This window comes from Lutra lutra, chromosome 7 (genome assembly GCF_902655055.1).
Source record: "Lutra lutra chromosome 7, mLutLut1.2, whole genome shotgun sequence".
Classification (NCBI taxonomy): domain Eukaryota; kingdom Metazoa; phylum Chordata; class Mammalia; order Carnivora; family Mustelidae; genus Lutra; species Lutra lutra.
In genome coordinates, this window is record NC_062284.1 from 31065425 (window position 1) to 31121630 (window position 56206).

At 51.8% G+C, this 56206-nt stretch overlaps 2 protein-coding genes across 26 annotated transcripts; one reads left to right on the forward strand and one right to left on the reverse strand.

Moving 5' to 3' along the window:
- Positions 1-584: 584 nt before the first annotated feature.
- On the reverse strand, positions 585-41641 carry PML (PML nuclear body scaffold). Of its 22 annotated transcripts, none has more exons than XM_047735501.1 (9): positions 41402-41641; positions 38955-39421; positions 20753-21333; positions 19148-19218; positions 13846-13980; positions 13194-13452; positions 12043-12101; positions 4067-4217; positions 585-2990 (listed from the first exon to the last, which is right to left on the reverse strand). In XM_047735501.1, exons 1-9 carry the CDS (start codon positions 41528-41530, stop codon positions 2203-2205), a joined length of 2640 nt encoding a protein of 879 aa, XP_047591457.1. In that variant the 5' UTR covers positions 41531-41641; the 3' UTR covers positions 585-2202. The 22 variants fall into 22 exon arrangements, with proteins under 22 accessions (XP_047591457.1, XP_047591458.1, XP_047591473.1 ...); XM_047735502.1 differs by having other exon boundaries at positions 12043-12095; positions 41402-41640; XM_047735506.1 differs by having other exon boundaries at positions 2841-2985; positions 41402-41638.
- Positions 41642-43559: 1918 nt separating this feature from the next.
- Positions 43560-53579, forward strand: STOML1 (stomatin like 1). Of its 4 annotated transcripts, XM_047735528.1 has the most exons (8): positions 45487-45579; positions 45678-45784; positions 45916-46021; positions 46681-46830; positions 47140-47343; positions 51348-51543; positions 51946-52158; positions 52664-53579. In XM_047735528.1, exons 4-8 carry the CDS (start codon positions 46750-46752, stop codon positions 52855-52857), a joined length of 888 nt encoding a protein of 295 aa, XP_047591484.1. In that variant the 5' UTR covers positions 45487-45579; positions 45678-45784; positions 45916-46021; positions 46681-46749; the 3' UTR covers positions 52858-53579. The 4 variants fall into 4 exon arrangements, with proteins under 4 accessions (XP_047591481.1, XP_047591482.1, XP_047591484.1 ...); XM_047735525.1 differs by lacking the exons at positions 45487-45579; positions 45916-46021 and adding an exon at positions 43560-43789; XM_047735526.1 differs by lacking the exons at positions 45487-45579; positions 45916-46021 and adding an exon at positions 43560-43789 and having other exon boundaries at positions 51949-52158.
- Positions 53580-56206: the final 2627 nt, after the last annotated feature.

Consider the following 56206-nt stretch of genomic DNA (forward strand, 5'->3'; position numbering starts at 1 on the left):
GGCCCACCCTGGGTCTCCCCCTTTGGAACAGGGGAATTCACATCTTTGAGGCTCTCAGCACTGAATCACTAGGGGCTCTCAGCTCTGCTGAGTCCTGAAAGGATGCGACAAAGGACAGCTCTCCTATGTCCAGGAGTGTACCCTCTTCCCCAGGCAAGAGGCTGCTCGGTGGCTCCTGGGGTGGGCTGAGCAGCACTGGATTGGAGCATCAGACTTCGAACATTCACATCTTTATTAGAGGCTGTGTAAATGGAGAGAGGGCAGAACAGCCCTTTGTTATAAAACTTGTGGTCAAGAACTCTGCAGGTAGCAAGCACAGTAAGGGCTGAAAGCCAGTGGGTGCTGCCCAGGTCAGGGCAAGGTTGAAGGCTGAGGATCTGAGCAGTGGCCCAGGTGCTGCCTTGCAGGTGCCGAGATGGTCACCACAGCCAGGCTGTGGCCCCACCAGCCTGCTCCCACAGGAGCTTCAGGGCCAGCACTTGCTTGGAACGCGAATCCTAGTTTATTTATTTATTTATTTTTAAAGGTTTTATTTATTTATTTGACAGAGATCACAAGTAGGCAGAGAGGCAGGCAGAGAGAGAGGGAGAGGGAAGCAGGCTCCCTGCTGAGCAGAGAGCCCGATGTGGGACTCGATCCAGGACCCTGAGATCATGACCTGAGCCGAAGGCAGCAGCTTAACTCACTGAGCCACCCAGGTGCCCCCGAATCCTAGTTTAAATGCATCAGAGCTCACTGGTCGACCGGCATTCCCACTGTGGTAGCCAGTTCCCATGCAATCCCTCGGGGTATCTCCAGGGCACCTGCTGGATGGGGGCTGAGCTGTGGGCACGCAGACCTCATCCCTGTGAAAGCTCAGGCAATGGATGTTGGAGGCCTGGGCTGTGTCCCAGTGGCAGGAGCCATGGAAGAGGGGAGAGGGGAGCAGTGCGGGGGCAGTGGTTCTGCTGGTCAGAGGGCAGGCCCTGACCTGCCTCTGTTCTGCTCATGACCTCTGATGTGACCACAGGCTGGGGGCCTTGGCTTAGGACTGAGAGCTAGGGTTTAAGTTGAGAACTGTCCTGCCCACTGTGTTGGTGGCTGCGGTCCTTGTCTAAAATCCCAGAATGGCAGAGCTGGATGGGAGCCCATTTAGCAGGTGGGGGGATGCCGGAGCGCAGAATGGGGTCTTTTCCTAGGTCACCCTCCATTTGCCCAGTCAGGACCAGGACTGGTTCTGCCATTCCAGCCTGCTGCGTGTTCGGGGAGCAGTCTATCAGAGCACTGGTTCTAAGTATTAGCAGGCTTCAGAATCATCTGGAAGACATGCTAAGACAGCCCGCAGGGCCCACCTCAGAGAAGCTGATTCTGGAGGTCTGGGCTAGAGGCTCTCAGGGGATGCCAACGCTGTGTGCCCCTGTGTAGCCCGCAGTGCTCGGTTGGAGGACAGTCATCGGTGGGGCTGAGGTGGGCAGTGCGGAGAAAGTGAAAGCCATGCTGAGCGGGGCTGGTGGCTGGAGGATGGAAGAGTGAAACCTGACCGTGAGGAGGTAGGTCTGCATGGCTAGAAGGAACGCGGCAAGCTTGGAAGAGGGACAGGCATGGGGCAGAAGCTTCTGTCTCTGCAGACACGAGGGGTGAAAATGCATTTGTGTCCCCAAAGAAGTGACCAGAGAGCTGGCCTTCAGATGGGTAAAGGGTGGGAGAACCCAAACTCATGACAGCAGCTTGGTTTGAAAGGCACTTGGGTACCCGTGGGGTGTTTTGGGCAATATCTATGGGGCCTGTCAGCGGGCCCCCTAGGACAGTGACCAGGGGTCAGGGAGGGGCTGAAGGGACACTCACGGAAGTAGCAGGTTGGGTGGCTGGGGGCTACTCATCCCAGAGACTGGGCCTTCTTTACTCCCTCGTTTTGGCTCCTGGAGAAGAGGGGCCAGGTCTTGAGGGAACCAACCCACGGTGCTCTCAAGGCCTGAAAGGGGATCTGGTGCTCCCCAGGGGATTAGGACTTGGGACTTGCTTGGATTTGGAACCTTCTCTGTGGGGTTTTTAGAGAAGGGTAATTTGGTCCCAGAGAACTGATTCCGGAGCAAAGGACAGCTGGGTGCTGGGGAAGAGGACCCACCAATGCACTGATGGGCAGTGGGGCAGGGGGAAGGGGGCTGGCTCAGGGACCCCATGCCCCCCTAACCCCAGAGATCCCGAGCCAGCCTGGGCCTGCTCTCAGCTCTGCTGGCACACCCCCCCTGCCAAGCTGCGGCCAGCGACAGGGGCGGTGAGGCCTTCTGCCCGGGCGGGGCCGGGCTCCTTGGACAGGCTTCTGAAGTAGGTGCCCAGGGCCTGCAGGGGGCTGGTGCCCTGGGTGGGGGGCGACGAGGCAGCAGACGGGCTCAGGTAGCAGCTGTACCGGCGCAGACCCCGCTGGGGGTCACGGCGGTGCGCAGCCAGCAGCTCCGTGAAGCTCACGTTGTGCAGGGCCAGGAGGCGGGCCTGGGCGCGGGACAGGACGGCCCCCTGCACCAGTGGCTGCAGGGACGCGAAGCACTGCAGGCTGCTGAAGCAGTAGACGTGCTGGGCCAGCTGGGGGCTCGGGAAGATGTCGAGGAGCCGGAACAGGTCCCGCAGGGCCAGCACGGCGGCCAGGGCGCTGCGCTCGCTCATGCTTCTCGCCAGGTAGGTCTCGGCCAGGCTCTTGAGCTTGAAGCTGCTGGCCCCGGGTACCAGCTCCCGGAGGAGGGGCCGTGCGGCCAGGAAACCTGAGATGACCTCCTCAAACTCCCATAGCCTGTTCATGTCCTCCAGGACCCGGAAGAGGTTGGGGAGGCCGGGTCCCCACAGCCTGTAGCAGGCCAGGATGGGGCGGTGCAGGGAGCCCAGGAAACCAAGGAAGTGCTGCAGCCCCACCTCCAGAGAGACGGCCTTGGAGTTGGTGCCGAAGAAGGCCTCGGGCCGGATGAGCACGCGGAACTCACTCTCCTGGTTCACTGCTGCCAGCTGGCTAATCTTCTGGGCTGGGCAGGAGAGAAGGGCAGGGTGAGGCCCCAGAGGCATGGGGGACACAGGGCGGGAGCAGGGGGACCTCTGGGGCTGCTGTCCCGCCGCACAGAGACCCCACCGTGGGACCTGCCGGTGGGAACCAGACATCAGCCTCTGAACGGCTCTGCCCTGGCTCTCATGGGGACAAGGGTCAGAAGGGGAGGGCTGGCTGCTCTCCAAACACCCCCCAGCACCTGCTGGGAGTCCAGCGGTCCCCTGCCCCTACCACCTGCCCCAGACATTGCCAAACAGTTTAGATCCAGGTCCCTCCTGCCTGCCTTTGGTTACCCTCACCCACCAACATCAGGGCCTCTCTTTGTCTCCACTGTATCCTCCGCTCCCCGCCCCAGCTTCCAATCCCATCGGTCACTGAGCCGATACTCCTGGCCGGTCAGAGCCCCAGGACACACGGCCCACTGGCTCAATCTACTCCATTGAGAACTGCCCCGTGAGGTCTGCCAATGACTTCCCTGTCCTAGGACAATATGCTACTTCTGCCTGGCTAGGCTGGCCCCACGCTGGGGCTGTGCCACAGAGCGGGCTGGCCCCATGGGGTCAGCGAAGGGCACTGCAGGGAAGCACCGTGGGGAGCTGATGGGCTTCCAGGAGAAGGGGTCATCTTTCCCCGTGATCTTGGCTGTCAGCCTCCCAGTGCGGCCCACCTGTGGACCGGGCTCTGTACTCAGAATTCTGCAGCCATGGCCCAAGGCCTTGCTTGGATTGCTGGCCTCATCAAGGTACTTCCCACATCGTGTTGTTTCTGTTTAGAGGGGCGTTGCCAGGGTTCTCTAAGAGAAGCGCCGGTCAGCGAGTTCATGGAGGCACCTGGCTCAGGCTTTCAGGTGCTGGTCGAGACAGAGGTCTTTATTCCATCAGCCAAGTGGGACAGCCAGAGTCCCGGGGAAATGCAGCGCCCTGCCTGCTCTCGGCCCTCGGTCACTGGCCAGAGCTCTGGGCTCTCCCGGGCCCAGGACATAGCTCTGCCTGCACTTATCTGGGGGAATTGGAGACTAAGCTAGAAAAGGGTGCGAGGGGCCAATGGAGAACCCACTTTCACTGTCAATCTTGAGGTCAAAGAAAACCAGGGGCCTGTCTTCTGCTTGGGGGTCGGCGAGGCTCTCGTTCAGGACCCTGAGAGAGCTGGGGCCCTCCAGCTGGAGGTCACTGGACCTGCTGCTGCTGTCATCCAGCTCTCGGGAAGACTGCAACACAGAAAAACCAACAGGTTAGGGGGCCGGAGGGCGAGGGCGCATGTTGGCAGCATGAGCACATGCCTGTGAGCAAGTGTGTGTGTGTGCGTGTGTGTGCGTGCGCAGTGTGAGTGTGGGGAGATGAGCCAGCTGGTATGGCTGGGGACATCTGCGTGCACATGGGAACAGCAGGATATTGGGAAGGGGAAGGCATGTGTCTGAGTGTGTGTGCAGGGAGACGTGTGCACATGAACGGATGCGTGTGTGTGTGCGTGCATGTGAGGGCCACGGGTGAACCATGCAGTAGTGAGTAGGAGTGAGAGGTTGAGATCACACAGGCAAGTGTGTGTGTGTGCATGTGTATGTGAAAGCACGAGTATAGGAAGAAATGCAAATGTCAAATGTGTGTATCACGTGTGAATTTGTGAACCAGCGCTGACAAGCGTGTGGGAACGTGAGCATATGTGAGTGAGTGTGCCCATGGGTGCATGGTGCTGGGCATCGAAGCTCAGGGAAGGGACCGCTGCTGTGGTGGTTGGGGCTGGAGGGGTCTGCTGCTCCCTTCTCTCTGAACACTCAGAAGAAACACCATGAACTTGGGACAGGAGGAAGGAGGCTCATCTCAAACCTCAGAAGTTTCTCTGGAAGGAGCCAGGAGCCTGGCTCTCATCCCCATGGCCAGCCTGGGCCCTAGTGTCCTGCACAAAGTGGGAGAGGAGGGCTGCTCAGCCTCAGGAATGACACGCAGAGCTGGGAAGCGAGAGCCATGGAGAGAGAAGTCTCAGGGCCTGAAGGCCCTTTGTCATTTAGTATCCAGGAGTCAGCTGCTCCGGGAAGCCTCAGGCCCAGGGCTCCTCTAGCCTGAGCACCCAAAGCCCTGTTCTCTCCAGCACCCAGGCCAACAAGGTTCGAAAGGCCTCGGGTGGGAGAAGGGCTCCAAGTCTGTGGGGCTCCCAAGGGGCTGCAGCTGGAGGGTGGGAGAGCCTCTTCCTAAAGTGGACAGCTCATCGCCTGCCGGCTGCCTCACCCAGAAGGTGTCTTTGCTTGCTCAGAACTTCCTGGGAATGCCACCTGGGGATGTTAGCCAGAGCCCAGGAGGAAAGGACACGGCCGATGCCAGGTGTCACAGGGCTGGGGTACTACTGGGACAGAGTCTAGAGGAGACCTCAGGTCCTTCCTACTTCTGGACCACCTCCGGCAGGGTGATGATGTTGGCCTCCTCTGGGGCTACCTGAAGCCTCCAAGAACAAACTCTGGCTTCGGGCTAATGCCCCTGGCTCGGGAGAGAATAAGCACGGGTTTAGGCCCTCTTCCTCTCCAGGTGAAACGTTTTAACAAAACTTCAGCCAAGAGCAAAGTCATTACTAAACACGGGTACGATGTGTGGGATTTTCCTAGGAGTGTCTGATTCTTACTCTTTTTACTTTTCATAGCCCTACCCCCAGGCTCACCAACTTCCTCCCGGTCACTGATTGAAAGAGACATTTACTATGCATCCGTCTAGAGCCGGGCTTGCTTACAGAAGCCTGGCAGTGAGGGGATTCTACACATAAGGTCCTGATTAAAGTCTTCGTCAAACGCCTGGCACACCCATATCCCTGATTCCACCATGCAGCAAAGGCTTCTTCTGCAAGCCTTGCATCGCCTCTGAGTCTTCTGACTCCTGGTCCCAGCTCCCTTTCTTCCCTATAAGGAGCCCTCTATAGGTGTCCTCCTCCAAGTTGCTGGCTGGTGAGCATTCCTCCCCCGAGGGAAAAATCCAGGTTTTTTAATCTTCAGCCTTCCAGACCTTGCTCTTGCCCTTGGGCTGGTGGAAAGAGCTGGACTCCTCTTGCTGTGTCCTCCCCAGAGCTGAAGAGCTGTCTCTTTTCCTGAGTCGTCTCTGCCACCCACCAACATGGCACACCGAGCTTTCTCTTCTTCCTTCCTCTTTTTGCTCCCAACATAATTGCAAAAGCCTGCGCAGTGGCCCTGAGTGCCTCCACCTGTCTCCTTCTTTCTGGAATGACTTCTTAGGTCTTAGAGCCATAGTCACCTTTTCGGATAATCCTCTTCCAAGATTTGAGCTCCCCTGGAGAGCAGCAGAGCTGTCTTTGGGCTAAATCCAACTTCATACCAGAGTTATTTATGATGGCCATCAGAATCTCATTCTTAAGGCCTCCCATTGTCCTGGGGTCATTTTTCTCTTACAGTGGTGCAACATCTTTCGTCTGGCTCCCTTAAAGAAGGGACGCTCCCCTTCTGCTGAGCCAGTCAACAGCGGGAAGGCTGGAACTTCCAGCCCAGCCTCTTCTTCAAGTTCTTCCTCACCCTTGGGGACTCTTGCCAAGTGCAGCTGGGACACAGGAATGATCTCGCCAGAATGCCTTCTACTGAACTCCAGCCGGCCCATCCACTCAAGCCCTCTCCCAGCCTTAAATCCCAGCAACATGGCCAGGAGGTACCGGCGCGCTTGCAAAAGGTGTTTCTAGAAACCCAGGTTTAACAGAAGGACAATCAGCACGAGAGGCTCTGGTGTAGACGTCCTCCTGCCCCCTTCCTGCTCACTAGGGAGCACCACTGCTGGGCTTCCGTCCACAGTCCGGGTAACTGAGTTGTGCGGGTGGGGAGCATAGAGGGATAGTAGCAGAGAGCCAGACACAAGCCAGGAAGAGGCTTTTTGTTGGAAAAGGCTTGAGATCTGCTGGGAAGGGAAAAGGAATGGTGGAATGGGAAACGGAGCGGGGAAGATGAGAGCTCACATGCACAGCCTGGAAAGCGAGAAGGAAGAAGCTCCAAGGAACTAGGGAGTGGGCAAGAGGGGAGCTGAAGAAAAGAGGAAGAGGGCTTGAGGATGCGCTGCTGGGCTGGGAATCAAAGCCCCTTTGATACTGCTTGCAGTGCAAGGTCACGCTAGGTTTTATTTCTTCATTATACTCGGTTAATGGACTGTGTTTCTTTGACTGCAGAATGGCGCTCAGATGGAGACACGGGGAGCCCACGAGGTTTTCAGGATACACCTGGAACTAGGACACACATGCAGTCCGGCTCATGATCTACAGTTCACTGGTCTCCAACACCTATCAACTCAGCGTGACAACTGCGTTCCAAATCCACACAGCGGGCCTCCCGGCCGCACCAAGCATACCCGCAGGAAATGCCAGCTTGACATTTTCATCACTTTCCACCAGTATAGGAGGTTTCTCTGGGGAAGACCCTGCGTCCCCCTCTCCCCTGCCAAATTGTATCCCAGGATGTACGGGTCACCTCGGTTCAAGGCTAACACATACGTGAATCACAGATGTGCGATCGAATCCCCAATTCTGGGGTTCTCCCCTTTCTGGCCGTGCATTAGCGATCTCGACAACTCCAGGTGCCCGGGTTGCACCCTAGACCAGTTCAGTTACAGTCCATGGGGGTGGGACCCAGGAATCTGTCATTGGTAACAGCTGCCACCACCCCCCAGCCCCCCATTCCCGGCCCAAAGACTCCAGTGTGCATCCAGGGCTCAGAACTACTGTCCTCCTGATTCACTCCATGCCGGGTCAGCAGCCACTCCGACAGGAGCCAGACTCTTAGCTTCCGGCCACCTGAGGTTGTCTAGACTGTACCCGCCATTCATTCTTATCAAGAGTCTCCAAGCTCCTGAGGAACTTTCTCAGCACCCAAGCTTCAGCGACAGGTGGGATCAGTTTGGCAAGATATGTGTATTGCTCTCTCATGCAGACACAAAGCCCCAGCTCTTGCAAAGTGTGGAAGCCCCAAAATATCTCCCACATAGCTGTGAGCTAGGTCATCCTGTCCGCTAGCCTGTGGCCCCTGCTGCCCTCCCACTCCATCCCCATGGATCGGCTGTCTCCCAGAGGCCTCCCTTCTACTGCTGGGCACGACTGTCACGTCAGTCACGGACCACCCCCTCCTGCTTCCACTTGGTCCTGTTCCTGCTGGACACTGGGGCCAGTCACCTGTCAGAAGAGTGGGTGGGAGCATTCTATTTTTTCCTGCCTCGGACCCTAACCTGGGGATCATGGCAGAGGCACTGTGAACCCCCCTTGTGTTCAGTTGTCTGCCATCAGGCCTGGCCTGGCCTCTCCACCGCCTCTTCTAGCTCCCAGATGGCTCTTCTCGCACAAGCAGTATCTCCCTGAGCTTTGCCCGCCCAGCTGGGCCTGCATCGAAGTCCCTAGGCGTGTCCTGCTAGATTCCAGCCAACTGACACAGCGGCAGCCTGTGGTGGGCGCCCTTAGGCATCTCGTATGCTTGGAAATGTGTTGTCCTTGTAGACCAACTTTCCCACGTGGCAGGTGGGATGAAGGCCATAGAGCAGGAGTTCGGGGGTATTCAGGAGCCTGGAGCACCTGGCGAAGGATGCCCTGTTCCCCACCCAACTTGCTGCGGGTACATTAGGAGCACCAGGGACTGGGAGGGGGCACAGGAGGTAGGTGAGCCGTGCACGAAGGGGACCTCATTGGTTTTCTTTTTAAATATATGTTTTACAAAGTCTGGGACTCGTGATGGTCAATTTAGAAAACATGCTGTCTAGGGACACCTCGGTAGCTCAGTTGGTTAAGTGTCGAAGTTAAGACACTTCGGCTCAAGTCATGATCTCAGGGTCCTGGGATCGAGTCCCACATCAGGTTCCTTGCTCAGCGGGGAGTCTGCTTCTCTCTCTCCCTCTATCTGCTGCTCCCCCTGCTTCTGCTTTCTCTCTAACAAAATCTTAAAAAAAGAACAAAAAAACATGCCGTCCGAAGAATACCAACACAGAAGCAGTGGTCATCGGGCTCTCCCCCGACTCCACAGCTGGTCTCCAAAAGTGAGTGGCTGCTTCTAATTATTTTAACTCTTCACGACCTAAAATGAGCCTCCCCCTCCTTTCTTGAATAACTGCAGACATCAGCTAGCGCCTCCCTGCGGACAGCTGAGGCTGGACTGATGCCCGCCCAAGACTGCTGGTTTCGATGCCTGTACCCAACTCTCGCGAAGTCTGGCGAGCACTGGCATTGCCATCCTTTCTCAGTTTCCTTCCCAGGCTTCTACCTCTGCCCCGGGTCTGTTCTTTTTTTTTTGGGGGGGGGGAGGGTTTCCGGGATAGAAAGAAGTGCCCAGGGTTCAGAGGAACGTAGACTATGGAAAGGTTAAGACTGAAAAACTGACGGGCACTGAGGAACGATCGAGAGGGGCCTCCGCTCATGTAGCCGGGCTGGCAGTGTAGTGGGCTGAGAGGAGCACACGGACGAGTGTGACGGCTCTATGGGGCAACCAAGCGCAGACATTGCAGGGCCACGGGCTATCTGTCATAGTCTAGCAGCGAGGGTGCCCGGCATCAGCAGCCGCGGGCATGGCTGAGACCACAGGAAAGGACACACTAGGAAGAGAAGAGGGGCTGTCACTGGAAGAACAACATGGAAAAGAACAGAGGCCTGAGAGGAAGGAGGACAAGGAGCAGCCGCCAGAGCTATGGGAACCGGGGTGGGGAGGGCAGGGGTTCCCGAAGTACCTGAGAGCTCGAGAGACAGGATGCTGTGGTCGGGAGTCCCTGTGGGCCAGTTCTGGGTACAGTGAGGTGCAGGGGGTGGCCATGGGGCTGAGGGCTGCAGTGGGTGGGGTGAAGACCCCAGAGAGGCCGGGGTGCTGGCTGTTGAAGTCATCCAGAAAGAAGGCTGGCCCTGGCTCAAGAGAGGACTCCTGGGAGGTAAGGGCTGGAGGCTTCCCTATGTGGGGGGAAGCAGGAGGAGGCGTGAAATGATCTGGGGAAAGGGGCGCTCCCCCCTCAAGACCTGGAACCTCAAAGCACAGGGGACCTTTCCAGATGGTGGGACCAACACAGCCCAGGGGGCACAGAAGGTGTTGTCCCACCATGCTGAAGCTCACAGGGGGTAGGAGAAGGGGGGGACGTGGTCACCCCACCAAAGAACCAGTTGCAGTGCCAGGAAGACATAAAGCCATCGGCAAGAGAAGAGCTAAGTCGCCCGGGGAATGTGATGGTCATGGAAGAAGGGTTTGCAAGGGCAATCTTTCAACACATATTTATTGAGCAGCTGTATCTGCGGGTCCTGGGATCGATGCAGTCCCTGCCCTCATGGGTTCAGGTCCTGGCAGAGGCCCCGTGGAAAGCCTTGGGATGGTGGGATGGACAGTGGGAGGTGCAAAGGGCGACAGATGCTTCCTAGTTTTGGGAAAAGAGGTGCGGGAATGGGAGGAGCGGTGACCCAAATCTCAGTTGTGCCCCTTCCGGGGAAGAGGGCTGACGTCTCCCTGCTGAGTCCACACAGCCTTTCCTTCCTGGGTCTGCTCCCTGACTACAATACACAGGACGCCTGCGGTGCACAGGGCCTTGGGTGCGTGGGCCGGGCCGGGCTGCGGGGTGGAGCAGGGGCCGCTGAGTGGCTGCATGGTGCCGGGAGTGACTGCATGGCGGCCGGCAGCTATAGAGGACGGAGTGCTCGGGGCTCTCAGAGGCCTGTCTGAGGGAGGCCGGGCTGGTGGGGGAGCCTCTCCAGAGGGCAAAGGAGTGGGAATGCAATGGCAGAGACCTCCAGTGGAACCCGGGCTACAGGGTCCTCCAGGGGGCTGGGTCAGCATCCCTGGGGGAGATTCCTGCCCTAAGAGTCTGGGGGACTCTGCCTCCCTCCATTCTCCCCGCTGACAGAGGTGTCAAGCTGGGCAGCCACGGAGGAGAGAGGAAGGGCAAAAAAGTTGTTGAGCCACTGGGCGACAGGGGAGCCCCGGAGGGAGCAGCCGACAGAGCGCACTGCTCCTCGAGCCCGGCGACGGCTGCGCTGGCCCATGGCCCTCTGGAGATGGCAGGGACCTTCCTGGGCACTGGCAGGATGGCTGGGAGGCCCCGTGGTGGCAGGGGTGGTGGCCTGGACCTCAGGGGGAGGATAAGTCCACCTGGGTTTACAGTACACTTTGAGGGGCAAGCGGAAGATACGATGAAGACGGGTGGTTCTTTGTGCTCTACGTGGCAGGAAGCTGGTCCCACGGCGGTGGCAGATGGCAGCGTCCTCCTGGTGACCAGCAAGCTGATGGGGAAACTCGGCCTCAGAGACTGCAGCTTGCTCGGCGGGACGGTGGGAAGACCAAGCTGGGGGGCGGCGTGCGCCCGGTGGCAGACAGGAGGCCCGGTAGAGGCGGTAAGCTCCTTGTGCCCTTGGCAAGCGGTGGGCTGGCGAGGAATGCGGTACAGCGGTCTCCGTGGGCTCCGTGCACTTTCCAATACAGAACCTCAGACTGAGGGCTGGAAGGGACCTCAGGGGCCACCCAGTCCAACCTTTCACTCTGTTCACATCCCCTCTGCCCCAGCCTCCATTAACCAACCTCCAGGAACGGAACAGTCGCAACCCACAAAGGTACATGTTCCAACAGGGGACGGCTTTAACGTTCTTGCTTATGGAGTGCAAACTCGCCTATTTGGGTCCCACACGGTGCTCCCCATGCCCTCATGGCCCTGCACTGACCCTCACTGGCTACGGGTTAACTGGGGTATGGGCTCTTGGCCACCCTCCTCATTGAGGACTTAGAGGTTAGAGAACACAGAAGGAAGCTCCAGACAAAGGCATAAGCTAGTCCAGAAGCAAGACAGGGCTCTGGAAGGAAGCACACTAAGCAGCATCTCAGAGGACGGATGGTCAGTGAGGGCTCCTGCCCCCGTAGGGAGGGAAGGAGGGCTGGGGTGGTCCAGGACCGCAGCTGGCATCTGGAGTCTGTCCTCAGGACAGCTCAGGACTCACTGCCTCGCTGGAGGACTCCTCAAGCGCAGGGCAAGTCTGAGAGTCACCTGCTGTGACTGTGTCCCCTGGGACATAGAATGGGGGGAGGCAGGAGTCCAGGGCCGAACTTCTGGACCACTCACCGAGTTTTCAGCATCTGAGTCTTCCGAGCTGCTGATCACCACGACTCGTTCCTCTGAAACCGGGTAGAGGGGATAGTGTTAAGCCCCTGCCAGGAGGCCCAGTGGGTGGGGCCCGGGTGTGCTCCATGGGACTCCCTATGGGCCAGTGGGTGAGGTGGGCCATGTGTTCCCTACAAGGGGGTGGATGGGAACATCTACCAAGCATGCTGGTACAGATATATTCAATCAAAAGGGCTTTCCGTCACTGCCCACTGTGCCCTGTGAGTACTTAACTCAGCTGTCGGCCCTGAATTCGGAATCTGCTCCCTGTACAGGCTGCTTGGCAAACAGCCCCTGGTTTAGAACCTCCTGCCATCCTAAAGAAACACATTGGTTTGTTCCGAGCCTCAGCCTCCTGAGCTGAGGTGTTCGAATTAAAAGATACTTTATTTGGTTAATCAAAATCTTTTGATTACCAATAGCATTGTGAGCAAGGAATGTCGGTCAAGGCTCAGTGTGCAAGCAGAATCAGGGCTCAGTCTAGGACCTAGAATGAAAACAAAGGGGGCCTCTGGGTGAAGCAGATCTCAGAAGAACGGTCTTGACCATTCCAGAATTCCATTAGTTAACCTGAGCTCATGCCTGAGGACTCCCTATCTGGCAGTGTCCGTAAGAGACATCCCGGACAAATAAGGTCCTTCATGCAGGTGACCTCTGCAGACAAATTTGGGACGTGGCAGGTGTGGACTTTCCCCCCAGGTCTCTCTGGGCCCATGCTAGGGTCCAATACACACTTCCTGGGGAGACCCGCCTTGTGTGGGGGCGTAGTGCTGGGCACTGCAAGGGTGTGTTGGGGGAGGGAGCTACAGAGCCCTTCATGCTCCTCACACTGGAATCCCAGCAAGTCACCTGGTGAACTGCACCATTCTCACCCCCCAGGCAAACCGCGCGCTTTCCCTGCCCCACCTGGTGGCAGCTGAGAGCCCGACACACAGGGGATGCAGGGGGTGGGCTGGCGAGGAGTGCGGTACAGCGGTCTCCATGGGCTCCGTGCACCCCGGGCACCGGCACTGGGCTCCCTGGGAGGGGTGAGGATGTAGAAGAAGGTTCCCATCCCGCCCCCGGAGGAGAGCTCGAAGGCCGCAGCCCCTTCTGCCCAGCTATCTCCCTACCTGCCTCACCAGCGTCGCCGGCTGCGTGGTTGTTGTTGGGCAGAAAGCCCTCGCTTCCTGCAGTGGGGCCTTTGGGGCTGGAGGGCCCATCCAGGTGGGGCGGCGAGACTGCCTTGGAGGTGCTGGGCCTGGGCTGCTCTGGGGAGCTCTGGGCCAACCGTATCTCCCTCTCCTCCTCAGACTCCATCTTGATGGCCTTTCTGGGGCACTCAGTCTGGCAGGACTTCCTCTTCTGGGGTGGGACTGTGCTGCAGACCTCCTATGCAGTGGGGAGTCACAGGGCCAGGTTAGTAGCTTTGAGGGGTATGGGGGGTAGGTGGAGACGCGGACCGGGGAGGCAGGGGCCTGTGGCCCTTCCCCTTTGCTCTCCTGCCATGCAGATCGCGTCTCTCTCCACACAGGACGCCCCCTGGGCCACCAGGCACATTGGCTGGCTGCTGACCATGGACTCTGCCTGCCCTGGAGTGGCTCGTGCTTATAGGAGAGCTTCCTGGCAGCGTGGCCCGGACGAGGGAGAGAACAGAGTAACAGAGTAGGTGTTGATTAAGGCTTGGATTCTCAACATTGCCCCCCTCCACCCCTGCCACCACCCTGCCTGCCTGGTGGGATCTGGGCCTCCAGGGATGGAGGGGGGCAGTGGAGAGACCCTTACCTCTCTGCAGGAGTCTTTGATGGAGTAGGCGTGAACCGGCACTGGGTGCACCCCAGGCACCGGCTGGACCAAAGTCATAGTCTGGGTCTCAGCCAGCTCCGAGTCCTTTGCCAGAGCCCTCTGCACCTCCTCTGGCTGTAAGGTCCAGAAACAAGAGAGACGTTAATGAGCAGGTGGTGAGCCCTGGGCCAAGAACCTACGCCTGGGGTGACCCAATCCCCAGGGCCCCCTGGGGACCAGGAGTCCTCCTCACACCCTCCATGACTTCCCCTCTTCCTGACCTTGAGGTGCTGGCATTCAGGGTCACTTCAATTCCTGGCTTCCTAAGTCCCCTCCCGAGACTGTACGGACCAACAATGCCTTAAGGCTTACTCAACAACAGCTCCCCACACAGTGCTCGCTCCTGATGGAAACCACTCCTCTATAGGTGCAAAGTTAGAATAGTGAGGAGACCCTTCCAGGGCACTTCCCTGTGACCTGCACTCTGCCCCTGAGCCTTAACACCACCTGGGTCAGAACAGCAACTATACACCTTGGACCCATCACTGAAAACTCAGGGCTCGGTCCCCCTCTACAGAATGGGAATACCAGTAACCTCTGTCACCAGTAACATCTGTCTCATGGGAACATGCAGATGAACTCTGCTGTGCTTGGAGGAGCAGCTGACACTTAGTGTCACCAATGACATTGATGGTAAAGACTGCTTTTAGAGCTATGCTGTGCCGAGAGCTGTGTGAAGCGCCTCCTACACCCAAGCCGAAAGGAAGGAGGAAAGGGGCAGGTCCTTAAACACAGAATTTCCATATGACCCAACAATGTGACTCCTAGGCAGAGGCCCGAAGGGCGGGGAACAGATGTTCCGATGGAAACCTGGCACACCAGAATTCACAGCAGTCAAAAGGTGTCTATCAACTGCTGAGTGGATATACAAACGTGGGACAGCCACTCAGTGGAGCATTATTCGGCCGTAAAAAGGAACAAAGCTCTGTATTTGCAACCTGGATGAACCTTGTACGCCACGTGAAATGAAAAGAAGCCAGCCCCAACAGAGGACACGTTGTAGGGGTCCATTCATATGACTATCTGCAAGGGCTGACCGCATAGGGACAGAGAGCAGGTGGGATGCCGGGGTGGAGGTGGGGGAGATGGGGAGCAGCCACAGCATGGGGACGAGGTCCCCTTTCCGGATAATGGGGATATTTGGGAACTAGGCGGGTGGGGAGGTTGTATAAGATTGTAAGCATACTAACTGTCCCTAAACTGCACCCCCTAAGATGGCTCAAATGGGGCATTTTCCTCTATAAATTTAACAGAAAAAAAAAAATTATAGTTAAAAAAAAAGAAACAGGGACCATCCTTGATTATTGCCAATCTACAGAGAAGCATCAGAGGCACGAGAGGTGAAGTGACTTGTTTCCCAAAGTCCTGGACCAGGGCTGGAATCTCATGTTTCTGAAAACAGCTGGAGGGGGGGTGCTTCCCCAAGCCCAGACGCACCGGAGAAAGCAGGTGCCAGGCTATGGGATGAGGAGGCCAGGGGTATCTTTCCTCACAGGGACAAGCTCTGTCCCTCCGGCGTGGTAGAAGAGGGGTCAGGCCCACCCACACAGGGGAGCCTGTGCTAGGGGCAGGCAGGGGAAGCCCAGCACAATGGGGCCCTGCTGTACTGGGACGAGAACCCCTTAGGAGGGGCTCCTCTCGGTATCGAACACTTTGATGTGGGATGTGGGCTTCCACATCATTTGCTATAACGGACTGACTTCCTTTTCCCCTCCTTCCCTCCTGGGTTTCTTTTCCTCGACATCTGTGCAGAAAGGAAGGAGGGTTGTCTCTCTGGCTCTGAGCAGAGTGGAGCTGGGAGGGAGGGGGGAGAACAGTGGAGCTCCTGGGCCTCTAGGAAAGTATACAGTCTCTGCTGAGTGCTCCACGCCAGTGGTTTTCAAACTACAGTCTGTGACCCATTAGCAGATCATGAAAGCAATTCAAGCATGACTCATGTAACAGGTGTAATTTATCCTGCAAAACTTCCATTTCAGCTATAGTTATGCATGTGCATATAGACTAGATTCAAAATATATTTCTTTACAATGGGTAGTGGTCAAAAATTGAAACCACCTCACACCCAATTTGGACGGCGATCATTGAAAACTGGGGTTGAGATGTAGAGAAAATGGAGACCACTGTCAGTGGGACCATAGCATGGCGTAGCCAACTGTGGGAAATGGCATAGTGACTCCTCAAAACATTAAAAATAGAATTACCATATGATCCAGCAATTCCACTGTTAGATAAATTTTATGTTATGTGTATTTTATCACCATGAAGAAATTTTTTTTTTAAGTTGAAAAGGTCCTTTTGTGTCTGGATTTACAAGTCCCTAGTAGGTCAAAGACTACCTCAACGTGGGCTATGGACTCCCCACAGGTGGGCCTGGGTTCCTCTCTCTGCCTTTGTCCCACCCATGAAACCCCCAGTCCCAGGTTCATGAAGGAGGGGACACACAGGAGGGCTCACTAAAGACAAAAAATCATGATGACTGACTTCCAGTTGTTTTACAGCTTTAAAATGTTTTATTTTTTTTTTCATGAAAGTATTTTAACGTCATTATACAAAGAGCCAGTCCTAGTCAAGCCTACTGCTGTTCTTCTCATTGCCTCTGTGTGGGTGCATGACCCCAGTGAAAGTAAACAAACCATTTCAAGAGGGATCAAGGGCTGACGCCGGAAGCCCAGCTCCTACCTCCTAAGGCAGGGGCTTTGGCCCAAGAGTGGCCTTTCTCCGGGCACAGCTGATGGACATTTCTCCTGAGACCGCCTAACCATGCCTGCCTCCCAGCCTTGCTGGAGCTGCTCCACTGGTCCCTTGGGCTCACAGTGTGAAACCTGTTCCTCTCCCCCAGCTCCACTGGCCTGCATGTCCCCTCCTCCAGCCAGCTACCAAAGCGAAAGCAAGATGCTTTGCAAAAAAAGGAGCATTCTTCTCATGCTCCAAGTTCAAACTGCGCAGTAGTGGATAGGATGATGAGAGGTAACGTAAAGACAAAGACCTGGCAAAAAGCTGTTCATTAATCAGCGACTGGCACCTGGAAAGACAGCCGAGCTCTGTGGACCCGGGGTGCTTCGCACAATTATTCAGAGGATTTTCTGGGGGACATTATTCATCCTAGCATTGTAATACCAAACAACCTAAACATACATTGGCAGGAAACTGGGTAAGTGAAGATGCTACATCCATACAACGGGCCACGGTGCACGTGCAAAAAAGCAGCAGGAATCTCCCTACCTACCCATAGTGTAAGAATTCCAGAAGATTCCAGAATACTTCCTTGGGTGAAAAAGCCTGGGCACAACACTCTGAATATAGGGTATTATGCTACCTTTGTCCCAAAAAAGAATGGAAAAACCGATGACCTGTGATCATATTTGCTTGTAATGACATAAAGAAATTCTGGAAGGATATGTAAGAAATAAAGATAGGTATGTGGGCATAAGAAGTGGGAAAATAGGGATGAGGTGGGAGTGAGACATCATGTATCTCTTTCTTTCTTTTTCTAAATCCAGATCATGTATGTGCAGGTTCGGGGCAGCAAGGTGCCACATGTAGTGTAGTATGTGGAAATACAGGTTATGCACAATTACAGTCTTTTTCGCATTGCCTAAATTGTTGCAATGTTGACTAATGGGAGAGCTCAAATGAGGAATGGGGTAAGGAGAGATGGTAGGTGAGTATCCTTCCCACCTCAAAACAGTGGTTCTCAACTGAGCTACAAATTATTGTAGCCTGGGGATCAAAAAAATATTTTAGGTCCAATTTATATACAGTGAAATGCAGAAACTGGAAGCGTACACATCAATGACATTTTAAAAACTGGAGTACAGTTGACTTCCTTATCACTTTCTGTTTTTCCTTCTGACCATGTGATTGTATGACTTATCCAAAAAACAAAAGACAATGTCCTTCTTTATTTGTCAAGCTGTGTATCTGGGGATGCAGTACCCAAAGCAGTTAGGAGTGGGCTTCTAGTCCTACCCCTACCTTGCCATGTCATGTGGCTCTGAGTTAAGTCACCCTCTCTTGGGGCCTTAACTTCAGCCTGTGCAGAAGAGCTCCGTCCTAGCTCCAAAACTCTCAGAGCCTAAATCCTGCCTCTTCCAGGAAGCCTGTCCAGATTGCCTCTGTTTCCTGCAATCCTCTCCCCTAAAGGCCATGTATGGTCAAGCCAGGAAGGCTCACCACCTGACTGCTACCATCAGAAGATCTGCTTTCCATGGAGGGCTGATCAGTCCAGGGCCCACATCCTTGACAGGCAGGCACATACAAACCTGGATGACCACGCTGCTTGGTCTAATGAGGAATTCTGGAAGCTTAGCCCGAAGAAGACAAACACCCAAGAGGGCAAGCCAGAGGAGTGCCACTGCAGTTTCACCCTGGCAAGCAATCTAAGAGCAGTCCACAGATGGGAGTGGTTGCCTCAAGAACTAGTGAGCTCGGGGCGCCTGGGTGGCTCAGTGGGTTAAAGCCTCTGCCTTTGGCTCAGGTCGTGGTCCTGGGGTCCTGGGATCGAGCCCCACATCAGGCTCTTTGCTCGGCAGGGAGCCTGTTCCTTCCTCTCTCTCTGCCTGCCTCTCTGCCTACTTGTGATCTCTGTCTGTCAAATAAATAAATAAAATCTTAAAAAAAAAAAAAAAAGAGAAAGAACTAGTGAGCTTCCTGTTCGTGGAGGTGTGTGTGTGTGGACAGCCACAGGTCAAGGGTGCTGCAGAGGGAATGCCATCATTAGAGGGGGGGCATGGACACCACCCAATCCTGAGAAATTATGGTCTTGCATCTATGCTGGTCCTCAAATCACACCAGTGAAACCCCAGGTGCTGGGACTGAGGTCTGACTCCAGGCCCTGTTCTCCTCTCCAAGAACCACGTGTGGGGGAACAGGAGGGAAGGGCCCTTTGGTGATTCCAGGAAAAGGCTCACATGTCTGGGATGGGGTACAGAGTAAGGGAGAGGTCATTTACCACATCTGTCAGAGCCACCCACCAGTGACCACATTCTTGACCTCCTGTCCACCCCTTCCCGAACCCCTCAAGTGCATTTAGGAGTCCAGAACCAGTCAGTTTGCCGTCCCTTCCTATATTCCCTCCCACCAAAAGCTCCAGTCCAGCCACTCACTATTCCTCTTGGGCACTCTCCCTCTTCTACTGCCTGCAGACATAGGGACAACAAGACTCAGTTTCCCTCCTGCCAGAGGGGAACCTGACTGCCCTGCTGGACCCTACCGCCTCCCCTCACATCTCAACCCATCTCACCAGGTCAATGTCAAGAGAGTCCCTGGAAGGGTTGGCAGCCTCTGGGCTGGCTCGCCGGGGTAGAGTTGCATCTGGAGAACACAGAAAAGGTTACAGGCAGGTCAGGGACATCCCTGGTGAGAGGCTTCTTGGATGGGACAATGACCAAGGAAACATCCCTTCTTGTTTTCCTAGAAACTCATGCTTCAGGGCCTCTCATGGCACTGGGGGAGCTCCACGGAGGGGCTGTCATTTGGAAGGACAGCTCCCTGACTGCAGGGAGCATGAACCCAGCCGGGGGGGGGGCAGTAGAATACAAACCCCAGGGGCACCCTCTGTCTATCTCCTGGCCACCACCAAGGCAAAGTGTGAACAATCCTAAGGTTATCATTGCTCACTGACTTCCCTGCATACAGTGAGAGCTTCACGATACTCTTGTGATCTACAGCCTGATTTCTATTACATCTAATCTAAATTTTTCATGCTTTAGAAAAGAGCTCCTTGCCCCTCCACTGCCTAGTTACAATACGGAAGACAAGCTGTTTAAATCTGTTGGTGTCACTTCCTGTGTCCAGAGTAACATTCACTGCCTAGGCGGAGAACGCACAAGTCCATGTGCACTCTAGGATTATACTTTTACAAGACCACTTCCCTCAGCTCTGAGGGTGGCAGTGAGTGAGGGATCCCTGATCACTGGCCCTTGCCTGGAAGCCTTCAGATTCCATTGCTACTCACCCCTTTCCCGGAAAGGGCATCCTCACACCAGTTTGTCTATCTAGAGCTCAGGATTCATTGGGAGGTTTTGTCAAAGAGCTTTTAAAGCTTCTTCACCCTGGAGGCCCTTTTGGGCACCCCTCTTCCTAGTGTCTCTTGAAAGAACCCCCTGACGTTACCAGCTCACACAGAGCTGCTACAACTCCAGCATTTGGCCCACAGAGCCAAGCACTACCTTGTTCTCCAGCTGTGTGATGTGCTCCCATCTGTGCCCTGGTTGGGCTGGACAGCTCTAGAGGTCAGCAACTGGTCTGCTGTCTACTTCCCAAGTGCCCAATACCAGGCAGGGCCCACAAAGGTGGGCAGCTGGTCCAGATGACTGGCCATGCTGGAGGCAAAGTATCTTCTCCACTGAGCCAAAGCATGGTTTTAGGTAAACATCCAACCACTCCAGGAGGTTTCCCTTCTGCTTTCCCCCTTCTGCTCTAACCTCACGTTCCAGTTGACTTCTCTGTTGCTAGACAGAGGGCTTAAGCGAACTTCCTAGAGTGGTTACTCTTTGGGGCTAAAATGCTAGTGGGTCTGGTTCTCTGCTTTGTATTTTCTTAACTTCTCCGAGGGTCACAAGATCACAGCTAATCCAAAGGGTCTTGCAAATTAGTAAAATACACCCCCTCTGGGAGGCTGCAGACTCCATGTCAGGGCCTACTCTCTCCCTTATCCTGCACTCTAAAATCTACAATGTGAGCAAACCCTAGACTTAATAAAACAACCCCCCCCCCCAAAAAAACCAGTTTCCTTTCCTGTCACATGTAAATGACCTTTTCCTGCCCCTCTCCCCCAGGGAGGAAGAGCAAAGCAGAAGCTCTTAAGTGGTTAAGGGGCTGGTCACGCGGTGGCTCGGGTGCTTACCTGTCCCCTGAGTGATGCAGGAGACGAGTTCCTGCAGGCGCACTTTGAATTCGTCGAAGCTGTCGGTGCGCACAGAGGTCTGCAGGTTCTGGGGCTCCTCCTGGCGCAGGCGGCCGAGCGCTTCCCGCAGGAAGCCATGAAGGTCCAGCACCTCCTGGTCAGAGGCATAACGTTTCATCCTCTGCACCAGCGAACCTCCCAAACGGATGCGCTGCAGCACAGCTTCCAGGTGGCCCAGCTGGCCCGCGATCTCCTCGTAGCTGCGCTGGTACTGCGCGCTCACGCCCTCCAGCAGCGCTTGCTCCTGGGCCAGCACGTGCGACACTAGTTGGCGCACGCGTGTGTGGATCAGCTCTTCGGTGTCTGCGCGCGCGCGGTCCAGCTGGCTGACAGCCGAGCGCATGCGCGCCTGCGCCTCCCCGAAAGCACGGTCCTGCTCCTGCAGCGCCTGCGCCATGGCGTCCAGCTCCTCCTGCCGCTTCTGGATCTCGGTGCTGATGTCGCACTTGAGCTCGCTGTGGATGTTATCCAGGAGCGCGCACGAGCAGCACAGTGGCTTGGAGCAGCCCCGGCAGTAGATGCTGCGGATACACAAGGCCGGCTTAGTTTTGGGCTCTCCTGTTCTCCCTCCACTCTCCCCCCCCCCCCCCCCCCCCCCCCCGCTTAAACTTCCGTAATTAAACACCTCTTCAAAAATTACAAAACTTTGAATCATGGTAGGTTTCTAGGTTCGTGGTCTTCCCGATTCAGTGTGTGTTTGTGTGTGTGTGTTGTTTTTAAGATTTATTTATTGATTTGAGAGAGAGAGTGAGCACAAGCAGGGAGGGAGAGGGAGAAGCAAGGCTCCTCGCTGGGCGGGGAGCCCCATGGGGGTTCCATCCCAGGACTCTGGGATTATGACCTGAGCTGAAAGCAGACTTAACCGACTGAACCACCTAGGTGCCCCTCAGTTTGTGGTTATGGTGCTAGCCTCCAAATTACCAATAAAACATTAGAACATAAAAAAGTTACTAAAGCAACAACAGCTAGCCTTCGTCTGTGAAACAAGGCACAAACACACAAAAAGTTAATCATCTTTTCACACCACTTCTGAATTTCTTTTCCTTTCTTCTGAGGCAACCAGATGAGCATCTGGGTGCATCCTTCCACAACTCTTCACAAACCACTTTACGTAAATAGCCAGACAATGCAGCTGCTTGCAGGATTTTTTTTTTTAAAGATTTTATTTATTTATTTGACAGAGAGAGATCACAAGTAGACGGAGGCAGGCAGAGAGAGAGAGAGAGGAGGAAGCAGGCTTCTCGCTGAGCAGAGAGCCCGATGTGGGACTCGATCCCAGGACCCTGAGATCATGACCTGAGCCGAAGGCAGCGGCTTAACCCACTGAGCCACCCAGGCGCCCCTGCTTGCAGGATTTTAAGGACTCGATACATTTCATCCCATGTAAGGCTAGGTAGAGTTTCCATGGGGAGAATTATCCTTATCCTCATTTCACAAATGAAGAAACCTAGACATTCAGAGGTTAAAAAATTGGCTCAAGGATCTACAAGAATTTTGGTGGGTTGATGCTTGTTCCTCAAAACAAAAACAAGATCATGCTGTGAATGAGATCAGGAGTAATGACTTTGCAATTTCCTTCTCTAATTTAACTTTTTTCAGGCATTCCTGGAGGTGTAATAAATATAGATCTTACTGTATTCTTACATATATTCTCTTTTTTAATAGATTTTATTTATTTACTTGACAGGGAGAGAGATCACAAGTGGGCAGAGAGGCTAGCAGAGGTGGGGCGGGGGAGCAAGCCCCTTCCTGTGGAAAAAGCCCGATGTGGGGCTCAATCCCAGGACCCTGGGATCACCACCTGAGCTGAAGGCAGGTGCTTAACCAAATGAGCTGCCCAGGCGCCCCTATGTATTCTCTTTAGTAGCTCCTTTAAATTCCGTATGTATCACAACTGATCAGTCATTCTCCTGTTAATGGACATTCCAGGGATTTCCCATTTGTTTTTTATTTTATTTTTTATTTTTGAAGATTTTACTTATTTTTTTTAATTTTTATTGAGTTTTTTTTTTAAGATTTTATTTATTTATTTGGTAGACAGAGATCACAAGTAAGCAGAGAGGCAGGCAGAGAGAGGGGAAGGGAAGCAGGCTCCCTACTGAGCAGAGAGCCCGATGTGGGGCTTGATCCCAGGACCCTGGGATCATGACCTGAGCCGAAGGCAGAGGCTTTAACCCACTGAGCCACCCAGGCGCCCCGATTTTACTTATTTTTGAGAAAGAGTGAGCACGAGCGGGGTGAGGGGCAGAGGGAGAAGCAGACTCTCCACTGAGCAGGGAGGCCAATGCAGGCTCAATTCTCCAACTCTGGACTCGTGACCTGAGGCCAAGGCAGACACTTACCTGACTGAGCCACCCAGGCACCCCCAATGATCTCCTATTTGCACATTTTTTGTTTCTTTTTGCCAATACAGACAATGCTTTATGTGGCCTAACTCATGGATGCTTGTTTCTATGAAATAGGTTACAAATAATAGGAATGCTAAATCAAAGAGTGTGCATATTTTTATTTATTTAATAGAGTTTAGCTAACAGACACTTCCATAGCATTTACTATGTGTCAGACACTATTATAAGCATTTGAGAAATATCAACCCTTTTAATCTTCCTAATGCTCCTACAGAGTAGGAATTATTATATACTCATTTTAAGGATGAGGACACTGAACAAGAGGTACAATAACTTGTCCAAGGTCGCACAATTCATCAGTGATAGAGTCCTGAGGCAAAGTGTGGTAGGCAGAATAATGTACTAATTCCCAGAACCTGAGTATGTTACCTTATATAATGATAAGGACTTAGTCCATGTGATTAAGTTAAGGATCCAGGATAGGAAGATTATCCTGGATTATCTGGGTGGACCCAATGTAATCACAAGGGTACTTATAAGGAAAAAGGGGGAGGCAGGCAGGTGTGAGGAAGAAGATGTGATCACAGAAGCAGAGGTCTCTTTTGATGCTACCTGCTGGCTTTGAATATGCAAGGGGGCCATGAGCCAAGGAAAGCAGGCAGCACCTAGAAGCTGGAAAAGGCAAGAAAACAGACTGGCCCCAAGAGCCTCCAGAAGGAATGTGGCCCTCGATTTTATCTCCATGAGACCCATTCAGACTTCTGACCTCCAGAGGTATGTAGTAACAAACCTGTCATGTGTGAAGCTCCTATATGTGTGCTAATTTGTTACAGCAGCAATAGGAAACTAATATAAGACCCCAGGCAGTCTGGCTCAAGTCCCTGGTCTGACACACCGCAACGCCCCCTCTTCAAACGTTCCCAGGAAAATATTGTTGATCACTTCCTCAGAAATTTGCTGTGATTTATTCTCATTAGCAGTGATAGTCAGCCCACTTGAATCCAGAAGAAAGGATTTTAGCTGGAGCCACTCTGGCCTTTGTTACTGAGATCAGCTTGTCCTGTTGGCCATCCAGACTCCAAAAACTGCCACCAGTAACCAGTCCTCAGCTTTGCCGGCTCCCAGCCTCCCCAGATCAGAAGAAGGCAGGGCCTCGAGCCTGAACCTCTTGATCAAACACAAGACACTTATTCCAGGCCAGCAGAGGTTTCTTGGAGAGCCCTGAGTGTAAGGGAAGCATGCGGGCTGCAGCTAGGTCGGGGGCATTCAGATCTGCCAGCCTGGGGAAATCTAATGTAAGTGACAGATACCCATTACCATGAGGCAGGGCCAGGGACTGGGGTTAAGTGGCAGCTGAAGCAGAGAAAAGAGCCAGGCAAACATGGATCTGACCTGGGCTCTGTCCCCTGGGCAAGTCACTTAACCTCTCTGCACCTCGGTTTTCTTATCTGTAAAACAGGGATAATCCCCAGCTCATACGGGAGTGCCACAGACGATCAAATGAGAGAGGTGCTACATAAATGTTCTCAACAAAGGCTGTGATGACTGTAATTGACTGAACTATTAATACTCACCAAGATACTATTAACAAGAAATGCTGAGCGATTATGAAAAGAAATAATTGCAAAGGGCAGCTTGGCAACAGCCATCAAAATCACGAACATATTTATCCTCTGAACCAGCAATCCCTCTCCTACGTGTCTATTCTGTAGCTCTATCTCTAATTTACAAAGTAGCATCTGTACAATGCAACACAGTATGTAAGAGCAAAGAACAGAAACAAGGGTAGGCAATGACTTTCATAAATTAGGATTGTATTCCATACAGTGGAATGCTGTGCTGCTGTAAGAAATCCAGGAAGCTCTTTATATGAAAAAATCTCCATGGCAAAATGCAGATAATAATAGGAGCAATAGAAAGATTAAATGAGTATATGTGTATATATATATATATATATACACATACATATATATATGAGTATATATATATATATACATATATATATATATATGATTAGACTAGTGACTAGCATATAATGAGTGGTCAATATTTATTGTTATTATTATAATGCATATTTTAAATAAAATTGGGGTGCCTGGGTGGCTCAGTCTATTAAGTCTGCCTTTGGGTCAGGTCACGATCTCAGGGTCCCAGGATTGAGCCCTGAATTGGGGAGAGGGGAGTCTGCAGCTCCCTCTCTCTCTGCCCCTCCCCCTGTTCATGTTCTCTCTCTCTCTAAGAAATAAATAAGTAAGTAATCTTTTAAAAATAAATAAATAAAATAAATAGGATGCCACCTATTGGGTAAGAATGAAGAAAAGTAAAAATACATTTACATTTGGTTGTATCTGAATAAAAACATCTTAGAAGGACACACAAGTTAATAAAAGTGATATGGATGGGATGGGGGAGAGGTGGAGTGAGACACTTCACTGCAAGCCTTTTAAATTGGTATCATGTTTGGGGCACCTGGCTGACTCGGTCCATTGAGTGTGCGACTCTTGGTCTCAGGGTTGTGAGTTTTGAGCTCTACGTCGGGGGTAGAGATTACACTAAAATATGTTTTGTTTTTTTTTTAAAGATTTTATTTATTTGTCAGAGAGAGAGGAGAGCGAGCGAGCACAGGCAGACAGAATGGCAGGCAGAGGCAGAGGGAGAAGCAGGCTCCCCGCCAAGCAAGGAGCCCGATGTGGGACTCGATCCCAGGACGCTGGGATCATGACCTGAGCCGAAGGCAGCTGCTTAACCAACTGAGCCACCCAGGCGTCCCTGTTTTTTTTGTTTTAATGAAATCCTGTAATTGCTTTCATTTTAGAACCTTGTGAATGTGTCACCTATTTTTTAAATGAAACAACAGAATACTAATCAACATGGGCAACTATATAGCATGTAGAAATATAGGAAGAACTAAGTAAAATCTGCAGTCACTTTTCTGGCTTTGGACACATGGGAGGGGCTGAGTCTGAAGGTAGACCCTTCCTTAGAAAGAGTGTTCCAAGCCTGGGAGGGGTACACCTAGGGTAGCCTGGCTGGTGGGAGAGCAAGACCTTCCGGGTTGACCACAGTCTCCGCTGGGCCCTATTCCTGAGCCCATCTGTCCTGAATGGGGTGTCCCTAGGGAAAGTGGCCACCGTTCCCCAACTGGCTGGAAGCATCCCTATGGGATGGCTGCCCTACAGCAGGGCCCCTGGGTCTGAAAGCCCCCAGCCTTCTGAGAAGACTGAGGTGTGGACCATAAAGAGGAGTGAGCCATCAAGGGGCTCTCACCTGGGAGTTCCTTGGCCTAGGGTTCCTTCGCTCTCCCTCAAGGAACACTCACGGAGCACCAACTGTGTGCCTGGATGTGGAAGGCAGGGGAGGTTGGCACGTGCCCACCAGGAGCTCCATGACAAAAGCCCAAACTTACCACAGACATAGAGAAGACTAGCTCTAAAGCAAAATGACAGTTATTTGCTCTCAAAAGAATGAACTAAAAATAGCATAGAATTAACATGAAGTTGCTCCAGAAGGTGGCCAGAATACACCAGAATGAAGAGTAGAAAATTGCTTAATCCTATCCCAGCAGTACGAACAAAGAGAAATATGGAAGAAATTTCTCTTTCACAAACAGCAATTTTTAAGTGCTTAAAAAAAATGTAGACATAATCTAACAAAGAATATACATATGGGAAAGAGGACAAAACTCCACTGAGAGAGAAAAGTCTAAAAAACAGAAAGATGTGGGGCGCCTGGGGAGCTCAGTGGGTTAAGCCTCTGCCTTCGGCTCAGGTCATGATCTCAGAGTCCTGGGTTCGAGCCCCGCATTTGGCGGGGGGGGTCTCTGCTCAGCAGGGATCCTGCTTCCTCTCACCCCCTCGCCTACTTGTGATCTCTCTGTCAAATAAATAAATAAAATCCTTAAAACAGGGGCGCCTGGGTGGCTCAGTGGGTTAAGCCGCTGCCTTCAGCTCAGGTCATGATCCCAGGTCCTGGGTTCGAGCCCCACATTGGGCTTTCTGCTCAGCAGGGAGCCTGCTTCCTCCTCTCTCTCTGCCTGCCTCTCTGCCTACTTGTGATTTCTCTCTGTCAAATAAATAAATAAAGTCTTTAAAAAAAAAAATCCTTAAAACAACAACAACAAAAACAAAAACAGAGAGATGTACCCAAGGTCCCAATTGGAGAGGCTGAATATTAAGATTAACAATTCTTCTCAAGTTAATATAAAGGTTTAAGGCAATTTGAATCAAATTACAGATGAGAATTTGAAACTTCACCAACTGATTATAAATTTCACAAGATGGGAAAATAGGATAGGATAGTTATGAAAATTTGGGGAAATCAGCATCAAGAAGGGAAATTTTCTCTGCCAGATAACACAAGACAGAATGACTGTTTTTAAAAGAGAATGTGTGGGGAACCTGGGTGGCTCAGTTGGTTAAACATCCAACTCTTGGTTTTGGCTCAGGTCATGATCTCAGGGTCGTGAGATCGAGCCCCACGGCGGGCTCTGTACTGGGCATGGAGCCTGCTTAAGATTCTCTCTCTCCCTCTGCTCCTCCCCCCAAAGCACATGCTCTCTCTCTCTCTCTCTCTCAAATAAATACATAAAACTTAAAAAAAAAAAAGTATATGTCATGCTAGCCTCAGGAAAGATAAAGCTCAGCAGAACAGACCACATAAAATCTGGCATCGATAAGACTGTGACAGTTTATGGAACAAAGAAAGCATCCACACTAATGGACATTAAACAATTTCATTCAACAACCGGCATGGAGAAAACTGGCCACCAGGGGGCAAAAGGCAAGTTAGAGCTTGCTTCACACATCACACTACAACACATTTCTGATGGGTCACAGAGTTAAATGTGAACCGTGACACCAGGGATACGAGAGTTGACTATTTACTTATGATGGTGAAGACCTTATAACCACTGAAGAAATGGGAGAAATCCCACAATCAACAGATGCAACTACTGAAAATTCAAAACTACGTATTTTCTGGAAAGACATTCACAACTTCCTACCATGAGAAAAGCAAGTTACGGAATGCTATGTGCTGTTCGTTTCGTTTTAGATGATTATAGAGATTGCAAGAAGGAGAGGAAAGAGTGTATATCGGTGGGAGTTAGTGACTTCTTTCTCTTTCTCCCTCCCCACCTTTTGATCCATTTAGATCTCCCCAAAATTTCCATAATCGCTTAGAAGTGAAGGAGTTCAGACTTTAAATGGGAGGCAATGGAGACCTCAAAAAAATGTTCCATCTAGGAATTACAAAGTTCTTCCTCTTCCTCCCTGAGACGGATTGTTTTGCTTATCCGTTTATGATCATTTGGTGAATTGACTATGTTGTTGGTATTTTAATAAAAGCCTCAACATGTTTCCTGGGTTCTCAGTCTCCCCATAAACTGCTGTGCCAAAGGCCATGTAACAGGAGGAAGGGTATGGTTCTGGAAGTGGACAGCCATGGGCCCGAATCTGAGCTGTTCCGCTCCTAGTGACAAGGCCTTGAGTAAATGACTTTCTCTCTCTAGAGTCTGAACTTCCCCATCTATAAAATGGGGATAGATAAGGACACCTCTCATGGACTGTTGCAAGGACAAAGATGGGCTTGTGTATGTGAACTCACCTGAATAGTGGCCAGGTCCACATTGGATATTCTGGAACCATGAAAGAAGGGGAGGCATCAACTACCCCCGTACACATGACAGGCATAGCCCTTCTATGGGTGTGTGAAGCTCTTAACCCCGAACAGTAAGGAAACATCGCACTGAGTGTGGTCTTTGGGCTGTCCCCTTCCCACTGTGGTCAGACCACCCCAGTGCAGCCACACCTCCCACCAGAGACCAGAGCGGCATGCCACTTCTGCTGTTCTAGGAAACAGGGTAGCTCAGAAATGCAGGAGGCAAAAATCCTATGAAAATGGGAGCTGTAGAGGAGAGCTGGCCCCAGAGCAGGACTCCAGGCCGGGGCCCGGCTTTGCAGAATGGCAACCAGAAAACTCTCTCCTCAACCACCCTCCCTCCACAAGAGTGGTGGGGAGCTTTCCCTTGGGTGGTGTTAGCAAAAGGAGCAGCCTCCTTTGCAGACTCAAATGATCAGCTGGAGGGCAAGTAAAGGGACCCATCAGTTATTTACACAGGAGTAGGAACTCATTTAATCAGACGGGTTTCCTGCACTCTGCTGGGGAACAGAGTTGAGGAAAGATTTCTGAAGCTGGGAGAGGAACTGGGTAATTGCAGAACCTGGGATACTGACAGTGAAAGCATTATTCCTGGTCACCTCCCCTCCTCCAACCCTTCACTGGTTGAGAAGGTGGTGGCAGAGATGGGAGAACCTGAGGGCTCAGAGAGGAAGATGCTAGAAAAGAAGGAGCAAGGAAAAGAGAGAGGAGAAAGCCTTGTCTGTTTTCCACTATGGTCTTACACCAACCCCACACCCAAGAATGACGAAGAAGAAGTTTGTGCTTTTCCTTCCCCACTGGTTTCTAGGCCATCCCTGCTCCCAAGTCAGAGGGCTGGCATATCCATGGTGGACAGCGTTCTGAGAGGCCACATCACTGCCCTACTTATCCAGAGAATGGCACTGCCACTGAAAGGCCACTCAAGCCAAAGACCAAGGGGACTGTCCCCGCCCCCTCCCCACTTTAATAGCTCATCATTAATTCTTATTGATTCCTTTCATTTACCTAAAATAAATAAATAAATAAATAAATAAATAAATAAATTATTAAGCACCAACTGTATGCAGGCTTGGTGCTAGGATATAAAGGTAGAATCCTGGTTCCTAAATTTGTCCCATCAGTTCCCATTGCTACCACCTTTGTTCTTGCCTCAGTCGCAACTTATCTACTTCGGCGCTGTCCTCTAAGGCCTCTGTGCCTCTGGTCTCTCCAATCAACCTTTCCCAGTGCCACCAACACGGTATTTCTACAATGTGAGGACCATCACACACTCAGAAGTACAGTCAAGACAGTATCAAGCACAAGACATTTTTAAAGCATCTTATGAGTTATGTGTTAATAAAGGAGATTCAATTTTTGGAACACTGTGAGAAAACTTGGGGGAATTCACTGAGTTTTATAACAACACCCTACAATTATACAGTATTGAATACTAGCAAACTTTGATGAAATAGGAATTTACGTGCCCAGAAATGTTGCAAGACAGAAAGACAAGGTTTATCACACAGACGAGTACAGTGGTCATCAAACTATTTAAATCTGATCTAATCTGGGGTGCCCAGGTGGCTCAGTCAGTTGGGCACCCGATGTTTGGTTTCCGCTCAGATCAAGGTCTCAGGATAGTGAGGTCTAGCCCTGCCATTGGGCTCTGTGCTCAGTGGGGAGTCTGCTTCTTCCACTCATTCTTCCACTCATCCTTCTTCCACTCATCCTTCTGCCCCTCCCCCTGCACGCACACACTCTCTCATGAGTGCTCTCTCTCTCACAAATAAATAAATACATCTTTATATCTGATCTAGTTTCAGTAAAGGAGATGGCAAAAGAGATGGAAACAGCTAAAACAATCGATTAATTAAAGCCATGAATGAGAAAAACATTATTTGATGATTAAGTTAACACTAACTTAACACCTGTTATTAGTTAGATGGCATATGGTATAAAAAGGCAGCTCTTCTACGGAGCCACACCGATCTTGAAATTCTTCTCCAACTCTAACAGCTTTGGCAGAACAAATTCAAACAGCAAAAGAAGCCAAAGCAGGAATTTGTTACAAAATTCAAAGACCAGAGTTAATCATTAAATGTTAATAGAATCTGGTAAAATAGAAAACAGTAACTCCTTACATAGAGGAAACAATTTTGATAGTCTCAAGTACTTTTATCACAATGCGTACAAAATGATTTTATGTAACTCTGAACATATACTGTGGTTCTGATCGTCATTACTCATTCAATGATCATGAAATAAATCAGTTTCCCCCAAGCTGTAGTAATACTGTTAAGATTATGAATTGGGAAAACCTGGAAATAATAAATTAATGATTGTAATACCATAATGGTGATAGAAGTAAATGAGGAGGAAAAGGAAGAGGAAAAAAGAGGAGTAAGAAAATTTCACTGACATAAAGAGACTTTAATTATTATTATTATTATTTTAGTCTCTAAGATTTTGTTTATTTATGTATTTGAGAGAGAGAGAGAGAGAGAGTGAAAGCAAGATGCACAAGCAGAGAGAAAGAATCCCAGGCAGATTCCATGCTGATTTGGAGCCTGACGTGGGGCTTGATCTCTCCACCCCAATATCATGACTTGAACTGTAATGAAGAGTCAGATGCTTAACTGACTGAGCCACCTAGGCCCTCTGAAATAAATAGAATTTTTAGATTGAAGGAGCCTGCCAGGTTTCAGAATAATCTGATACAAAGTGCTCAACACCAAGGCAGTTTGGTTAAATTAATAAACTTCAAGAAAACATATCTTTAGGTATCAAGACAGAAAAAGCAAATAAATTTGGCTCAGTCCTTTCCTCATGAACATGGAATGCTGGAAGACAATGCAGCAGTCTATAAAATTCTACAGGCAACGGCGTGTAGATTACATTATACCCAGCGAAGGTATCAATCAAGCAGAACAGCAACTGACAGACATTTTCTAGGAATCCAAATTCTTGCTTACTGACAACATCCGTCCAACTAAGAGCTTAATCAAAGTAATGAATTTGCAAGAAGGAATGCCAGAGTAAAACGGCCAGGGCCATGCCTGAGAGCCATCCTAACACAGCATCAAGACAGGTAGATGGCAGTGGTCCATCCTGATCTTTCTCAGCAGAGACTCTATTATAAAAAGAAGCTACAATGACTCCAACCTCTTAATGTATTAGCAACATATATATAGTTTTTGCTTACTGTTAGATATTTTAGGAAACATTTTAGGATGAAGAAGTAGTTCTTTGAAGTTTAGTAAGTCCAGTTTTACTTCCATATCTTTTGCTTGTGTTAAACTCAAGGGAATTTAAATTTATGATTGCTTAAACAGCATGCCTCCTTTTAATAATCCACTTCCGAGGGAAAAAACACTCTGAGTTTAAAAAGCAACTTGCCAGGGCACCTGGGTGGCTCAGTGGGTTAAGCCTCTGCCTTCAGCTCAGGTCATGATCTCAGGGTCCTGGGATGGAGCCCTGCATCGGGCTCTCTGCTCAGCAGGGAGCCTGCTCCCCACCCCGCCCCCCTCTGCCTGCCTCTCTGCCTACTTGTGATCGCTGTCTGTCAAATGAGTAAGTAAAATCTTAAAAAAAAAAAAAAAAGCAACTTGCAGAATCCCTTTTTGTACCTCAGCCTGGTTATGAGTTGCAGACTGCCCGAATGCAGAGGCCAGCAGTGCCAGGAAAGGCACACACAGTCTGCAGTCAGGAAGCCCTGCACCTGTTCAGGCCTTAGCTCAGACAACATCTCCTATTCAGCTGGGCTCCCATTAGTGCACCAGCCTCTCGCCTCATTTATACAATGGGAACAGTTCTCTGTTCCTCAATAATCTTTCAAGAAGGTATGAGAATGAAGTCGACCACCCAGGGAAACCAGCTCAAAAGACAGGAAAGTACGGTTGTATTAACAATTTATGTATTAACTCCAACCAGAAGAGCCCATTCTCTGCCCACAGAGGAAAAGGGAAAGCTTTCTGTTGGAAGGGGACTGCCCAAGTGCCAAGGGGTTAGGGAGCTTCCCTTGAGGCTGGCTTCCAGCCTGTCCAGCTGCGCAGACAGCTAGCTGATCTAATCAGAAACACACTCAGACTAGGTTTAGAATTCGGGAAGAGATTTTTGCTCTTTCCCAGTGGATTTAAGGATGAGGGCACATACAAGGGCCTCTGGAACTGCTGTGTTCATCTGGCAAGCAGTAGGGAGAAAGCCTTCTGTGAATGGAGCTGACTGGGAGGAAAGCCACGTCCCAAGAAACACAGAGAAAATAGGTCCTGGTGACACAATTTGAATACCTAATCAAGTCGGGTCAGAAGGCAGCCACAACCTTATTCACCTCTTACAGAAGCCATTCATTCATTTTAGCTTAAGCCACCAGATAAAAATTTGTTACCGATTTACAGATTTGTTTCAGCTGTAACTCATACAGAAGACCCCCCTCGAGGTACAGCTCACATGTCCCTGTAGCCACACATTCAACCAAATCTACTTTAGAGCTCCACCTCCCCATCCCACCTGCCTCCATGAAATGAAAAGCAGTTGCTCTTGGCGATGGAAACAAGTCCCCTGGGTGAGTTCACAGGAAAACTTGGAAATGGAGTACTTGACGTGCCCTAACTCCTGGCAGCAACCTTCTTCCTGTCCACGTGGTGCTCCTGGGCCAGCTCTCAATCCCAGTAAGATCATCATTCCCCAAGAAGATGCAATTTACTGATAACTTCCACAGAGGGTACCAGGAAGGCCCCAGGCAAGGCCTGGACTAGGAGGCCAGCCAGACACCTGCAGTGCAGACTTTCAGGAGGCACTTGCTTGGTTCATGAAGTCAAGGGGGCTCCTTAGAGGTGACGCCTGCGGCACTGGCCTTCCTCCCCTGAGCCCTGACCCTCAGTGGGCCCATCAGGATGTCTTTTCCATTCCCTTCTCAGCAGCCCTTCCTTGCCATTAGCTCTGCCGCTGCACGCTGTCTGCCTCGGCCCTGAACTTCCCCTTGGCCTGTCCAGCCTGCTTCTCCCTGACCTGTTGTGAATCATGCCAACTTCTGGTCTTGGGAACTCTATCCCCAGTTTATGATCTCATCACACCTTTCAAACTGGATTAATAGGTCTTTTGGTTTTTTTCACTCAACTAATTCAAATGCTTTCTGGCTATAAGCTTTGATGGCCTTGGACTCCTTCCCCTATCCCATCCAGCCAAGCTTTGGGATCTGAAACCCAGATATGGGTCTCAGTTCCTACTGCTGGCCTAGACCCATCATACTCTTGGGCTGAAGGCACTCCCAAATACACATGATGGAAAGGCTGGCAGTCACCTTGACCCCCAGGTCAGGCAGGTCCTGGGAGTGTGAGATTTGGACCTTTTCCCCAGCCTTCCATCTCTCCATTCTTGCAGGCCTCACCCCCACCTGGACCATGGCCTCCATCTCCTAGTGAGGCTCCCTTTTCTCTGGTGCAGATTTGCTTCAGTCTCTGCTGGTCAATCTCCTCAAATTCTTTGTGGAATGGGGTGATATATAAAAAAGCATGTAGCCAAACAAATACGGCCCTCCAGGTCTCCCAAATTTACCCACTTTACAGAACTGTGGTACAGAGAGAGAATCTGATCCTCCCACCATCTGCCTTAACATCCATCAGTGGCTTCCAACAGAGTCCCCCCACCCCCGACCAAGAGTCCCCTTCAAAGTATGTTCTATAAGCCATTCACTGGTAAAACAAGAACTACATGAAAAAGGAGCGAGCTGAGAATATTCTATGCCCCAGAAATGACAGGACAGAGTCCTAACTCAAAGCCCCCCATGTCTGACTCCAGCTGCCCCTTCTGGCCCCTGCCTTCAGGCATACCCTTTACTTATAATTCCTGAAATGCAGCAGACTCCCTCGTGCCTCTCTGCCTTTGTACCTGCTGCCTGGCCCACACCACCATGCCCCTGATGCCATTTGTCCTTTTTTATGTATCAGGCTAAATGTGACAGCCTCTTGGAAGGAAGCTACCTTCCCCAGCCAATGCCTTTTCTAAGATGACTCACTTTTGTGCCTGTGTGCCTCCTCCCTTCTGCCCTCAACAACGGACAGAGCATAGATACCAAGGTCAGCCCTGTGCCAAGCAGGGACAGAGTTACAGGACAGTGTGAAAATTATGCAAGCCCAGAGTGAGAAGGTTTTCTGTTGGCACTTGACAGCCCTGATGGTTAGTTGTAGATCTGGTTCTTCTACCAGACTGTGACCTCACAGAGTGCCAGGCCTCTATCTGTTCACAGTTATACCCCAGTGCCTAGCGGATGGCCTGCCACATAGAGGAAGTAGGCTGAAAAAACGTACTGATCAATGCTAGTGGCCCCAGGGCAAACACTCCCAGGCTGAGTTCTAAGTCTAAAGTCACCTCTGGAGCTCCCCAGCCAGAGTCCTAAATCAGCTCTGCATCAAGGGATGGAGTGCTTATTACTGCACTGTGACCTGAAGAAAGCTGTGGGTTATTTATGGCACTGAAGTTTCAGGCAGAAAACAGAAGTTGAGGGTTTCCAGTAACCACTGGCTAACTGTGAAACAATGTGAATTGTGAGTTGTCTGTGTATGTTCAAAAAATATATCTTTTTTTACTTAGCGAGTGAGCGAGAGGGGGTGTGCAGGTGAGGAGGTGGGGCAGAGGGAAAAGGAGAAAGAAAATGCCAGGCAGACTCTACCTTGAGTGCAGAACCTATGTGGGGCTCGAGCCCACAACCCCAAGATCACGACATGAGCCAAAACCAACAGTCAGACGTTCAACAAGTGAGCCACTCAGAAGCCCCTCTGTATATGATTTTTAGGCATTATGGTCAGGTTTTTGAAGCCATCCACATTGCTCAGGGGACCGGAATCCTGCCCTCTTGGCTGGACCAGCCTTGCCCATTGTACCTAGAGAAAAACTCACTCCACCCCCTACATCGGACGGCTCATAAGCCACTAAGAAATAAGAAATAAGAAAGGGGGAAAAAGAAAAGAAAAGGAAAGGAAAGAAAAGAAAAGGAAAGGAAAGAAAAGAAAAGAAAAAAGGGAACATCATTACAGTTGTAAAGGAAATTTTTAAGAATGCAAGATGAACTGGAAAATTTTCCAGAAAATCTAACCCAAGACCCATAACAGACCAATACCAGGGAGAAAATCTACTCTTCAAAAAAAGCACGAGTTTCAGATAGTTTTTTAAGAAACTTCTACAAACCCAAACTACATATGTTCTTCAGTTGTTCTAGAACAGAGCAGAGAAATTATAGGAACTTAATGTTGACTTAGAACTTAATATGTGCCAGGCACTGTGCTAAGCAATTTGTGTGTGTGTGTGTGTGTGTGTGTACCACATTCAAAAAAGCTTACAAATTCACTAAAAGAGATTAGTAGAAAATAAGTCAAAAACCTTGAAAGAAAGCGTATGTATTCATAAAAATTGATCACACTTATAAATACAGACAATAGCCTAAATAAAACAGTACTGAATGGAATTGAGCTATGAATTAAAATAATAGTATATCAGGACCAAATAGGCTTTTTCCTCCAGGGAATTAAAAAAAAAAGGCTCAACACAAATGTTGTTATATAATTCATCACACTGAAAGGTCAAGGGACACTTTCTTAGAATCCCAAAGAACACCCATTCCTGAGTTAAAAATAAAACAAAATAGTAGCCACAAAAAAACTGTTAAGCTAGAAGTGGGAGGCAACTTTCTGAATGTGATTTTGTAAAGTTACCTAAAGGAAGCCAGCAATAAAGAACACAGTATACAAGAAAAACCTCTCATGAAAGATAGGAATAAGATAAAGTAGTCTTTTCTTTCTTTTTAAGTTGCCTTTTCTAACCACTTCCTCTCGCTCTTCAATGTTATTCTGAGGGTTCTAGCTAACAAAGCTACAAGGAGGTAATATGTATAAATCCTGGAGAGAAAAAAGTTTTTATTATTTGCCAATGACATGATTTGTTTACCTAGGAAATCCAAAAGAATCAACTGGAGAAACTTACAAGAATAAAAGAGCTCAATCAGATGGCTGATATAAAAAATTAGGAGGCTTAGAGGATGTTAATGATAACCAGCAAGAAATGGTAATGGAAAATATTTTATTCACGGGGTTGCTAAATACTATAAATTTAACTATAATTTAAAAGTCCAAGAGGTATGGCCATAAAACTATAAAACTCCAAAGATATAACCAGAGATGACAACAACTCTCCCCAGATTTCATAGCTTCAGTCAAAATCCCAATGAATATGTAAGTTCTTTTTTTTTTTTTTTTTTTTACGATTTTACTTATTTATTTGACAGAGAGAGAGAGAGAGCGATCACAAGTAGGCAGAGAGGCAGGCAGAGAGAGAGGGGGAAGCAGGCTCCCTGCTGAACAGAGAGCCCAAGGTGGGGTTCGATGCCAGGACTCTGGGATCATGACCTGAGCCAAAGGCAGAGGCTCAACCCACTGAGCCACCCAGAAACCCCAAATATGTAAGTTCTGAAACTGCATCAACTCTAAGAACATAAGAAAAGCAAAAGCACTCCTGAAGAAGAATGGGAATTTGGCCCACGAAATTCCCTATAGCAGTAAGGATTAGCATAGCAATAGTCGGATCATCAGCACAAAACAGGTATTTACAAACATAGTGATTACTTGGGCATTTAGTACAGGATGGAATGGGCATTTGAGATGAAGGCAAGAGTGGATTATCCAATAAAAGTTGAGAGGAACCAGCTTTCCATTGGAGAGAAAAGCAAAGTGAGGACTCCTACTTTATACCAAGAAAAAGAAATTCCATTCAAATTTAACATAAAACCATGAGACTGTTAAAATAGAATATAAGAAAATATTTTTAACATTGGCCTGGGGGAAAAAATATCTTTCCTAGCACGATCAAAGCAGGACACCATGCAGGAAGACATGAGGAATTGGATGCTATAAAATGAAAAATTTAAACACAATGCCTCATAGGAAATGAAATGACCAAGGTCAACAGGGAAAAACTTTGGACTGTTAGTGGCTCTGAAATTAGAGACTAATTTCTTGAAGAAAAAAAAACCAAACAGGCAAAGGAACTAAATAGGCAATTCACAAATGAAGGAAAAAAACAATGGCCAAAAAACAGCAAAAGCCACTAAAGCTTAACAACAAACAAGAAAAATCTAAATTCTAATGTCTGTCTGTCCAGGAATCTGCACGAGAGGCATTCTGGGAGAGCAGGTGGTACAAGTCCAAGCAGAGCCAGAAGCAAGCCACCATCAGTTTTAGGAGGAATGCAGTTCTGAGTGTGTACCCAGTGGGCAAAGAATGTGTTAGCTATGCAGATCTCCTAAGGTGCGCTGCTAAGAATCTTACAGGAGCAATCTCCTTACAGAACCGTTAGAGTTCATGTAGGTAGGCTACCTGTCTGGCTAAAAAGGGGAAATTAGGATTTATAAGACAATATACCCCTACCTGTGCATATATTCATAAAGAAACCCTGGAAACGTTCAAAACTGGTAACAATGGTGAACTGTGGGTAGAGGAGAAGTGGGAGGAATTTAGCAGATGGGGACAGAGTGACATGGAAACTTTGGCCCCTCTCTTTATAAATTGTGTAATTTTTAAAACCATATAAATGTAGTCTCAAAAATGCTGAATTAAAAATCCTGTACTGTTCAATAAAAATAATTTTAAGTGGATTCAATAGTTTGTTTTTTTTCCATATAGATATTCCAAGATGGCAGGTGTTATGGTTTTGACTTTTCAGACAGAAACTAAACTACCTGCATCTCATTGAGAGTCTAACCATATACCCACACTCCCTGGCGGTGACATGGAAAATTCCACTGTAAGACTTTCTAAAGGGCAGTTTAGTAACATGTATCAAAGTGTAAAATTTTCATACCCCTGCACTGCAATAGCATTTCCAAAATTTACCCTGTAGAAATGACTAGGTAAGTGTAAGTAAAGATGATTCTGCGGCATTATTTATTACAGGGGAAACGGTTAACGATTACTAGCCATTTGCATGGGATAACATAAACTGTGGGCATGGCTCCAGATGCTGTCGGTCTGCAGACCACACTCTTGAATTGCAAAACCCTGGAAACTCCTTATCTCACATTTCCAGCCATATGACCCTTTGGATCTCTGCTCCCCGCACCATCTACCCTGCTCTAGGAGTGCCACCCCACCCTGGGCCAGCGGGCTCACCTCGTCAACATAGGGGGGCAGTGGATGGGGTTGGAGCAGAAGATGTTGTTGGACCTGCGCATGCCATCGAGGAACTCCCGCACCGACTGGCCGCGGAGCTCCGCCAGGGGCCGGACCTCGTGCTTGACGAACCACTCGTGCGCCTCGAAGCACTTGGCACAGAGGAGCTTCTCACACTCAAAACACCAGAAGTCTGCGGATTCTTTGCAGCGGTTGCAAACGGCCTGCACATCCACGATCTGCCTGTACACCGACAGGCGCCGCTGCAGACTCTCGAAGAAGACGTTATCCAGCACCAGCGAGTCAGCGCCTAAGGGCCCGGGCAGCTGGCAGATCGGGCACTTCAAGTTTGGCGCCTCCAGGCACCCCGAGCACAGCGTGTGCAGACAAGGCAGCAGCTTGGGGCACTTGGCTTCTACCTGGCACGCCTGGCAGCGCAGGAATTGGAATTCCTCTTCCAGGGCTTGCTGGGGGACCAGAGAGGTTGGGGTGAGCCTGAAATCCAGGAGTCCCCACCCACCAGACCCGCTCCTGAGGCTGGAGGCTGGGAGTGGGACTCCATATTCCATTCCCGGCAGTCATTGGATGATACAAAACCCAGGCTTCCCAGGACCACACTCCCCCACTTAGTTCTTCCTGCTCTCACTCCCCAATGGACTGAGCATCTACTTCCCATAAGGCACAGTACTGGCCCTGAGATCCACGGATGGATAAATCCCTGCCTTCCTGGGACTCCGTGTAGAAAGGAGATCCTTTAAGTGTATCTCATATAGCATCACATAAAGTACGTCCCGTGGTTTGGTGGCTCCTCAGAGAGTTAAACACAGGACTACCATATAATCCAGCAATTTCATTCCTGGATACATTTCCCCAAATAGCTGAAAACAAGTACCCAAACAGATACTTGCACACCCATGTTCATAGCACCGTTAGGCACAAGAGCCAAAAGGTAGAAACAACCCAAGTGTCCATCAAGGGATGACTGGATAAACACAAGGGGTCTACATGTGCAATGGACTATCATTCAGCTTTAAAAAAAGGAAGGTGGGGGTGCTGGCTGGCTCAGTTGGTGGAGCATGTGACTCCTGATCTCCAGCTTGTGAGTTCAAGCCCCACCTTGGGTGTATAGAGGTTACTTAAAAATAAAATCTTTACTGATAAATAAATAAAATGAAAAGGAAGGGCCTTCTCATACATGCTATGAGAATCTTGAAGACATTATGCTAAGCAAAATAAGCCAAACACAAAAGGACAAATATTGCACAGTCCACTTAGATGAAATATCTAGACTAGGCAAATCCACAGCAACAGAAAGTAGTTTGGAGGTTACAAGGACTTGGGACAAGGGAGTAATAATGAGCTACCACCTAAGGAGTACAGTTTCTGTTGAGGGTGATGAAAATACTTCTGGAAACAGATGGTGGTGGGTTACCCAACACTGTGAGATACATGTAATGCCACTGAGATGTACGCTTAAAAACAGTTAAGTTCTCGGGGCGCCTGGCTGGCTCAGTCCGTGGAGCAGGCAACGCTTGATCTCAGGGTTGTAAGTTTGAGACCCACATGGGGAGAGGAGATTCCTTACAAAAAATAAAATCTTTAAAAACATGGTAAGTTTTACGTTATGGATATTTTATAGCAAAAATAAAAAGTGCTTACTATACAGTACCTGGCCCATGAGGAGTGTTCATAATTAAGTAATACTACTCCTAGTTCTAATAATGCAAATTATAAAAATCACTGCAACCTGGTGCTTTCACGAAGGGGAGCCCAAAGGGCCTGGGAGAACATAGAGCAACGGATGTAAGTAGCTCCTCTCAGGGAGGAAGGCAGCTGGGGAGTTTGTCGGAGAGAGGGCTGAGGCAAGTTTCCGCGAGGACCTTGTAAGCGCCTTGCGGGGGTGGACTGAGCATGCAGCGTGCTCCAAGAAAAGGATCCTGGAGATACCCTAGGGGTGAAACCACCACAGGAGCTCTGAGGTCTCAGCCAGGGCACGTCTCTCATCTGGGCCAGTTTTCCACTTTCTGACCTGGGAACTTGGGTTTTGGTTTTCCACACCTGGGACATGCCCCCGGCTCCAGGCCTGCGCAATAGGGCTCCTCCCGCCATTCTCCCTAATCCGTGCACCTTCTCCCGAGGCAGAGGCTTAGGGGGCGGGTCGCCAGAGTGGGCAGACAAGTCCAGTCCCAAGTGTCAGGGACCCTCAGCGTCTTGCCCCCTGTTCGTGGCGAATCCCAGCCGAGAGAGGCTCCCCTAGCTCATCCTGCTGCCCCTTTCTACTCTCACGTACCCTTACTCCAGCCAAGAGGGTCAAGACCCAATACCTGGTTTTCTCTCTGTGTCAGTCTTTAAGGTACTTGGTCAAGTTGCCCTCTCCCTTCCCACCTCTACCCGCACCGTAGCGAATCAACAAAGCCTAAACCCCATCTCCCCAAACCCAGTAGTACCTCCGCGGGGCTGGGGCTGGGCTGATGGCCTTCGGGGACGGACTCCGGGGGAGGCATTGTGGGCGTATGGGGCAGTGCGGGGTCTTGCTGGGGACCCGGAGATCTGGCGGGTGCAGGCTCCTGCTGCATGGATCACAGCACAGTTTCGATTCTCGGTTTTGAGCTTGAGGGGCGGGAAGGGAAGCGGAACGAGAGGCGGGCGCCAGACGCGGTAGTCTCCTTAGCAGGTCCGAAAGGGGCGGTGCCCAGTGAGGGCCCGCCTCCCGAGAGGAAGTGAGACAGAGCGAGGGGCGGTTCTAGGGGCGGAGAGGCCGGCGGTGGGCTTGGAGGACACGCCCAGAGCCGGAGGGAGGATTGGGAGCAGATGTGACGCTCAGCTGACCCGGGGGTAAAGGGAAGGTGGCAGAGCAGAGCAGAAAGGAGGCGGCGGCCGCCCTAGGCTTTGGGCCCCGTAACGGAGATGAGCCGCAGGTGGCTCTACTTTGGAGGAACTCCTGGTCTAATGGAAGAGCAACAGTTACCCAAACAGAGGTTTTCACACAATAGAGGGACTGGCTGGAAAGGAGATCCTCAGCTGGGACTTGAAGGAACTTGGGGTGGGGCGGGGAGAGCTTGGAACAGCACGTGCAAAGGCCTGGAGGTTTGAAACAGGAGAGTCTGTTTAAAAACTAGTTTTCGTTATTTTCATATTTAAGAGGGGACCCATGAGGGGGAACAGGGCTAGGAAATTGGACCAGGTCTGTGGGTGACAGTGAGTTTAGAACCCAGAAACATGACCCAACATGCATGTTGGGACGGTAACTCTGACAACCTAGGACCGTGGCCTGGTCTAGGACAATGGTTGTGAGATGCAGAGGAGGGATCTGAGTCAGAGACGCTGGGAGGACACTGAGTGGGGCTGAGGGGAATAGGACGGTGCCTTGGGTGACAGCTAGAGAGGTTGGTGAGTCTGAGGCAGAGGAGCAGGGAGGGAAGGGGGAGAGCTGGTGAGAGCAGATATGAAGACAGTGAGGGGAGAGCAGGTTAGCTCTTGACCAAAGGAGAAGCATGCCAGCTCCCAGCTGGTGAGGGGAGAAAACACCTCTAGGCAGCTTCACTGGGCCAAAGGCTCTGGCTTCAAAAATCAAACCATCCCAACCACTGTGCTAACTTCTGGTACAATTCTGTGCTCAGTTCCAGCTTGCAGCCGACTAGGAATGGTGATGGAACCCTGCTCCTGTAAAGCTGATCTTCTGGCCTGTGTGGGGAAAGGGAATGGGAGGGAGAGCCAACTTCCCAGGACCCTGTGAGGCCTCAGGGGCCTTACCCTACCCTCCAGCCTCAGGGCTTTAGAATCGGGCCATTGAACTAGGAAAAGCCGAATATGGTGTGCAGCAGCTGCAGAAGGGACCTGGAAGGGTCCCTGTTGGGTCCCTATTGGGTCTGAGGAGGCAGGGCTGGCATGTGGCTGAGACAAGGAAAGCTTTATTGATTTCTTATTAATCACTTTCAAAGAGAGCAACATTTAAAACTCCATGTCGAAAATCATTACTTCTCAGAGTAAATTTACCATTTGCATTTAGATTTTCTCAAGCCATGGAGAGGCAAGTTACCTCTAGGTCAGGTTACCTCTGGATCAAGGGGTGTGCTGTTTCTGGACTTTTGTGATACTCTGGAGGACCTGCTCTGTGCTGTCCCCTCCTTCCTCACTCTGCTGTGCTCCCTGAGGTCTGCACATGAAATTTCTCTTTTTGTGCCAAAGTTCAGGCCCTCCCGCCCCACCTCGACCACAGTGAGGCTGGCTACGAGCTCATTCAACAAATAAAGTGTTGAGATCCATTCTGTGCCAGGCTTGCCGGGCTGTGGGGACCCAAGGAGGAATAATTTGCGGGCTGTGCCCAGGAGAAACCCTGATTCTAGATAAGACATCACACACACTCCCACCCCAGTATGTGACTTTGGAGCGGGAATGCTGAGAAGGCTGGTAGCATTTCCTCGATTCTGGAGGAAATTCGGCTCTGAAATCCCACTCGCAAAGCTCACCTTGCCTTCCAGCTCCTTTTCCAAGGCCAGGCGGGAGCACGACTCCGGCGGGCTCGGTCCTCCCGGCGCAGGGGGCGCTGTGGGACAGCGGGAGCCGCCCTGGCTAGCCACCGCCTCCTGCGCCCGTGGCCAGTGAGACCGGAAGCGGCGGCCGGCAGGGGCGGGCGGGATAGCGGCAGGCTTCTCTGGCCTGGCCCCGCGCGGGGGCGCGGGGCGTGCCCCTGTCAAGAGCCATGCTCGGCAGGTCCGGGTACCGGGCGCTGCCCCTGGGGGACTTTGATCGTTTCCAGCAGTCGAGCTTCGGCTTCCTGGGCTCGCAGAAGGGCTGCTTGTCCCCGGAGCGGGGCGGCGTGGGGCCGGGGGCCGGTGAGTGGCCGCCCAGCACAGCGGACCCGGGGCGGGGACCGGCTGGTACCCTCAGGAGTCAGCCGGTCTGGCGCCCTCGCGCCCTAAGAGGAGGCACCGAGAGTGGCTACGGCGTGGAGAAGGGGCTGGACCAGGCATTGGGATGCTAGCGCTCACCCGCCCTCCCTAGGGCTACTGGGCTGCTGGCCTGGAGCTCTCTCATCTTCTAACAGGCCTCATCCCTTCATTTATCCTCTCGGCTCTTATCAGCCCTTTAAGCCTGGGAAGGGATTTCAAATTCTCATTTTGAAGATGTATTTATTTATTTGAGAGAGAGAGGGCGGGAGGGCGGGCGAAGGGAAAGGGAGAGGGAGAGAATCTCAAGCAGAGGGGACCAGATCTCAGGAACTGAGATCATGACCTGAGCAGAAACCTACAGTCGGCATATTCACCGACTGGGCCACGCAGGAGACCCCTCAAATTCCCATTTTGTCCAGAAAGACCCCAGAGTCTAGGCATGGGAGGTCACCAGAGCTCTAAGGGTGCTTGGCCGCAGAGAAATGGCAAAATCTTGATTCCAGGGGCTACTTCTAGATGCCTGGAGTTTAAGCATCTGCCTATTTCCTGGTGGATATGGGCAGGCCCTTGGCTGCCTGTTGTGTCAGCTTTGGTCATCTCTTGCTCCAGAGCCTTGAGGGATTCCCTTGGCCCCAGGGCCAGATCCCACATAATTCAGTCTGACAGGCAAACCCTGGAGGATTTGGTCTCTCCTGACCCTCCTGTAATGACAGCTGACCCTCTCCAAGGCTTCCTTTCCTGCAGGGGCCACAGGGGTCAGAGCTAGACAGGAAAGCATCCTGGGGTTTGGAGAGCCCAGAGGGCATAGCGTTCCTGGAAGGACTGAGCAAAAGCTCCTGTCTGCTTCCTGCCCAGGCCTTGGGAGGAGAAAGATACCAGAGGATAACTGTGCTAGATTCTGGGGCTCTCAGCTCCATATTCATCGTGGGCTCTTGGTTCTCCAAGGGGCCAGGACTTCTGATCTCAGATGAGCCTCATCTCCCTAGTTCCCACCTCCTACCCGAAGCCACTTCAAGTATTTGATAGTCCTTAGGGCATTAAAAGGGGGCGTGAGTTGTGAGCTAGAGAAGAACATCTTCACCCTCACCTGTGGTTCCCGTTGAGCCATTAATGCTTTTTTTTTTTTTAAAGATTTTATTTATTTATCTGACAGAAATCACAAGTAGTCAGAGAGGCAGGCAGAGAGAGAGGAGGAAGCAGGCTCCCTGCTGAGCAGAGAGCCCGACGCGGGGCTCGATCCCAGGACCCTGAGAACATGACCTGAGCCGAAGGCAGTGGCTCAACCCACTGAGCCACCCAGGCGCCCCGAGCCATTAATGCTTTATCCTAAGCATTAGGATAGCCTAAGGCCTTATCTCCAAGAGGATGAAAGCACACCTCTGGGGCTGATGGTGGAAGAGGAATGTGTTCTACTACCAGCGTTCAGTTCAGTCCAGCACAGTGTTTACAGATGCCTGGGTGTTCCTGGCTCTGTGCCAGGTATGGGAGGCACTATCTATCAGACAAGAGAATTGATCCAGATCCCTGGTGAGGAGAGCATCACATGGATTGGCTTCTCAAATCTAAAGGCTGTTGCCTAGCAGAGACAAGGCCTTGTGGAGGTGGAACTTGAGGCAGATTAGTTTTGACGTGTGGGAGGAGGGAACGTTCTTCACTAGCATCTGGCTAGAGACAGAAATGAGGCAAGGAGGCAACTGAGAGCTCCGAGAAGGGACTAGCTGCTGAAGGGGGAGGTGGGCAAAAGGTGCACTTGACCAACTTCACTCAGCCTGCTGCTGTCCTGCCAGCACTGGTTGGTGTTCCCTGACTGCCTCTGCTCTCTTGTCCCCAGATGCGCCCCAGAGCTGGCCCTCCTACCTCTGCCACGGCCTCATCAGTTTCCTGGGGTTCTTGCTGCTGCTGATCACTTTCCCCATTTCTGGCTGGTTCGCCTTGAAGGTAAGGCTGGCTGGGTCAGACTCCTGGGGATTGGGCCCCACTCTCCATCCTCTGTCCCCTTCCCCTGAATATTACATTATCACATCCCAGTGAAATGGGCTGGTCCGGGATTCTTCATTTGTATCTTTCAGATGAGGAAATAGGCTCAGGCTTGCCCAAAGTCATACTGGGAGCCAGTGAGTGGCAAACAAGCCTTCCCAAACGCCCAAGTTCTGGGGCCTGGATGCTGGCTTTAAGGTGCACACAGATGTCTTTGCCACATCTTCCTTTCTGTGGGTTAGGCTGAAATTTGAACTGAAAACTACTCCACTTGGCCCAGTAGGTAATGAGTAATGGGAATTCAGGCCTGGTTTTTAACAAGGGCTGGTGCAGAGGGGAAAGCTGGAGCTGTACTTAAAGATCATATCTGAGAGCTGCAGTGAAGGTGGAAGCCCAGGCAGGCCGTGCCCTTTCTGTGGCCCTAGGAAACAGTCAACTTTTCTAGAAAGCCTTTGGGTTTGGTGTGGTCTGGAAGGAAGTCTTTAGAAGGTGCTAAATCCTAGTCCTAAAGTTGCCACTGAAACAAACACCGTGTGACCCTGAACAAGTCACTTTGCCTCTCTGGGCCTTCATTTCTCAATTTGGACCTATTTACTTCTAAAGTTGACAAAGCCCTTTGTTTGGCATTGGAGTCATTCAGAACTGCATTCAAATCTTGCCTGTTTCACTCGGGGGCTCTGTGATTTTTGAGCAAATCATTTAACCTCTCAGAGTCTTGGTTTTCTCTTCCAAAAAGATCTAAGGATATCTGACACCGACCAAGGCAAAGGAGAGAGAGGGGAGGGGGGTACCTGGGCAGACGCCGTTGTGAGCCTAGGCCCAGGACTTTCACCCCTCTCTCTCACCCTCGTGAACAGATTGTGCCCACCTATGAGCGGGTGATCGTGTTTCGACTGGGCCGGATCCGCACCCCTCAGGGGCCCGGCATGGTTCTGCTCTTGCCCTTCATTGACTCCTTCCAGCGGGTGGATTTGAGGACACGTGCTTTCAATGTCCCTCCCTGCAAGGTGAGGATCTTCTCGGCTCCCTCAGACAGCGGGAGTGGGGGCTTGTGCAGCATGACTGTGGGAGCCAGTTCCATGGTGTATGAGTAGCCATCAGGGGCAGGGTGGCAGAAGAAACCAGAAAAGCTGAGGATGGAGGCTGGGAGGACATCCTTGCTCAATGTACCTACTGATGTGCACTTGGGGACGTGATTTTCCCTTTGAGGAGCTAGGTACCAGGAGGGCAGGTCAAGCTGGGTGGTCTTGGTGGGCCAGAGCTCCCTGCAGCACCAGCCCCTTGAGTATCTCCTCTTTCATGACCTCCCCCAACAGCTGGCCTCTAAGGATGGGGCTGTGCTGTCCGTGGGGGCTGATGTCCAGTTCCGCATCTGGGATCCGGTACTGTCTGTGATGACTGTGAAGGACCTGAACATGGCCACGCGCATGACGGCCCAGAACGCTATGACCAAGGCCCTGCTCAAGAGGCCTCTGCAGGAGATCCAGACAGAGAAGCTCCAGATCAGCGCTCAGCTCCTGGTAGGCGGCTGTTCACACGGTAGAGGTCAGTGGTGAGCTCCTGGGCCTGGCTTTACCTGCCAGGGCACTTTGAGCAAAGCACCAAATTGCTCTGGGCCTCAGTTTACCATATATTCCAACCTTGGAAGAGCCAGAGGTCTGGGTGGGACCGAGGAACAGAAGACGGGTGCAGAGCATAGTGGTCTTGGGCAAGCTTGTCTTGGAGAGGCACCGGGGCCCTGAGAGGGGTATGGCCTAATCCAGATTCTGGGGCCTTCCCTAACTGCTGTGGTTCTACCCTTCACCACTCTGCAGGCGTTGCCATGACAACACTGGGCCTCGGAGGCGGGCAGTGAGGGTGAAAGGAGTGGGGCCCTCCCAGCACAGTCACCTGGGGAATTCCAGGCTCCACAGGGCAGCATGTGTGCTTGGGGGCTTTGTGTTCCTTGTTCAGAACAGAACAAAGAGACACAAGGGCGTTTGGACCTTTTTCTTGTCTCTCCACGTGTGAGTCATTATCTATACCAGAATTCCCCTCTCATCCCTTCTGTGACAGGATGGGGTGGAAATGTGGCATGTGTCACACGTGGTGGCATATCCCCTGCTCCCCAGGCTCACCTTGGGCTTTCTCCTGTATCCTGGTGGACCCTGAGTGAGGTTTCCCCTTAGTCCCCTTGGCTGTGTTTTCCCCTGGGGACCTGGGGTTTGAGGACCGGAGTGTGGGGGCAGTAATGCCAGTCCTGGAGATCCCAGTCCCTTCTGGAAGTGAACCAGCCCCATGAGGGAAGCTCCCAAGGAGATGCTGCTGTGCTGGGGACGGCGGCTGTCACGTGCAGAGTGTCTTAGGGTCTATGAGTCCTTTTGCTGCCCACGTGTGTCCGCTTCACATTCTGCTACCAGAGGGCTGATATTGTGGTTTTATTTTGGTGGAAGGAAACTAAGGGCTCAGAAGTTATTGGTTCCCCCGCAAGAACCATAGTCAAGGGCAGAGCCGGCCCAGAGCCAGATCACTGGCTATCCCACCCCCCACCCTCAATCCAGTGCTCCGTCTTCTACAGTTGATAACAAATTGATAACAGCTTTTATTTATGAAACCACATTCCATTTTAGCGTACTTTTCAGAGGAGAAAGCTGATCTCGGCCTTATTGCTGTCAGGGGCGGGTGGGGAACGAAACCAGAACACCAGGCGTGTTGTGCAACAAAGCCGAGAGAGGCAGTTTGGGGGAAGTCGGTCCCGCACCAGGATGTTAGTCATTTAGGGCCTGTTTCCCAGACTGGGCTGGCGCCTGGTAGAGTGGGGTCAGTGCCTGTGGTTACAACGACGTCTCAGGAGCACTAGCTTGCCTCCCGGAAGCCCTGGGTCAGGCATACATTTCTCCTTCTCACTCCCCTTTCTGCCTCCTCCCTGGAGGGACTCACACTCTCCAGTCTCCCTTGCTGGACCCTGGTGAGCTGCTCACTCCTCCCCCAGGCCGGTTGCTTGCTTCCATTCACTGCCGCCACACACTACATTCCCCTGCTGCAACCTGGCCTCTTCCTCCTTAGGGGGCAGAACCCCAGGACAGGAACCCTTTTGCTCCTCCGGCATCAGCCCTTGAACCTCCGGGTCTGTGCTGTCCCTCTACTCACCGCAAGCCAAGAGGTGCTTCTTCCTCCGAGGCTCCTCCCTGCGTGGGCAGTGCTCTGGGCTCAGGGCTCAGCTTCTGCTTCTGTTAGTCCTCCCTCCGCTCCTTTCTGCGTGGGCGTGGGCACAGACTCTCTCCACACGCCAGCCCCTGACAGCTCTCCCCTACCTCCGCCACCTCTCCCCCCTGCTCGCCCCATCCTCAGTCTAGGCTTCCTCTAGACTCCTAAGACAGCAGCGTGACCTCCTTCCTGCTAGCTCTCATCACTTCTCGGTCCCACGCTTGCTTCACGTGGGGGGAGCCTCTGACTCTGTGCACCCTCCTTTCTCTCTCTCTCTCTCTCGGATCCTCTGCTCCCTTGGCTTCCATTATTCCACTTCTGCTTTTCCTCCTTCCAGCTCACTCCGCTTACTACTTGCTCTCCTGCCCTTCAGTTTCCAAGGTTCTGCCAACGGCCTCTTCTTCTTGCCTAGGACCTCCCGGGAGGGCTCATCCAGCCAGGCGTCGTGCTGCTTCTGGACACTGATTATGTACAGCCCTCTGCTCCAGCTCCCCTCCTGTGCCCTGGACCCCGTTTATCCAACCGCCTGGTGGACAGTTGCTGTTGCATAGACACTTCAAGCTGAATATGTTAAAAAAAAAAAAAATAGTCCTCTTCCCTCCCCTAGCCATCACTGAGCATGTGTCTGCCTGTGTGCTCGCTCCGGGTAAGCGCCGCGCTCGCGCCGTGCAGGAGCCCGCGGCGCTCACAGGCAGCACTCACAGGCAGCGCTCACAGGCAGCGCTCACAGGCAGCGCTCACAGGCAGCACTCACAGGCAGCGCTCACAGGCAGCGCTCACAGGCAGCACTCACAGGCAGCGCTCACAGGCAGCGCTCACAGGCAGGCGGCCACCGCGCTTCCTGCTTGTTTCCCGGTGTCTCGCTTTAGCTGCGTCTAGTCGACAGAGTTGCGCCCTGTCCGCCGCGTGTCTCGGCTTCATGGCCGCCTCTCCGTCTAACACCGGAGCCGCCTCATTTCTGCCTGCACTTTGAAACGGTGGCCCACGTGGTCTCCACGTCCCCACCCTCAGCCCCCTTCAATCCGGTGTCCACGGAGCAGCCAAGAGGAGCTTCCAACGAGCAGGTCTGTGGTCACCCCCTGCCGAACTCCTCTCGAGGCTCCTTGTGTATCAGAATAAAGCCAAGCGAGCAGGGCCGCCCACCTCAGAGCCCTCCGCTTGTTCCAGTCTCCCAAGCCACACTTGAGGGTCTAGCTAAATGGAACGGTGGTTACTCACACTTCCCCAGACGTTCCAGGTTCTTCTGTCCGGGCTTTTATACATGTGGTTCCCATTGCCTGAAAGAGTCCTTCTTGTGGGGTTCCCGGACCCAACTCCAGTGTGGGGAAGGGGGTTTCCACACACATAGCACCAAGCAATTTTCAGACACCGGTAGGGTATCCCTAGAATTCAACTCACTTTGAACACTGTCTACCAAGAGATAGCGTCAGATCCGGTGGGTTAAAGGCTCAGTCCCACAAGACTGCCCCCCATCCCTTACTAAGATGCCAGTCACAAGCCCCAGGCTGTTACCTGCGCTTCTCACTGACTGGCTCCAGTTGGGGGTTCCAGCCACCTCCCTGGGTCCTTTTGCTAGAGCGGCTCTCAGAACTCCGGGAAGCACATTTACCAGTTTATTAAAGAATGTGATAAAAGCTATGAATCAACAACCAAACAAAGTGAGACACAGGGCAAGGTCTGGGGAAGGGGTATGGAACATTCCTGCCCTCCCCAGGCACCCCACTCTCTGGCGTTCACCAGCCTGGAAGCTCTGGAACCCAGTCCTTCTGGGAATTCTCTGGAGGCTTCTTTGCGTACTGAGGACCAAGTCATCGGTCATCGCTCAGGGTGGGACTGAAGGTTCCAACTCTCCAATCACATAGTTGGTCCTCCTGGCAGCCAGCCCCTGCCCTTGAGTGGGTCCAAAAGTCACCTTTCTTACCTTCGTAGAAGACCCCTTTATCACTCTTCTCACAGGCAATTCCAAAGGTCGTAGGAGCTGAGTCAGGAACAAAGACAAATACGTAGAAGTATATTTTAATCAGTTGAATGATCAAATGGAAACACATATTTCTTTTAGGTCACATCACAGTCTTCCTTCCTGCTGTACTCCTTGGCTGGGGTGACCCCACTCCACCCGGCATCACTGCCCATTCCCTGGGCCTCCAGGGGGTCAGGCCTGGTCCTAGTCACTCACACCAGTTGCCAGCTCCTGGGTTGTATGTACTTGCCCTCTGCCTGTGTTCCTCAGGAGGGAGCCTGGCCCGGAACAGGAGGCGTGGTGCCTCCAGCCTAAAGAAGGTACTCCCAGAATGGCTTGTTGGCTTAATTCCATTTCTCCGCCTACACTCTTTTCCAGCTGGAAATCAACGATGTGACCAGGGCTTGGGGGCTGGAGGTGGACCGGGTAGAACTGGCAGTGGAGGCCGTGCTCCAGCCACCCCAGGACAGCCCAGTGGGGACCAACTTGGACAGCACTCTCCAGCAGCTGGCCCTCCACTTCCTGGGAGGAGGCCTGTCCTCTGTGGCGGGAGGCTTGTCAGCCCCAGGGCCAGGTGAGGAGCTCCAGAAAGAAGGGGAGGTGCTTCTGGGGCGCTCAGCTCAGTGTCCTGCAAGGGCTCAGGGCCTGTTCCCTTAGCTGAGCACGTTCGTGCAGTGCTCACCTGCCCAGCTGCTCAGGCTGTCCCTACTGCTTGAGCCGATGGGAGCTAAGGCGGTGAAGAGAGCTGTCTGAGTGGGTGGAGGCCTTCGGGAGCCTCCGTGGGAGGAGGGGACAGCACCCAGGAGTGAAAGCTGAGGGGCTGCTTCTTAACCAAGGAGGAAGTCAAACTCGGGCTTGAAGGGCCTATGAGAGGGAGCTGCCATGAGAAGTGCAGAGGTCACAGTGAGCCTGACCTTGGGAGCACACTGACTTTCTTCTCTCTGCTTCCTTCCCCAACCCTGTTGGCAACCCCCAGCAGACAGCTTGGAGATGGTGAGTGAAGTCGAGCAGCTTGCCCCTCCTGTTGGTGCTGGGCTAGGCCCAAAGCAGCCCGTGGCGGAGGGACTGCTGACTGCTCTGCAGCCCTTCCTTTCGGAGGCCCTGGTCAGCCAAGTCGGCGCCTGCTACCAGTTCAATGTCGTCCTGCCCAGTGGTGCCCAGAACATCTACTTCCTCGACCTCACTACAGGTGCCACTGCCTTCCCTGCCCTCGCTCGCCTTCCCAGCCAGGTTGCTTGTAGCTGCCCCCTCCCCATGGTCCTTTTTTAAATTTAAATTTAAAAACCTTCTGTTCCCGCCACAGTTTAGAGGGACCCCATAGCAGTCGGGGGCTCAGACAGCACAATCTGGGCGTTTGTCTCCCTGCCTGTCTCTGTGAGAAGGACGCCTTTGACGGTTGCTGCCCGCGCCCCACACACAGTACAGGCCGACTGTGTGCTGAGCACGTGCAATGCGTGACCTCCCTATAACTCACCTCGAGCCTCTATTCGGGGATGATCGTCCCCCCCGTTTCACCAATTTGGAAACTGAGGCCCTGAGTGCTCCTACAGCCAATAAGACTTGAACTCAGGGAATTAGAACCTGAACACCTGACTGTTACTTTCTACTCCTCCCAGTGGGCCATGCTAACCAGACCTTCCCCCTGCTGCATAGCCATCCCCCCACCAGTGCTCAATTTTTCTTTCCCTCCACAGGGCACGGGAGGGTAGGACATGGAGTGCCTGACGGCATCCCTGATGTGGTGGTGGAGATGACCGAGGCGGACCTGCGGGCCCTTCTGTGCAGGGAGCTGCGGCCCCTGGGGGCCTACATGAGTGGGCGGCTAAAGGTGAAGGGTGACCTGGCTGTGGCCATGAAGCTGGAGGCTGTCCTCAGGGCCCTGAAGTAGCGGCTTTGGCTGACTGTCCGTAGCCCAGCTCAGAGTCTGGCGTCAAGCCAGGGAGGCATCTTAGAGGAGAAAGCGGCACTGGTGCCACCCCTTGGATTGTTGAGGCCCTCCTCAGCCAGGAGCCAAGGGATGGAGGCTGGGCCGACACCAGAGCTGGGAGAGACTGTGTCAGGCCGCCTTGTCCTCCTTACCGAGAGTGCTTCTCTGGACAAGCCTTTGCCCATCCTGGTCCCCGGCTGAATGCCCAGCCCCGAGCCGGGTACACAGTGTGATAACAAGAACCAAGCCGGCCCGCTCTGCTGGCGACCTGACTGGAGGGGCGGGGCCCGCAGACATAGCCTGGCTGCATGGATTCGGGCTGGTGTGAGGGAGCCAAGCATGTGGCTCAGGTCCCAGCTCCAGGGTGGGGATCAGAGAGGTTGAGTGGTGGAGAAGGAGGGCAGCCACCAAGAAGAGTCACTTCAGGGCAGGGTTTTGGGGATCGAGCTGGGCCTGCCTTCCCGGTTGTTCTCTAGGCCCAGGCCAGTGGGCAGTGGGGATGGAAAAGCGTGGGGCCTTCTCCACGTCTGGCCCTGCTCCTGAAGATGTCTTGACTCGTCCCCCAGCTCCGTCTTGCATGCCTGACGGGCTGGAGCCCAGGGCAGCATGTAGGAGAGCCCTGCTGTTCTGTGCTTTTTACCAGAGGTTGGCAAACCACCAATAAATGTGCTGTTTACAATGTATTGAAGAGAGGTGGGGGCACGGAGTGGGTTGGGGAGTCCCCGAGGCCATGCCCCTACTGCCACCTGGGCAAGGACCAGGGCTGGGAAGCTGACACACCCTTAATATATGCGCGTGAATCACCCACAGTTCCCCTCCTGCCAAGGGTTTCAGAGACCCTGAGGGAGGTATGGGCTCTTCTGTTCCTCTTTGGGGTAGACAAGTTGGCTAGGAAAGAGGATATGGGTGTGTCAGGGCTGGTCCTGCAAACACCCTCCCGAGGGGCAGGGTGGGGGGGTGAGTCTGATCACATTCAGGAGAGGAGTCAGAGCTGCTGTCAGCTCCCTGGCCTCTCCACTCCCACCCCCCGGGGTCCCTGTTTCTCCACCAGCAGAAGGGAAGGAAACAGAAGGAAGTGGGCCTAGAGGTCAGGCCAGGTCTTTAGCCCTGCGAGCCTGGCCCAGCTTTCTGCTGCTGTGCTCCAGCCCAAACCCCAGGGACCCCAGGGAAGGGGCCTTTTACGTCTTCAGCCCTAAGAAATGAATCTCACTTCCCGGAAAGCCTTGTGAAAAAAGAAACTCAGAGAAATCGGGACCTCCCCTTTGTGAAACAGTCCCCGGCTTGTCCTCTGGCACCAGGCTGTTCCCCTCGGGGCCTCTCTAGCTCCCCTGGCACAGTTTAGTTTTCCCCTTTGTTTCTGTGAGTGCCTGCGTTTTCCCTCCCTTGGGAAATCCTCTTAGCGTGGACTAGGTAGACTTGGGGTTCAGGTTTCAGCTCCCCGGCTCTCCCCATGGAGGGCCAGAGGCCAGCCAGCTGCCCCTGCTCTGCCCTCAGCTGGAGACTGCCTTCCCTGCAGTCCTTCCCGCCCCCACCAGCCACCCTCCCCCCACCCTCCAGGCCTAGTGGGGCGTGGTCCTCCGCCCTCCATGGGGCCCCCTTCCGTGTTGGGGCTGTCACATCCATTCCCCACTATGTGTATCAGCATTCCTTGCATTGGTGCCTGCCCTCCCTACTGGACTGTGAGCTTCATGCCTGAGCGGCTCATCACTTCCTCCCCCCACGGCAGCGGCACCCAGTGTACCGGGAGTTTATGGGAAAGCCCCAGTCTTCCTCATGAAAGCTTAGGAGAAACTGAAACTCAGATTGTCTTTGTGGGTGTGGGAGGATCAACTTAACATTTACAGGAAACCTAATCTCCCGGATGTCTACATAGGAGGGGTGTAAGGCCTGCTGCTCCTTCCCTGTGTTGAGGGGCTCTCATTCCTTGGTGGGGCTGGTGCTTCAGGAAAGGGAGCCCACAGGTTCAAGGGCCCCTGGGCTTTGAGGACTGAGCAGGCCTTGCAGTCTGCTGGGGAAGGCAAGGGACACGGGGTGGGGGGGTAGTGTGTGAGGAGGGAGAGAGAGGGTGTCAGTCAGAGGAGGCTTCTCAGAGGAGGTGATGCCCTTGCAGCCACAGGGCAGGGTGAGGAGAGAAGCAAAGAGATGGGCAAAGCATGCCACAGAGGGGACAGCCCCTGCGAGGACACACCCGGAAGAGGCAGCTGAGCGCCTCTGATTTCAGGAACTGGAACCTGAAGTATGGTGGGGGGGGGGGGGGGCGGCTGTGCGTGGATTTGGGGAGCAGGGGATAGAAACAGTAACGCTCTACCTTATGTGTGTGTACCTACACTGAACTAGACTTGCTTAGTGTGGTTACCACAAGGTAACCTTGTGGATAACGATAAGTAAAATGCTCACATTGACATGTGTAATGTATTATTTTGATATTATTTAAAAAAAATAAGTAAATTTTGAATAGCTGGTACAGTCACGTCATTCAAATTTTTTTTAGATTAAAAAGGCATACTGTGAAAATCATCCCTCATACTCTTGACTCCATCCACATATGTCCCACACCTTCTTCCAAACAGGTATCTGCTGATGTTAGGTTGCTGGTTATTCTTCCAGAAGTTTTTTTTTTTTTTTTTTTTTTTTCCACGCATATATATATACAAGAAAATCCAAATATATATCCTCTGGATTTTTTAAAAATACAAATACATTGCAAATATAATGTTGCTTTATTCACTTAACATTACAACCTTGAGGATCTTTCCATAATAGCACACACAGACTTTCCCCACTGAGTTTTGTAGTTACATAGGGTTCCATTGTTTGGATGTATCATAATTTAACCTGTCTGTATTGATGGACATTTAGATTATTTTGGGGATTTTGCTATTTTAAACAACGTTGCAGTAATGACCTTTAATGTAGGATAAAATTCCAGAAGGGAAATAGCTAGGTTCAAGCATCTGTAATTAAATAAGTATTGTCCAAATGCCCTCTTTAAGGGCTTATTCCAATTTACACTCCCATGATTAGTGATTCAGTGTGCGTTTCCTCACAGCCATGCCAGCACAGGGTGTTATTAAACTTTTGGATTTTTTGATAATCTCATAAGTGAAAAACTGCATCTCAGTGGAGGGTTTTTATTATAATTGTCCAGTTCGTCACTCTTTAACTTGGATTTTCAAAAGCACAGGGTTTTTGCTGTCTTCCTCCAGCTTTTACTTTTTTTTTTTTTTTAAAGTATGCTACAATGATGGGGCGCCTGGGTGGCTCAGTGGGTTAAGCCGCTGCCTTCGGCTCAGGTCATGATCTCAGGGTC

Excerpts from the sequence above, each read along its gene's own strand:
- PML (XM_047735501.1), bottom strand. The coding sequence starts at position 41,530 with ATGCAGCAGGAGCCTGCACCCGCCAGATCTCCGGGTCCCCAGCAAGAC. Across the intron at positions 39,422-41,401 it reads CCAGCCCCAGCCCCGCGGAG|CAAGCCCTGGAAGAGGAATT; the intron begins GTACTACTGGGT and ends CTGGTCCCCCAG. Across the intron at positions 21,334-38,954 it reads TGCCCCCCTATGTTGACGAG|CATCTACTGCCGGGGCTGCT; the intron begins GTGAGCCCGCTG and ends GTGTATCCGCAG.
- STOML1 (XM_047735525.1), top strand. The coding sequence starts at position 43,657 with ATGCTCGGCAGGTCCGGGTACCGGGCGCTGCCCCTGGGGGACTTTGAT. Across the intron at positions 43,790-45,677 it reads CGGCGTGGGGCCGGGGGCCG|ATGCGCCCCAGAGCTGGCCC; the intron begins GTGAGTGGCCGC and ends TCTTGTCCCCAG. Across the intron at positions 47,344-51,347 it reads AGATCAGCGCTCAGCTCCTG|CTGGAAATCAACGATGTGAC; the intron begins GTAGGCGGCTGT and ends ACTCTTTTCCAG.